This window comes from Physcomitrium patens, chromosome 25 (assembly GCF_059467195.1).
Source record: "Physcomitrium patens ecotype Gransden chromosome 25, ASM5946719v1, whole genome shotgun sequence".
Taxonomy (NCBI): domain Eukaryota; kingdom Viridiplantae; phylum Streptophyta; class Bryopsida; order Funariales; family Funariaceae; genus Physcomitrium; species Physcomitrium patens.
In genome coordinates, this window is record NC_143434.1 from 8521377 (window position 1) to 8593465 (window position 72089).

The following is a 72089-nucleotide window of genomic DNA, read 5'->3' on the forward strand; positions in this document are numbered from 1 at the left end:
TCTTTGGGGAAAAGCTGACTCTCGATAAGGTTCCAACAAAGACACGTGAAAGACTGGATGTACCTTCATAGTAGCTGGTAACTCCAGACGATATGCCACCGGATTGATCTGCTTCTCGATAACAAATGGCCCTAATCTCCGATAGTCCAATTTGTCACATGGCCGCTTGGTCTTGATATTTCGTCGAAGAAGCCATACTTTACTTCCAACTTTAAAAGTAGGCGCCTCATTTCGATATTTATCTGCAGATGCCTTGTAACTCTCTTTGGCAGATTGCAATTAAAGCTTCAACGTCGCTTGAAGCTCCGATAGTTGCTTCACAAATCCTTCAGCTGCTGGGTTGTTATTTGCTGAAGAACTCAATAAATCGAGCTTGGGGTGGTATCCGTAGTTGGAGAAGAATGGTGTTTGTTGAGTTGACGCATGAAGAGTGTTGTTGTATGCGAACTCAGCAAGCGGTAGATATGCAGTCCAATCATCTTGTTGATAGTTGATGCTACATCGTAAATATTGCTCCAAAACTTGATTCACCCGCTCCGTTTGACCGTCAGTTTGAGGATGAAAAGCCGAAGAGAGCTTAATATCCACCTTCAATATCTCAAAGAGGGACCTCCAAAACTTGGATACAAACTGAGTACCTCGATCCGACACGATATCATCTGGTAGGCCATGATAACGATATATGTTATCAAGAAAGAGTCTTGCGGTGTCTTCACTTGACGATGTTTTCTTGCAAGGCACGAAATGTGCCATCTTTGTAAATCGATCCACCACAACAAAGATGCTATCAAATGAATTCGATGGCGGTAGGTCCGTAATGAAGTCCATAGAAACTGAAGACCATGGTCGGTGCGGAATAGGCAATGGCTGGAGAAGTCCATACGGACGATGTCGAGGGATCTTGGATCTTGAACAAACATCACAAGAAAGGACAAATTCCTTCACATCCTTCCACATTTGGGGCCACCAAAAATCTCGTGAAATGAGCTCCAAAGTCTTGTTGAATCCAAAATGTCCCGCAGCTGGAAAGTCGTGGCGAGATTGAAGTACTCGGAGTCGAGTTGGTCCTTTCGGGATATACAACCGCTCCTCAAAATACAGAAGATCTCCCTCCACCTTAAACTTGTCATTATCGACACGTTGTTTGATGTCAAGAGCTATAGAATCCTCAATGGTCGTAGTACGTACTTCGCTGAGGAAGCCGTCATCGATAGTTGCAACAGTAGCAAAAATCCTGAATTTTTTTGGTTTCAACAATGTTGTACATTGTTGATCAAACGCTGCTTCTCCAGCCTTAGGCGCAAGATACGATCTCCTCGATAATGCGTCAGATAATCCTTGCTGTTTTCCAGGGCGGTAGGTGATAATAAAGTCAAATCGTGATAGAGACATATTCCATCGAGCTTGACGACGATTCAAAATTCGAGCTGTCATGAAGTACTCCAAATTCTTGTGGTCCATATAAACAGTCACTGGATGTGCAGCTCCTTCGAGGAAGTGACGCCACTCTTGGAAGGCATCCACTATAGCAAGCAGCTCTTTGTCATGGATCTCGTAGTTGATCTCAGCAGCAGAGAACTTCCGTGAATAGAACACAACTGGGTGAAGCTTCTTGTCTATGCCCATCTGTGAAAGCACAGCTCCCAAAGCAAAATCTGAAGCATCGGTCTCTAAATAGAAAGCCTTTGCAAAGTCAGGGTATACCAAGATTGGAGCCGTAGTGAATGCCATCTTAAGATCTTGAAATGCTTTTGCTGCTTGTGATCCCCATTCGAGCTTGTCTTTGCTTGTTAGACGCGTGAGTGGTGCAGCAACTTGAGAATAATTCTTGATGAAGATCCGATAGAAGTTAGCAAATCCAAGAAAACACTAAACATCTCTAACCGTCTTCGAAACTTCCCAAGATATAATTGCTTCTACCTTTTTTGGATCCATCTTCAAGCCCTCTGTAGTCGTAATGAAGCCCAAAAATTCCATCTCATTCTGGTGAAATTGACACTTCTCCAACTTGGCGTAGAGTCCTCGTTCGCGTAGTTTTTCAAGAACCAAACAAACGTGCTTCTCATGTTCTTCTTCATTCTTGGAAAATATCAAAATATCATCCAGATAGATGACAACAAAGTCATCGAGGTACTCCCGAAAGATGTCGTTCATCATATGTTGAAAGACCGCTGGAGCATTGGTAAGACCAAAAGGCATGACATTGTACTCAAAATGGCCATACCTTGTACGAAAGGCTGTCTTCCATTCATCTCCTTCTTTGATTCGCACAAGGTTGTAGGCTCCTCTTAAATCAATCTTTGTAAAAATCCTTGCACGTCCAAGTTGATCTAAGAGGCCGGAGATCAAAGATAAGGGATAGCGATTTTTCTTGGTCACCTTGTTGAGTCCTCGGTAGTCCACGCACATCCGCAGTGAACCATCCTTTTTCTTCACGAATAGGATTGGTGCTCCAGCTGGCGACTTTGAATGTCGAATAAAATTCTTGGTTAGATTCTCATCGATGTACTTCCGCAATTCTGCCAACTCCGTCTGCGATAGGTTGTATATTGGACCAAAAGGTGGTTGCGCTCCTTCCTCTAAGTCTATGGCGCAATCATATGGTCGATGTTCCGGCAGTATATCGGCGTTTTTCTTCTGAAACACGTCTTCAAAATCCCTATATTGCTCTAGTATATTCGATGTTGAGATATTCTCGCCGCTAGTTGGAGCTCCATAAATGACAAATGGTGCGCCTTCCTTGGACGATCTTAGGAACGCTCTCGCTCCAATAAACATGGATTTCTTCATGTAGGTTCTACCAACAGGTTTATTATTACTTTTTTCAGGAAATGTTATCCTTCGTAGCCTCCAATCAATGGACGGATTATGATCTTCTAACCAAGAAAGACCAAGGATAACAGGGCTTGATGGGATTCTAATAATATTAAAAATAACGTGACTACTATGGTCCTTAAACACCACTTCTATAGGTTCTGATTCGTGGGTAACGTTGCCTAACAATAAGGGTCGTCCATCTATCACCTCTACGTGAACAGGTTTGGACTTCTGTACTAAACGGATCTTGTGGCGTTTAGCAAACTCTTCATCTAAAAAACAAGTAGATGCCCCTGAATCCAATAAAGCTAAAGTTTTTTGTTTTTGAGGACCTAAAAACAAAGGAATTGTAAAACAACGGGCAGGTTGGACACAGAAGGAGGGACCTGATTGTTGTCGTGATATTAGATTGTCCAGCCGCACGGTTCCTACTGTGGCTGGGCATCGTCGTTTTCTGGAATCATCGCACTTCTAGTCTTGACAGGGTGCCAATTTTGCTTCTTTGGGCAATTTCCAACCTTGTGACATTCTTCTCCACAGTACAAACATAACCCTTCCTCCATACGCCGTTTCTTCTCTGTTGGAGTAAGAAATCGGACACGCGCCGTGTCGATTTACATGTCTGTTGCCTCCGAATGTGAGTTTAAGCTATTTGCAGGCATAGTCACGTCGTAACGAGTCATTTGGTGTCTTGGACGTTGGTCTTGGCGACGCTGGAATAGGCGGTTGTCACACTTTACAGCTTGGCTCATAGCTTCGTTGAGTGTTTGAGGATCAGGAAGAGATAACAGCAAGTCCTTCACATCATCCTTCAAGCCCCAATAAAACTGACTCACCAACGCCTCTTCACCCCAATTAATGTCACTTGCCAATTGTCTAAAATCCGAGGCATAGACTGATGCAGAGCATGTTCCTTGTCGTAGCGATCGGATCTTTGTTGTAGCCCATCGAACTTTATCATGCTCGCCAAATGCTTCTGCAAACGCCTCCAAGAACGTTTCAAAGTTGCTCAGGATTGGCGATCGCTTCTCGAACAAGGGAGTAAACCAAGACAAAGCTTGTGCTGTAAGCAAGGTTCCAACAAGCCCAACACGCACTTCCTCCGTCGGATAACGTTCGGGCTGTAAAATTGTTATCAACCTGATTTGGTTGACAAAACCTCGAAACTTGGAACGAGTTCCATCAAACTTATCCGGAAGACTAACTCGAGGCTCCTTTCGTTGTAGGACTACTCGATCTTGTTGAAATGGAGGTAGAACTGCTTCTTCTGGCGCAGAAGTTTGAGGCTGATATGCTTTAGATGGCGCTATCCCAGATGCTCCATTGTTATGGAGTCCTACCATGACTCCTTCGATCTCTGTTGTCCTATGTGACAACGAGGCAAGAGCATTTATGATGGCGTCTAGTTTGGATTCCAAACTTTCAGCCATTTTAACGTCTTAACCTTCGGCTAACCTTCAGAAAGAAGAAAAAAGAGTTTTGACAAGAGGACAATATTGGTTCAGAGGAGAGTATTCCGCAACCTCTAAAACGCCTTAAGACTCCAAGATGAGGGGTAATCCACTCTCTCCAAGAAGAATAAGGCTCCAATATTGAGAAAGAAGAGATATCAGTTTAGAGGAGGGTAATCCGCAACCTCTAAAACACTAGCACACCTTCAAGAAGAGGGGTAATCCACTCTCTAACAAGAAGGAACTAGCTCTGATACCAGTGAAAATGCAGTCTCGACAAACTGTCACGGACACAAAATACAGACTTGAAATCTAACAAGAAGTTCAAGAAGAAGTGGCAAAACTAGATTAAACAGATGAGTACAAGAACAACACCAGAAAGGTGAGCTAGAACTCTAAGAGATGTGTTGTCGAGACTGAAGAACCCTTCAGCCTCGACTCCTATATATACTACTGAATAGGAAGCTTCTCGAACTACTTCCGCTAACTAGGACGCTTCTCCAACAACTTCTACTAATTAGGAAACTTCTCGAGCAACTTCCTAGAATCTATCAGAATATTCTAGAACCTTCTAAGAATATTCTAGAACCTTCTAAGAATATTCTAGAACCTTCTAAGAATATTCTAGAACCTTCTAAGAATATTCTAGAACCTTCTAAGAGAATCTTTAAGGAATATTCTAAGAATCTTTTAGAACATTCTAAAAGAATCTTTAGAGAATCTTTAGAGAATATTCTAGAAGAATATTCGAAGAATCTTCCAATGTATGTCCATGACATCTCTTTAATATAAAAATCCAAACTTATTCATGTTGAGGTCATAGATGGACGACCTTTATTGTCTAGTAGTGTCACCCATGAATCAAAACCTATAGAAGTGACGTTTAAGGGCTATAGTAGTCATATTATTTTCAATATTATTAGAACCTTATCAAATCTTGTTATTCTTGGTCTTTCTTAGTTGGAAAAGCTTAACCCATCCATAGATTGGAAGTTGCGGAAGATGACCTTTCCCACAAAACCTCCCAAAAGCAAGCCTAGTAAAAAATCCCGAATAGAGAAATCCTTATTCAATGGAGCAAGAACGTTTATAAGATTGTCCAAGGAAGGCACACTGTTTGTCATTTATGCGGCTCCAACTATCGGGGAGAAGATCTCGACAACAAGTATACCAGAGCAATATAAGGATTTTAAAGACGTGTTTCAAAAGAAAAATGTCGACATGCTACCGAAACACAGACCATATGATTGCGCCATAGACTTATGGAAGGAACGCAACCGCCTTTTGGCCCAATCTACAATCTATCACAGAGGGAGTTGGCGGAGTTGTGGAAGTACATCGACGAGAATCTAGCCAAGAACTTCATCCGTCATTCAAAATCGTCAACTGGAGCACCCATCTTATTTATGAAGAAGAAAGATGGCTCATTGCGGATGTGTGTGGACTATCCACACCTCAATAAGATAACAACAAAGAATCCTTACCCGTTACCCTTGATTTTTAGTCTCTTAGAATAACTTGGACGTGCAAGGATTTTTACAAAAATTGATCTAAGGGGAGCTTACAACCTCCTACGAATCAAGGAAGGAGATGAGTGGAAGACAGCGTTCCGTACAAGGTATGGCCATTTTGAGTATAATGTCATAATCTTTGGTCTTACCAATGCTCCAACAGTCTTTCAACATATGATGAATGACAATTTTTGAGAGTACCTTGTCAATTTTGTTGTCATCTATTTGGATGATATTCGGATATTCTCCAAAAATGAGGAAGAGCATGAAAAGCACGTTCGTTTGATCTTGGAGAAACTACGCAAGCGAGGACTATATGCCAGGTTGGAGAAGTGTTTATTTCACCAAATAGAGATGGAGTTTTTTGGGTTCGTTGTGACTATAGAAGGCTTGAAGATGGACCCCAAGAAGGTGGAAGCAATCGTGTCCTGGGAGGTTCCAAAGACGGTGAGAGACGTACAATGCTTTCTTGGCTTTACCATTTTCTATCGGATCTTCATCAAGAATTACTCTCAAATTGTTGCTCTTTTCACTCGGTTGACATGTAAAGATAAGCTGGAATGGGGACCTCTAGTGGAGAAGGTGTTTCTAGACCTAAAAATCGCATTTACTACAGCTCCAATCTTAATACATCCAAACTTTACAAAGGCTTTTTATTTAGAAACTGATGCTTCGGATTTTGCTTTGGAAGCTGTACTTTCACAAATGAGAGAAGACAAGAAGCTCCATCTGGTTGCATTCTATTCTTGAAAGTTCTCTACTACTGAAATCAATTATGAGATCCATGATAAGGAACTTCTTGCTATAATGGATTCTTTCCAAGAATGGCGTCATTTTCTTGAAGGAGCTATACACCCAGTGACCGTATATACAGATCACAAGAACTTGGAGTATTTCATGTCGGCTCGAGTTCTAAATCGACGTCAAGCTCGGTGGAGTATGTTGCTATCTAGGTCCGATTTTGTTATCACTTATCGACTTCGAAAGTAGCAAGGACTATCTGATGCCTTATCGAGGAGATCGTAATTGGTACCAAAGGTTGGAGAAGTAGCGTTTGATTAACAATGTACGACATTGTTGAAACCAGAGCAATTTTGGCTTTGCGCTACTATAATGTCAATTGATGCTAACTTCTTGAATTAGGTACATACCTCGACCATTGAAGATTCAGTAGCCATTGATATTAAGTAGTGTCCCAATGACGACAAATTCAAGGTGGAGGAAGATCTTTTATACTTTGAAGAGCGGGTGTATATTCCAATAGGACTAGCACGACTCCAAGTTCTTCAATCTCGCGAAGATTTTCCTGTTGCGGGATATTTTGGATTCAATAAGACCTTGGAGTTTATTTCTCGAGATTTTTGGTGGCCCCAAATGTGGAAGGATGTGAAAGATTTTGTCCTCTCTTGCGACATTTGTTCAAGATCCAAGAATCCTCGGCATCGCCCTTATGGACTCCTAAAGCCAATGCCGATTCCACGTCGACCATGGTCTTCAGTTTCCATGGACTTTATCACGGACCTTCCATCATCGAACTCATTTGATAGCATCTTTGTCATAGTAGATCGGCTTACAAAGATGGCACATTTTATTCCTTGCAAGAAGACATTGTCCAATGAAGTCATAGCAAGGTTCTTTCTTGATAATTTGTATCGATATCATGGACTACCAGATGATATCGTATCAGATCGAGGAACCCAATTTGTATCAAAGTTTTGGAGATCTCTCTTTCAGATACTGAAGGTGGATATCAAGCTTTCTTCGGCTTTTCATTCTCTAACTGACGGCCAAACAGAATGGGTGAACCAAGTCTTAGAACAATACTTATAATGCAGCATCAACTATGAGCAAGACGATTCGACCACATATCTACCGCTAGCCAAGTTTGCATATAACAACACCCTCCATGCGTCGACTCAATACACACCATTCTATTCCAACTATGGGTATCATCCGAAGCTTGATTTATTGAGTCCGTCAACAAATAACAATCCAGCAGCTGAAGGATTTACGAAACAACTATCAGAGCCTCAAAATACATTGAAGCTTCAATTACAATCCGCTCAAGAATCCTACAAGGCGTCTGCAGATAGATTTTGGAATCAAGCACCTACTTTCAAAATTGGAGATAAAGCATGACTTCTTCGACAGAATATCAAGACCAAGCGACCATGTGATAAGTTGGACTATCGAAGATTGGAACCATTTATCATCCAGAAGGAAATCAATCCAGTGGCGTACCATTTCGAATTATCGGCTTCTATGAAGGTACATCTAGTCTTTCATGTTTCTCTGTTAGAGCCTTATCAAGAGTCGTCTTTTCCATGAAGAGTACAATGTATGCCACCTAGTATTGAAATCGAGAACCACGAGGAATACGAGGTTGATAAGGTACTGGATTCACGGCGAAAATCCTTTATCTATAAAATAAGTTGAGGCTCTTGAATTCAATAATATATAAACTTTATGTTGTTTTGGTTCTAAATGAATTTCTATTGTAAAACAAGATGAAAGATTTGAAGAGAGAATAGGACTTATATTAGGTATTGGACATGATTCTAGCCACAAAATCCCTATTGTAGCTAAAAAAAACTTATTTTCCAAAACATTGTGTTTTTTGACAATTGTGCTCTTCATTCTATGATTGAGTTGCTTCTTTGGATAATATTGAGCAATATGCTTTGTATCTCCACATTATAAGAATAAACCTTCTTAATGGCGTTGAGTCTTTTTTTTTTGCTTTGTGAGGGATTTAAAATGTATCATATTAATTTACATTGATTCAAGCATTAATAAATAAATTTCTAAAAATATAGGAACTATTATTATTACTTGGCTTATTCATCTTTAGCCAAATATTTATTTTTGATGCCTTTCAAATAATCAATTATTGTATGTAATGGCTTAAGCAATAAATTATTCTAAAGAATTTACTTTTGGCACTGTTAATAATAAATCTTTGATGTTATCCTTCAATCCATATCAAAATTGATTGATAAGAGCTTTGTCATTTCAATTCATGTCGTAAGTAAGGTTTTGGAATTCAATAGCAAATATAATGGCTGATTGTGATCCTTATTGTAAAAATAAGAATTTGATCTTTGCTACTCTTTTTTATTATTTTTTCTAAATATGGATGTAAATACTTCTAAGAATGAATTTGAATCATAAAAGAATCATGAATTCTTTTCAATCAAAGGTACAAACTAAAAAAGAACACTTCTAGAAAAAAATGTACCTATGAACTTAACTCGAATAAATCCATCAAAATATTGGAAAAGATGCAACCTTAAATAAATCTTAATTTGTTGAGAAAATACTTGAAATTTTGATTTTGTTCCATTAAACTTCTCAAGCATACTAATTATTGTGTTCTTTGTGCTTGTAGAAGCAAGACTTCTTGAATTTAGTTGTGAGGCTAATCTACTTGCTTCCCTTAATTGTACAACTTCTTCACGTAGACTTTGGATTTCTTAAATGGATGTAGAAATAGTGCTTCCGTGGTTAACATTGATAATACATGAAACTATCACTCTAAAAGTATTAATAAGTTTGTAAAGAAATACAATAGTTACAAATCTATTCTTACTTTTGCCAAATATAGCATATATAATTTTTTCTTTCATTCCAAACAACTTAATAAGTCCATAAGTCGAATTAGAAGAGAATAATTTACAATCTCTAATGTAAAATTAAAATTTCTACAAAAAAAGATAAATCACTCTTTTTTTTTTTTAAATCAATATTAAAAAATTAAATTATTTTTTTAAAGGTGGATAGTCTATAACCTTTAAAATACAACAGTAGATGTGTGATAATATATTTACTTCTAATACAAAAATAATTAATTAGAACTTTTGTCAAATTGTTAAAAACATGAATCAAAATAAGAAGAATCTTAAAATACTTTTGTGTAACTTAAGAAGAATAAATATTCATTTCAAAAGTAAAATAGTATTAAAACTAAAATAACTATTATTAAAGATAAAAAGAATATAGATTCTTGAAATTAGAATAAGAATAAGAAAGGCATTGATAAGAGTAAAGAAGGCTTCATTCTTGCCTCCATATCTACTATCTAATTAGAAGCTATGTGGCAATATTCTATAAGACTTCCAACACATGTTGACTTTACAAGACTCATATCTTAACTTGCAAGTTAAGTTTTTTATATGTATACCATATAGTTAGATGGTTCCACAAGCTACCAATATATATGACATGTAATTAACTTATTGACCAAGTTTTTAATCTACCTATCAACTATAAACATGTATAAAGTCAAAATCACATCTATAAATCTTCTACAAAGCTCCTTTAGAAAATATTATGAAATTAATCTACTTTTATCAACTTCTACCTAATCATATAAGTAATTATTGAAATAAATATATATGTCTATGACAACTTCGAAAACAAATCTTAATTTATAAAATATTTTTATATTATTATAGTACTTTATTAATATTATCAATGATATAAAATGTTTGTTGTTTGAATTGTAGCTAATTACTTGAGATACAAAACTAGGCTATATTAATATAATCATTATTTTAAAGAAAATAATTAGTTTGATTTAAATTTAGCTTTTATTCTAATAATTACAAAAATAATGTTTTCTAAAGCATAGTGTCGATCAATCAAGAATAATTTTTATCTATATTTTTATTTCTATGAATTAAAAATAATAATAATCTAAAATATATGAAATTGTTTTATTGTTAGAATTAGTATCAAACTTAATATATCTAATACATTCAAGAAAAACAAATTCTTCAATTATTGTAAGATCTTTTTTAATTGCATGTTGACATATCTTATTAAGAAGATTACAATGATTTAATACATTCATTAATTGACATATTATCTGTGCAATAGTCATGCAAAAACTTCGCAGCTAAATTACTACAAAATCATCACCTTCAAGTTAAAAGTTAAGATGAAAAAAAACTATGTATTTAAGAAAAACAATTCGTTGGATAAGTGCCTTTTTTTGTACTTCATCAAAAAGGTGCACATTTTAATGGCAGTGGCATTGTAAAGGAAAAGAGGTGAAGTTTATCAATACAACTATTAACTTAACCAGCTCGGAAGAAGAACAGGCAGCGCCATATTCAACGTAGTGCTATAACTCATTACAAGGTATTTCATAAAATACTGTAGAAACATTGAAAGTTTGTATCATGGGAATGAGAATCAGATGTTTAAACCACATTTGTTGCTTGCTTGCTTACTTGCTTGCTTCATCAAGCTCCTATCTTCCCAGATTCCCAGTCACTGCACAAGACTGTACGAGAAGGAGCATCTTGTGCTGAAACTGCGTGGTCTGGTCTAGTCTTGTCTGAGCTGATCTTCTTCAACGTCGTCCGCGGTGGGCATTTCTCCCTCCGCGTGGACTTGTAAAGCACCGACCAAGCATCAAAGCTGGCAGAGGAAATCCCACTAGGCTGCGTCATCTTGCTACTAACCCAAGCTGCTTGCTTTCCTGCCTAGGACGAAGGGAATGTGGCGAGGCCCACATTCGGAAACGTACAATATGGAAGTGAAAGGAGAAGACGAAGAAGACGAATATACAAGACGGGGGAGGGAGCGAGGGTGAGGGCAATGGTGGGGAGGGGGAGAAATGGGAACCGTGGCGGCACCGGCCATGAGAAACCACGACGTGAGAGCCCCACAGTGGAAGAAGAAGCCTTGACCACCTCGTCGCATTCCACGTACTGTTGTTGTGCGTTCTTTTCCGGTTCCCCGCTTTTGCGTCGTGGCTGGCAGGAGGGAAACCGCAATGCGGTTGCGTCGCCGTTGCCGTGCATTGACTGCAGGAGATTCGTGAAGGCCACCCCCGGATGGACCCAATTGTGCCAAACCATCTGCCCTCGCTACGTGGCCTGGGTTAGTAAGTTATTGGGACCGTTGACAATGGTCACACACCATCACTCGCCGCGAGCCCACCCTCCACACTTCCCGATGCATCGATTCTAGACGTGTTTGTGGTGGTAATGCTATGGTAACTGCTGAGATTCTTCTCCTTCTTGTTCTCCTTCTTCTTGTTGTTCGTCTTTTTCTTCTTTTTGCTGCTCTTCCCTCTTCGTTTTTCTGCTTCGATTCCAGCTAGGCTTTCGCCTGTTACCTCACTGGGGGCATCATCACCGGGAACAAGGCGTTCGGGGTGGCCGGTGAAAGTTTTCCTCCCATTCACCATGTGGCCCTGTTTGCTTTGACCCATTTGATGCCATTGTCATGCCCCAACTGATATGGACCTGCTTCTATGCAGTTAACTGTGATTTCACGCAGCGATTTCAGAATGGATGATCAGTCAGAGATGCCGCCTCACGCCATAGCCCCATTGCGCTTCTGTCGCATACCAAGTAGGAGTGTGGAACGGCAAATTGACTTCCACCTCTTGCTGCTGCTGCAGCATCACGAAGATGAAGATGAAGAAGAAGGAACACTATCGTCATTTTCCCACAATGGGTCATGGTTTCACGCAACCTTGCAAGTCCTTTCGCAACTCCATTCACTTCATCTCACACTCCCTCTTTTCTACACCCCCAATAATAGACTTGTGTGAAGTTCTAGAACCCATTGTGCATTGTACCCAGATCCTCATTCGCATCGTGCACACTTTTTGGACAAAAAAATAAAAACAAATAAACCTTGTTTACATATCATAAACAGCAAAAGTAGTGTGTATGTGTGTTTTTTATGGAGGTTTTTGTCTGTGTTTACTGCAATGTTGCGTAAGTACTGTTTGTTGGTTGATGTTCATTATAGTTCTAGTGAGATTTGAAAGTGATATGCAAATCATTTTACATTGGCTTTTTATATCATTTTCTTCTTGGATGAACTCCATCGTCGTTTTCTGATGAGGATATCATCGTACTGTAGAATCTATTTTTAAATATTTTGAACCTGTTCGTGAATTGGTCCTTCTATAAAAAAAAAAAAAAAAAAAAAAAAGTATGTATTTGTTTGTTTGTTTGGATTAGAAACTTGAAATAAAACTACATTCAAACGTGAGTATCACTTGAAACTTACCATTTCATTAAATTTGTGTTTGTTAAGAAAAAATTTATGTCTGAGTTTTTTTTATAATATAAAATTAAGTTCATGTTATAAAAAAGGCAAGAAAAAAAAATGAAAGTTCAATTTTTAAATTTACATAATAGATATACCATGTTTAGTAGCACATTTATGTATGTATAAAACTTGTTTTCTATAGATATATATATATATATATATATATATCCACACACACATACTCTAGTTTGCTTGTATAACTGAAGTGACATCATTTGATCTTTTGTCAATCCATCATTGCTTTCATTTATATCAATTACAATTTCGCCAATACACAAACAATAATATCAAAACACAAAAGTGTTTTTTTGGGGAAAAGTATTTTAGTGTCATGGTTGTAACTTATTCACCTTGCACTTTGAACCATTTGCTTGCTCCATTACTTGAGCACAAGACTCATTCCCATTGCTTTTACCTTGCTTCTGTACCCTTTTTTTTCTTTTCTTTTTTTTTTCCTTTTCCTTTGGATGTTCAATAGAAATTGAAGGTAGGAAACACAGTTCCGAGGTAGAGGAAGCATTGAGCGGTGCTCCTGGTTGTGCAGCCATTTCTTCAGCTCTCACGTGGAGTAACTCATCACCAGAACAAATTCCAAGGGTAATGCTCTCCGAGTGCCTGTAAGGCAAATGGCAAAAACGCTGTGATGTTTCTGTACCCAGTCATGAAATGCACACACCATTACAACCTCGACACAACCCACCAAACCATGCCCATCACACTTGCTTCAACCCTCCCAGTAAATACAAACAAACTGAAAGGGGCTTGTCACTGACCTAGATCATAATCCATTCACCTACAGAGTTCGTTCCAGTTTCCACACACACACACACACACACAAAACACATTTGCCACTCCTCAACACTGGTGGGTGATTATGAGGTTGTCAGCGTTCCTGGTGTTTGAGCTCTATGCTACAAAATATTGCAAAGAGCCACACGATGGATATTTCTGTGGGGCCCACTTCTCACAATTACCTCTTGCAGCTTAACAAGTGTTAACTCCCTTGCGACTATACATCTATATTTGTATGAGCTAAGGAATGGGGACCTGAGGAAGGTTCGTAGTGACCTGCAATGGATTGTCTCGCCAAGACAACATTTTTTTTTTTTTTTTTTTTTTTTTTTTTTTGTGTTTAAGTTGTGTGTGTCTCTGAGGTGATGGCCACTAAAGCCACCTCCAGGTGTCAGTGTAGCTCCCACACCAAAAGTGCAGAGATTTGCAGGGGGAATAACCTCTCTGTTCACACAGACAGAGGGAGAATTTTGTGGCTGGCTAGCATAGTCCCATTCTCTAAAATGAAAAAGAGGAAGAATCTGTTAACTTACTATGCTTTCCAGGAATTCCCCCCTCTCTCTCTCTCTCTCCTTCTCTCCCTCTTCTGCAATCTCCCAGTAATTCCAGCTTACATTCTATGGTATCAATTATCCTCAATATTGCATTTACAGCACAACATTTTTCTAATTTTTTAATTTTTGAAAAAAAAAACAAAAAACAAAAAACAACCCTGAGAATAACTGCTTGCTCGAGCACAATTCAGTGTACAGTTAGGGAGTAACGAAACAACTACTTTACCCCGCCCCACCAGGACCCCATGTCTCAAGTCAACTTACTGCTGTCCGGATGAATTTAATAAATGAAGGAATAAATCTGGAGCAGGATCCTTTACATGGGGGCCCGTTTTCATGGTTGGAGACAAGGCTAAGGAAAGATAAATTTATTATCAAAAAATAATAATAATAATAAATGTCCTCGTGCGTGAGAGCTGAAGCCCTCAAGCCTCCCCACTTAGAACAAAGCCAGTGAGAGGGTGAGAGAAGAAGAATAACATTAGAATGCATGTTTTGGGTTAGAACAGGTAGCTCCCACAAGCCTGTTCCATGAAAGAACAGGCCTCTCACATAAGTACACGTGGCATGATCCGAATGGCCAGGATTTATCTGACTTACGAATCCAAAGCATCGAGGATCACCTCTCTGCAGTTAATGCAACCAGTAGAGGTATGGTGACGTCACATACGGGGAACTGTCTGATGACGTCATGCTCCCACGACGTTAATTCTTTAATGGAACTTGTGTTGTCCCTTTTCAAACATTACTCAAGGGTGTTCTATTAAAATCCCACAGAGAAATGGGTATTGTGTTCTACAAAGCCTATTTGAAGTATGTTGGCTTTTAGTTTTTGGGTACCGATTGAATAGTGACTGTTGTGAACAAAAACTAAAAAAACTGCTGGGTGGCGCCCATTGCTTTGATCTTACCTTTTGTGTGTCTATCAATCGAAGGCGTGCATTCCATGCATATTACCCATCTAGCAATCAGATCCTCCGTTGAATAAACACAACGTAATATTAGAAAACAACTCATTAAGCGTAGACTTTGCCTCAAAACTTTAATAGTATTCCCCACCCCCTCCCCCCTCTACAATTCATGAAATCAATTATTATGCATCCCCCATAAAATCAGCTGACATGTCTTAAGTTCCAAAGAGTAAAAATCATAAAGTTTTAAAACCATTCAGAACCTTCAGTTGGCACAATAGCTACCAAAAAGGTTGAAAGTGCTGATTAGTTTAGGTTTTGCTGTAGATGAAAACACACCTCATTCTGTCATCCTTCTTGTACCTTCTTGGCCCTCAAACCCTCAAAAACCAAAAACTAACATTAAGATTTGATTAGAAAACAAAGTATCCTTCAAGTTCTAAAGATTAAAAGGGGGGTAGATCCTCCAAATACACACGGTTATGGGTCACAAAAGTGAGCCCAATCCCGGGGGGACGGAAAATATATTTTTTCTTATTATGCCAAATAAGCAACTGACATGTCAGGACAAAGAAATGTTTCTAATGAAGGAGCCAATAAATTCAAAATCCCCCCCCCCACGATTAGAAAAATTCCCCATTATGTGCTGGCCCACTGCTGTCATGACACGTGGTACACGGAACGGAATTAGGGCATAGAAGACGTCTGTGATTTGGAGTCATTGAATGGATGGGTGCTTGTTTACAGAGACATACAGTGAATTCCATGTATCATTAAAGCTTAAAGTTTGTGTTTCATTAATCCATTGTTTTATCAATGTTTATCAACCAAAAACTTTAAAGAAACAATGTTGGGTGACAGATGTGTGCACAATTTAGTTTATGGTTTTCTTCACTATTTACTTGCTTGTTGTTAACTTCCAATTTTATCATTATTCATGCAGTGGAATAATTTTGATTTGCACCTCACATGTTTGTGCAATTTATTTGAAGAAAATATGAAACCAATACATGAGCACATATGAATACAATATATGAAGAGGTATTTTTCAAGTTTTCATTAAGGTTGGCTCTGTTCCATGGTGCAAAGAAAGCAATCTACACATCAGAAGTGAAGATGTGCATTGCATGAATGTAGAACTGTATTAGTTTTTTAAAAAAAAACAAAAAATAAATTGAATAGTGAAATTTGTTATTTGTTCCTATCTGTTATCATCTATTTGCCATACAAGATGTCAGATTTTTTGTTGTTTTCTTGTATCACTTTTCTATAAGCTTTTACAGGACAAATGCTTGTTCATTGACATTTAAGTAGTAACAGTGAGGAAAAAAACTGTAGTAATCCCATTGTATGTTTGTATATATGTAAGATATATGTGTAAAAACTCATTTGACCAGTTTTATAGCTTACACAGACTCTTTCTACAAATAAATAATATACAAATGATGCTTACACAGAATCATTTAATCAAATGGTATCTAGCAACAAACCAAGTTTTAATAATTTTATTTCCGCTTCGCCTATCATACCTTACCATGCTTGCATTATTTGCTTACTGAAATTTTGCACAATAGTATTAAAATCCAACATTTGGTTTAAGTGAATCTATGTGAATGAATGCTTCTCAAAGAAACCACACCCCATTAAGAAGTGTGTATTTTTAAGAGGATATCTGCTGGTTACAAAAGTTAAAATCCTGATATTCTTCTTTGAAAAGGTGTATTATATTTTACTTACTGTATATTCCTTGTCTTATTGATGAATACTATCAGGAGTTTTTGCTTGGTTTAACACTGTTTCACTATTTAATTAATTAAGAATTAAACTAGATCTTCCTTAAATAATAAATATAAATAAACAAAGTGAATTCCAATCTGATACTTTTACTTCTTTTTTTCAGTCTAATGCATTCATTTGGTATCAAGAAATCTGATGTATGTATTAAAATGTTGTGCACTAAAATGGAGGTTTTCCTACTTGTTACCAAGTATTTAGTCAATATCTTGTAGCTAAAATCGCTCTCTCTCTCTCTCTCTCTCTCTCTCTATATATATATATATATATATATATATTATTTCAATCATGTTGATTTTATACTAGAGACCATAATCCTTACTTGTAAATATTTTAAATAAATAAAAAACATATACATTTCATTTAAAAAATTTACTTCTAATTTTTATACAACTCTCTTCTTATAAATCCCCTTTTAACTCTAAGTCTCACTATTTTTAAAGTTATCCTCAATGACAATCTATTTGAATAGCTTCATGTTTAGAAGAAAATGTGAGAGACAATGACTTTCAAAGCCAATAATTTGTTGAAATTGAAAATTATTCATTTATATATTCATTTGTTTATTTGTATATTGGTTTTGTATTATGAAAACAAGCTAAAATGCTACAGGGGAAAAGAAATGAGGTAAAATATATTTTGTTTTTTAAAAATGAATTCCATTCTAAGTATTTATCATCCACAAGGTCAAACTTTGATTATAATATTTTAGTCTCCACATGTTGTATTTGAACTTGGAGGTAGTGTATAGGAGGTAAAATGTTTTTATGTATATATGTTTTTAGATTTGAAATCTCTACAAAGTTGATATTATGTGTGTAAAGATTTAGTAGTTTATGTTTAAGTAACCCTTCCCCTTTAAATTTATGTTGAGGGATATCAAATAAATGCACCTATGTCTTAAATCTATCCATTTTGAATTAAAATAAAATGGTTTTCTCCACCAAAATAGATGTTGATTATTTTCATGGTTTGATGTTTTAATAAAAATTTAATTCTTTTTGTACCTCTCTTATCAATTCTTTTTCACAATTCACCAACTTCTTTCTGATGCAAAATTACCAATCTTATATGCTCTTTTTTCAAGTTGATAATCCTTTCCAAGAGTTCCATTCTCTACACCTTTCACCTCCTCATAAAATCAACATATCATCAAGCAAGAAATTTAGAGATAAGTGAAGGAGTGCAAAGCCCTATGCAGCACATAAGAAGCAAAGTGGAGACAATTAGAACAATTTAATTTTGAAAAGGGTCAAGTTAATATTTCCCTTCATTTATTACAATTATTATAACAACTCTCATTGTCCAAGTCTTTACATGGTGTTACATTTATATAAATGTAATGTGTGATTACATTTATCAATAACCAAAGCTTTAAAAAAAAATTCCAAATTTTCCATACTCGAAATATTGACATTGATATCTTGTGAACACATAAGGACAATCAAATTACTCAATCTAGTTTCTCATCCATCCACATTACAATCAACGCTTGATAGGATACACAATTCTATAGTTTAAAAATCCTTAGAAGTGCTTCTTGTGAGGTGTCTTTGTAATGTCAATAATAATTGTAAATACATGAGTCTTCAGATAACCCATTGTTAACCATGCAAGGTGCACCTCATTTTCTCCTAGCTTTGGCTTAATCCCTGCCCAACTGAGTCAACCCTAATGCTTGTGTGACCTAATCCACCTCCTAATCCTAATGAGCCTTGCCCACCCTGCAATCTAAATGTACACAGTTAGGTTAAAGTAGAAGTGAGATCCATTCTTCAGCAGCACCACCAGAAATGGGCTTTAGCATCAGCATCATCATGGGCTGCCATGTTTACAAGGGTGGTTCAGTTCTATGGGGTACATAAAACACCACTCTCCTTTCACCATTATCTTCTTCATTGGGAAAAATAAAATATATATGCACATGATGCATGTTGGTGAAAATAAATGTGGGTGCAAATAGGTATCTGTTAGAGAGACCACAAGTTCTAATCAACTGAGGAACCATTCTTCTCAAACACTGATTTTAGGTCATCTACTATTTACATCAAACTGGTTTTATTGATAGTGAACCCACATGCTAAATTTTAATTTCAAACATTGTATGAGTTACTATATTCACTCATGAGATATATTATTATTATTATTATTATCATCATCATCATCATCATCACCATCTTCATCTACTTTAGTGAAGTAAAATGATAGGTTTCAAATTATGTGTTTGGTATCCACACCTTGTATGGTTCTTTTGCCAATCTCATACAGAGAATGATGGGAAGTGACACTGTCCACACAACCAAAACTGAAGGAAAAGCAAAAGAAAAAGAACATTATGCGTATATATATATATATATATATGTATATAAATAATGGGCTTGTCCATGCATCTATGTGGGGTGCTTTTGTTGTCACATCAACATTCCATTTGCCACATGGATACAAAAGAACATCTAACAAAGAAGAAGGATCAAGTGTCCAGGTCCTTTTTTATATTACATTATTTATTTTTATTTCTTATTCTTAATTTTGTTTCTAATAAACCAACATGGCTCCTGTTGTGTGGATTATTAATACCCTCACCCTTATCTAACAAACCACTCCCATTTATTGTCTTTTATCTCTTTGCTGCCATTAAATTCATTTGTTGATGGTGTTGGACACATATATGACTCTAAATACATACAGTACTGTCTCATCCTACCATGGATATCTGGGTACAATCACTGAGGGAGATGGTGTGATGTTTGCATGACTGAAAAATTTAAAAATTTATAATTTATAATTTATAATAATAAATTAATTAAATTTTAAAAAGAAAGAAAAGGAAGAAAGAAGAATGAAGTTCTACACCCACACCCATTTTACAACAAACAAACAAAAATGATTTGTTGATTTTGCTACTTCTTTCCCTTCCTTTTTTTTTTTTTTTTTTTTTTTGAAAAATTTCATTGTTTCCTTCATTCCTTTATTTTCTTTTTCTTTTTTAGGAGCATGACTTGCCAAGGAGAATATTTCATGCTCCGGAGGGGTAACTTAGTCATCCACAGTAGCAGAACACATTTAAATGTGGGTTAATAATTGACAGAAGCATTGGTTTATGAGGGCCCATTATGGGACAGATCTCTTTTTGGTATCACTATAATAAAAGGATCATGATCCAGTTTTAATGAATTACTACACTTGTGGACATATATATATATATATATATATATATGTATACACACACACACACACACATGACCATAGACCCTAAACCCTAAACCCTTGCTTGCAGCAGCATCCCAATTCCCCTCTTCTATCATTCAGTGTGCTTCAGGACAAGAGCTCGTGTTGTTTCTCGCTTGACAACCCCCCCATATGTACAAAGTATTATTCCTGTTTATGTTCAATATTCAAATGCATGATTCAGTGCATGGTTCTCAAAGAATGGGGCAGAATATGTGGATTGTTGGAAACCCTTGTGGTCAGCTACCCACATCACCAAACACAAACCAACTCATCATTTATGGATAATTTCATTATCTTTAAAAAAATAAAAAAATAAAAATAATAACCATAACAACAAGTCCACATTTTTATTGTTTTTTTTTCTTGATTTTGTTTAGGTTTTTTTTTTTTGACGTTTTCCACATGTTTGCATGATACAAAGATGCCCCTTAAGAGTCTACACTTATTAGTGCTTATATACATTTGTATGTATGTAGCAACAAAGAATCCCCAATGCCGCAAAAGCAACATTCATGCTTAGAAAACACATGTCTTCTTACTTCCTTCTTTTTTCTTATTTTGTACAATATGTCTCACTTGTTTTTAAAATATTTATTTTATTTATTTATTTATTGTGATACTACTTCATAAATTATGTTTGTTTGTTTTTTCTTTTTCTTTTTCTTTTTTCATTAGTGTTGTACAAGAGCACACAAAGTCCTTGAAGTTTGGTAAGCCCTGTGGAAGGCTGCATGAAATATTTCATCTCATGTGCCAATTTTCCTTTTTTCATTTTCATTTATATATATATATATATATATATATAGTAAAGTTTAATGTTTCCAGAAGTCAAATTAGAGCCCAAGACAAAGATTCTGGCGATCAGCCTCTCTATACCATGCAAAGTGATATTTATTATTTTATTTATTCATATCCATGCTGGAATTTGGCAAAGAAAAATTCTCTGAAATTGCATGAAAAAGCATTGGGCAGACAGAAAATTCCCCCATTCTTCCAAATGCCAGCCTATGAATTCAATAAACAACAGCCATTTTAAAAATAATTTAGGAGGATAATGAATTGGGGGAAAAGTAGAAAGTTACAGGAAAAGTGGGGGGGGACACATAAGCATCCAATTCGGACAAAGTTGTCGCAGGAGAAAGGTATTTTAAAGGGGGAAAAAAAGTAAGAGTGAACTTTGAAGGGAATTTGATATGTGGTTCCACCATGATTTTGGATTAAAAAAGACAAAAATAATCGTTTCAAATACATCAACGACCCTATTTTTCTCATTCTAATGCGTCATTTTATGCATTGGTGGAGACATACATTATATTTTTTCCCTCACAAATAAATATTAAAAAAAATACTCTAGCAACGTAGAATGCGAAATGTTTTTGCAACATGATCTGGTTGGAATTGAACAGTTTCTTACACAACTTTCTGAAGAATCAGAAAAAAAGGGGTTCCGCATCGACTGTCCTGCGGTGGGCACAAAAACCCTAATTCCATCCCTGTTTTATTCTCTCTCTCTACCGTGACGACGTCGCGAAATCGAAGCGATTGCATGCAACATCCATGAGCCGATTCTCCTGGAATCAATACGAACCGCAGCCGCGAATTTATGGCAAGTGTGGGTGGGCGTTGGGGAGAGCGGAGTTGTTGTTTAGGGGCCTCACAGAACTGCATAATCGGACGAGGCGATGGAGGGTGATGGGCACCGCGAAAGGCGGAGGAGATGGGACAAGTACAGGGAAACGTACAGTGTTATAAATTTGCGTCGAAGTTGGGATGAAGGTGACGGCAGGTAAACTTTCCTGTCTACAGTGGGTAACAAGGCGAAATTCTACGATGTGGGTATTGCTGGGCGTTGCAGTTGATTGCCGGGTAATGTTGGGTTCTGTTAGGAATTGCAGAGAATGGGGCCCGTGGGGTGGAGGAGTAAGTGAAGCAATAGGTGGAGGAGCGAGCAGGGGTGGAGTAAAAAATGGGGGTTGTGGCGGAGCGTTGGGTGCGTGGCAGGCGAGGAGGATGGGGTGATGCGTGGCAGACGGAGAGGGGGCAGGAATTGGGCCCCATACCGAAGTGGAGAGGCAGGCCACTGTTGTTTCGGGACAGCGCACCTTCCTTCACAGCCCCCCCCCACCCCGCGCCTCGCCCATATCTTAATAGGGCGGTCGCACTCCGACAACCGTAATCTCACACCGTGCCCACCACGATCATCCGATCATTCACCAGGATATATCACCGCTCCATTTCACTCCATTCCATTCCTTCCCACTACATTCCCCCACCCCCCCTTGTAAGAACCAGGGGGTTCCCTTAGGGGGGGTTCATCCGCATCATATTCATTCCAGGACAACGCGATACCACACACACTCACACAGCGGAAGGGTGTGTGATCATGGGGACGACAACCAGTAGTAGCCGGCGTTGGCGTCTGCTGACTGATTCACTACCCGCGTGACCATCACTCGCCTCGTCTCGTCTCGTCTCGATGCGGTTGTAATCTCGCGAATGTACGAGTACTTGTAGGATCCGGGTCGAGTAGTAGAGATTCTAGGGACTAGACGACGGACAATTGGAAGGGTGGGAGCATGCGTATTGTGGGAGTGTTCAGAATTTGATAGATGTGCAGTTCGGGGAACGTTGAAGCTGTCCGTTTTCTGTTATATGCTGTATATTGAGTCTGGGCATCGGGTGCACTTCCAAGTGTAGGGAACAACCGCGAGCCGCTCACGGAAGTTGGGTGGGTTGAGTTTTTAGTTGTGGTAGTGGAGGAGAGTGTAGTGACTCTGATAAAAAAGTTACGTGGAGCGAAGACGACGCAGTGGCCCACGAAGATTACGAGTAGTTGAGCTGAGCGAACGTAGGCGTGTTTTGACTTCCATATTGGCAGTCTCTCACAGTAGAGCACGAAAGGTTTCTTAATCTCGTTGGCAGTGGGGACTGTTGGAGCGAGGAGTGAATCGCACATTCAGGTCCGTGTAAAGGTGGAGTTCACACTATCAGTAGGAAGCAGGAACTTTGACGTTGGTATGAGGCGCGTGAAGCGGAAGCATTGATTTGGTTCAAGGGTCTGGTTGCCTGGTTGCAGAACCTGTACTGATCTATAACCGTAAAAGAGCTGGAAGTCGCAACTGCTCTCGTGAATGTTGACACAGCAGCTCAAATCCACCTTCGAGCAACGTGATGACCAGAGATGGAAGCAGTCAGGAACAGCATGGTGGAGGATACCCTCCTCGGGAATTCTCGTCGTCAGTGTTTTACACGGATTCCGTGACTTAGGAATTGCGAACCAGTTGTTCGCTATCAAATGACACACGTAGAGCATGTAGATGGTGGCGAGGTTAATGGTGGCCATTTAACAAGAACATATTGATTGGATTCATCATTAGAAGATACAAAACAAATAATCAAACACGGTCAAGTCATCGGCAATGGGTTGCATCGCAAAAGTAGGGAGTAATAGCAGAATCCGCCCCACCCAGGGTTGCTTTCCAGGATTCAAGAAGCAAGAAGAGGATGGTCATCGTCGACCACAGGCGGTGGCGAGCCGCAGAGCTAAGGCCGTAGAATTTCCTAAGCTCTTCGCGGAGAAGCTAATGCCATCTGAGCCATCGACTACCCGGTTGCAGCCCTTGGCACCCAAGACAAGGCACCTCAACTTCGCCCAGAAAATCGCGGACAAGGTGATCGAAGCCGTGGAGAAGAATTTGGAGAATCTGCATTTGGGAAATCGTGAACCGCTGCCATCCACAGTGGATCCTCACGTGCAACTGGAGGGCAATTTCTTCCCAGTTGAAGAATCACCCGCGCATCACAATTTGGAAGTGGAGGGCAACCTTCCAGAATGCTTGGAAGGCGTGTATGTGCGAAATGGCCCGAACCCTCAGTTTTTCCCAACAGGCCGTCACCATCTGTTCGATGGCGATGGCATGTTGCATGCTGTGAGCTTCAATGGAGGGTCGGTCAGCTATGCGTGTCGGTACACGCGTACCTATCGTTTCATGGAGGAGGAGAAGCATGGAAGGGCATTCTTCCCCAAGCCAATTGGGGAGCTGCACGGATATGGCGGCGTGGCGAAGTTGATGATGTATTGGGCTCGGTCTTTGTTCGGAATTTTGGATGCATCACAAGGCATGGGAATGGCAAATGCAGGGCTTGTATACTTCAACTCAAGGCTACTGGCTATTTCCGAGGACGACTTGCCTGTCGAAGTGCGCATCACGGAAGACAATGACATCGAAACTGTGGGACGGTATGATTTCCATGGACAGCTGACGCATTCCATGATCGCGCACCCCAAGATTGATCCACATACTGGAGAGCTCTTCAGCCTGAGTTACAACGTTTTGTCAGCTCCATATTTGAAGTACTTGATATTCTCGGCAGACGGTGAGAAGAAGGCTGAGGTGCCGGTCGCATTGCCCGAGGCAGCCATGACGCATGACTTCGCAATCACGGAGAACTTTGTTGTCATCCCCGACCAGCAGATAGTGTTCCGCCTGAAGGAAATGCTGACGGGTGGTTCCCCGGTTGTTCTAGACCCGAAGAAGACCCCGCGTTTTGGTGTGATGCCCAAGTATGCAACCTCGGAGGACGAATTGAAGTGGATTGGAGTTCCTGATTGTTTTTTCTTCCACTTGTACAACGCGTGGGAAGAAGGTGACGAAGTGGTGGTTATTGGCTCCTCCATGACCCCCGCCGATATCATTTTCAAGACATCGGAAGTGCCGCGAGCTATTTTGACCGAGGTGCGGCTCAACCGTCGCACGGGAACATCCACCAAACGCGAGCTCGCAGAATTGAACTTAGAAGTGGGAAAAATGAACCCTCAATTCGTAGGGGTAAAGACCCAATATATGTACCTCGCTATCGTTGAACCATGGCCGAAGGTATCGGGCATCGCCAAGGTGGACTTGCAATCGGGCCAAGTGGTGGCCCGACACAACTACGGCACGCATCGTTACGGCGGCGAGCCCGTGTTCGTGCCACGGACTTCCGACCCCAGTGCCCCAGAAGATGATGGATTTTTGCTTGCATTTTGCCACAATGAAGACTCCGGGGAGTCGCAACTGCTCGTTCTCGACGCAGCCACCCCCACTCTGGAGCAAGTGGCGTCTGTCAGTCTGCCCTCTCGAGTCCCCTACGGATTCCACGGAGCATTCATCCCTGCGGCTGATTTGCTGCATTAAAATTTTTCTTTCAGACTTTTTGTGTTCGTTGTAGTGGGTGAGGACTGATTCTGGAATCATATCCTTTTGTGCATAGCCTGGTTTTTTCGCGGTCTTCGCTTGTACATTAATTGGCAGACAGCAGGAACGTTACAAGTTACTGTACCTGCTCGTCCCTGTGTTCCATCCTATTCGCTTGTGTTCCATCCATTCGAGGTCTGTGCTACCTCGCTTTCGGAGCAAGCTAATCTTTCCAGATAGCTTTGTGCTGTTTTTTGTGGACGGCGCTAGCATGAGGATGTTTTCTGGGATCAGAAAACCTTGTGAAAATCCTAAAACCAAATGTATCAACTCATGATTCAGCATTTATAAACATTCAAAATTTTGTGCTACCATTTATACGTAATGTCTTCGTGTACCGCCTTGTGATATTGGTTGCATTATTTCCTCACCTTTCCATCTCTGGTATGTTGTCTTTTGACTTGTGTTCATACAGCATTATTTTTCTCTGCATGCACTTGGGACGCACGTTTGTGTGAAAGTCGCTGTGCCTCCCAACGGACTTTGTATCCAGCGACGTTCATATTTCAATGTCCTCATCCTTTTGAGTACTATGTTGCTCTTTCGGCAGATATATAACTACCTGCAGGTCTGTTGGGAATGCCACCGTGTGACGTGGTTGCAAAACAGTGCAGCATCAACAGAATGTCAGAATTTCCAAGCCGCAATTCGGTAACCAACTTTCATTACGAGTTTTTCCTTTCAGCTTTGTTGCTCTCTTTCTTCTTGCATGGCTTCTCCACGACCTCGCATTGAGCTTCTGGTTGTACTTCGAGCCAAGTACCAGATAAAAGATTTCTTTGTCGTCACATTGTATGTGTGCAGGAAGTCTACCTCTGTCGATGCACATAAACAACCTCTTGTTTCAACTCAAACCATGAAGATGCCCATGAGCAGACAACTGTAACTCAAAAGGTTACCTCCCCGACATGCACGTTCGTTCTTCCAGCACTTTAGGGTTTGTGTCAATCATGCAAACAGCAAACGTTAACGAGCATTGCGAGCAATGGGCTTGGATTCCATGTCAGACAATCCACGGTGAGTATAGCTTCAGCAGAAGCACCTTCTTTACACAAGCGGGGACCACAAATTAGTTGACGTATCGGACAAGCGTGGCATATTCATGTTCAATGGCCTTATATTCCTTGTCTGTTATGACATTTTCCATCAACGAAGACCACCAACCGGGCTTTGTTGCGGCTACTGTGCACTTACGAACTTGACATAGTTCTGTCCGACACCAGCTCCGATTCACCTGGAAACCATCTACCAGGATCCAAATTCCCCTCACATCTAGTTAAATCCCCAAACGGTCATGCACAACTCGAACACTGGCAAGAGAGCCTGCTCATAATGGTATTATGTCGCTGGACGCGTGTTACAACCTTGGCAGTGTCCGGGGCGAAATTACAGTACAGTCAGCCGAGAACTCTTATTCTCTGTTAGAAGCCAGGAGCTTATTGCTCTCAGGTAATCTCGGTAAGTTTTGTCCAGATTTCTTTGTTTAACAAAGTTGCTGAAGTGCTTCTCGGAGCTTCTCATGTAGCTTCAAGACTCCATACGTGAAATAGTTGATGACAACCGGCAGGCAGAAACTAGCTACCGGTAGTCTCGAATGTGTTGAATAAGGGACAAAATGGTAGCGAAACAGTATAATCATGTCAGACAAATCTCCTCATGAGTGAATGACATCCTCGCACAATCTGCAATTAGGGTCGCTGCAATCAGGGCAGGGTTCCCGGCACCAAGGGACCATGAACGCACAGGACATAGCGGAAAAATTTCCGTCTCCATTTCAAGCGGCAGTGATTTCGTGCTAGGATGCACACATGGCAGATACCGTTGCTAGCATTCCTCATGCGCGGCGTGAATACAGGAAGAAATCTCGGAACAGGATTGAAAGTCTTGGGGGCATCTTCACTCTCGCAACCCCGCGTGTTCAACACTGCACCAAGTTTTAGCTTGTGCAATCGCTGCCCGCCACCTCACTTGGCAGCTTCACGCATTTGCCGAAGTGGCCCTTGGAGCGTCCTGCTCCGCCAACCAGGTGTTGCCGATGTCAGCCCGAACTCGCAATGGTTGTGCAACCCCTGCAACGTGTGGAGTGCTTTGTGGGGCTCTTCCCCCGTCCTGACAAATTTTGCTGAACTCGTCCAATCTCTCACATTTCTTCTCCCATTCTCGTCAACTATTTGGCATATTTCCCCCCCTTGGCTTGACCCTGGCGTTGTTACACGCAGGTTTGCAGCGGCAGATGTGGCCAAGTCATGTCACATACATTTATATATAGTATGACTGTGGGTGCTGTTTTCGGAAGCTTGCGTGAGTATTATAAGATTTGTTTTGGGGAGAGAGAGGTCGATTCATGGAGGGGTTGAGTTTAACCTGGGGTCCCACTCTACAATGCACTCACTGCGTCTGCAGCGCGTACGGGTGTGGAAACTGATGAGTTGTGTAAACCACAGCAGCTACCTAGCGGAGGCACTTTCTTACATGCCCGTGCACCATGGATGACGTGTGCCTGCCGTTTTGGCAATCTTCTGGCAATTGTAGCAGACGTTTCCCCTTGAGTTGTTTCGTGTACTGCACAAGATGGATTGCCGGACATGTTGACCTGGTCTTGCCGTTCGTGCCGCATGAACCCATCTGCCGATACATAAGTGACAGTTTGATCACTTCTCTTGGTGCATAAGGTTGCTAGCGACGGTCCCTTTGAGCCGGTAGATATACCATTTCCTCATTTAGGAAATTTGCAGCTAAGCAAGAGCAAGGAGTCGCTACATATCTCGCGCACGATGTGAAAGTATCTGGTCTTGCGGCTGATGACGTTGATTCTGGAATCTGGTTTGTTGTATGCTTGTGTCGTAATGCGGATGACGAAGCTCATTTGTAGCTGGCAAGTGTAGCACAAAAATTAAGGTCGCTGACCCACGAATGCCACCCCGTTAGTTGAGGGTGAAAACAAACAGATAAGTTTGTAATCTAAAGGATTCTTCACATGATGAATTGTACTCATAAAGAAGTAATTACGCCACTTCTGCCGCTGTGACATGTTGTCCGGAAGTTTATTCCTACTGTGTTCAGACAACCCTCCTGTAATCGCAGTGAAATTTCTCTAACTTGCTCCTCGGATCGAGGCAGTTGGATCCAGTCAAGAGTACGATGATCACCGCAACGGCGATTCATCGAGGGCTTGTGACGTGTCCACGTATTTGCGGTGCCATGGAGCTCTCTGTTCGAAATCCAGAATGGTCATAATCTGTACAGTACACACACCTGACCTCTCTGTATTCAAATTCTGTACTGAAATGGGAGCTTGACCTTAACTTTTTGACGTCTATCAGCTATTGCACCGCGTGCACAGTGGAAAGAGTTTGTGTGAAGAAACTTTCCAAGTCTCTTGACCCCTAAACCCTAAGCCCTAAAATCCTAAAACATGGAAAGTTTCTTGACAAACTTCACGGTTGCTTCGCAATATATTTCACCATGATTTGAGGTAGTAGGCCGCATGAATTTTAGAGAACTGCTGTCCCCGACTGCTGATTTGGCAACGGTGTTTAGTTTCTCTGGTGTAAGTTGTCGGGGCATATCAAGGTCCGGATTGTATCAGTGCAGGGTCATTCAGATTCCGTTTGCCAACGCAACAAGTGGTTAGAGCCGCAACAAACCCTATTTCAAACGGGAGCTCTGCTGAACGTCTTGGCGTCCCTAACAGCAATGGTTTCAAACTAAAACATCATAAGAATAGACACACCCCTCAGAAACACGAGGTATCCTTTCGAGTCGATCAGCATCAACGAGTTCCTTAACGAGCTTTTTCAGACAACAAATTTCACACAGATACACCACGTTCAGGAGACTTGTGGTGTTTTTGTATAGGGTGATGCTTTAAAATTACATTAGTGTCGAAAGCAGACTTCTGTGACATGGGTGGTTTAAGAGGAACTCTTTGCAAGAGTTTTGGGATTCGTAACCGAATGTCCTATGGACAATCGTATCTCTTGGGCCTGCTCAGTCGACGCTTCAGCAGCTGCGAAGCCTACAAACCAGGATCTTCGTGAAGGACATCACATATCACGATGTCCACCTGGTTGAGGAATTCCTCTCTTGACAACCGTCATTTGGATTCTCGATTTTTTTTGCAACAGGCATGATTACCTCTTCATCCCGTTCACATGCACACTTGTACCTGCTACTGCGAGTCCTTCCAAGCTCAGATCGATGCTAATGAGTGCAAAGATTGTGAGCGTAATGAATTAGGGTTATGCTTCAAACAATGTCCATTTAAATTGCGACATTTAATAGTATAAACGTTCGCCCTCACTTGGAAGAGCTCGGATGATGGTTAGTGTGGTCATGTCCAGTGCCACTCCAGTACCTGCAACCAGCTTCTTCTTATCCACCCTGCTTACAGAAATTGTCCACGCAGCAAGGATCGCTGCTTTGCGTACATCATCACTGCTGCTTCACAGCAATATCAGCTTCTTGACAGTGGGATAAAATGTTCCTGTGTCAACAATTGATTACCCTGCTACGAAAATGATTGCTTCTGCATTGCTTCGCACGTACTTTGTAGCATTGATACCTCTTCACCTCCAGGGGCTCAGTTGCTGCCAAGGACGACGATGCATCAGCGTCGCTTGTTCTCACCAAAACACCAAATTGGTTCAGAAGCTATCATGCATGCAAAGTTGCATAATTTCGTATCGAATCAATCAAGCCCTATACGTACATATCATGAACTATCAGCAGAGAAGAGATAACGTGAAGTTCTTAACCAATTTAAACTGACATGACTGAAGAAGATGCACACTCTTGGGCAAACCACTTCTCTCATCACTCTCCCCACGCATGCACAAATAGATGCGTGAACAAGATGGTCAGATGGGCACAAAGGACGAAGGTCAGACAGACACAGGTGGGAGGCAGTTTTCATCTGAGGCACAAGGCTCTGACCTCTGTCCACGTGACGACGCTCTGACATCTCCTATCCAATTCCATGTGAGAGGTGGATTTGTTGTCCATTTCTTCGTGTGCCTGTAAACACGCAATGTCCTTTCGGTCCATTCAGTTTTTGTCCAATGGATTCAAATGGATTCAACGTTGCAGATGAGGTTCGATGCGGAGAGGTTGCAAAAATGGGTTGGATGGATGGGTCTGTTTGGGGTGTAGCAACCACCTTCTTCTCCCTCCAATAAATTCCACCCTACCCATAAACAACCTCCTCTCGCAACTTCTCTGCCATCACATCGGCGTGTGCCCAAACCGATGTGTAGAATAATCCTCACGATCCGACAACTTATGTCATCAAAACTTTTCGATTCGATCTCCACATTCTGCAGCATTAGCAGCGGCTCCGATCAATTGTAAAGTATTACCAGTCACAATTTCTTGGGGCAGTTTGTGCATCGGGAGAGATTGGAGCTTGAAGATGGAATACAGCAGTTGGATCTTGGAATCTCACATGTCCATGAGTTCCTTCAAGTTACAGTTTGGTGATGGGTTGGTCGATGGAAGGTTAGAGATCGCGCTGTGACTTTCTGGGACTGGAGTGATTGAGAAGTGCTTCTAGGTTTTGTTGTTAGGAGAATTCTGCTTTTGTGGGATGCTTACGTTCGTTGGGTTCTCGTGAGCTTGATTATCGGCCTGTGCCAGACATGGGCTCGTGCAGGCTTTTATTGTCGAATTTGTCTACTCGCGCCGCCGGTTTCATGATTCCTTGATCTTTGAAAACTTCACCAATCTACAAACTTTGTTTCATGAAACTGGGAATGAACTGTGTACGAGCGCAAGCTTGAACTCATACCGACATGTAACAAAAACATGGACGCGATTCTACGACAATGTGGGAAAGACTTTTTATATAAATTTTGTGCATTTTGTAATGATTAGAAGGGATTAAGAGCAGTGAGTAAAATCGGATTATAGTTGGAAAGAGATTGGCCTGTTGTATACTAATTTCACGGCGATGCAACACGGATTACCGAGAAATGACCATGGAGACTCCCGAGAAGACGATGAAAAGGTACGAGAGGAAGAGGAAACTGAAAGAGGTGTTTGAGTACACTTGGGTTGATAGCACACAATGGCCGACTGGGCAATTGCACACACTTTGCATTTGCGAGGGCAACTCCCACAGGGACGCCCATCGCTCACCCCTGCTCGTCGGAGGAACTACCTGAGTGCTTTTGATGGCTAGCATGGAAGTATCCATCCACTGAAGGTGATGCTCTTGCCACCTAAATGTGATGCACTCCACGTTAAGTTTCCGTCCCAAACTTGCAGAGTACCTAAATCTAATTCTTTATTTGACGAAATTGCTGTGGGTTAAAGGGGCAGAGCGGTCTAGAGTCAACGAAGCACGAGGAACAACAGACAGCGATACTTCAAGAAATGGAAGTGTCACAACCCTTTCTTGAACAAAGCCATTGCAACGTGAATTGGTGATTGATCCAAATGTTGCAACAAAAGAATGAGTATTAGTAAACGCTGTAGACTTGTATCCAACCACACACGTAGGATTTCTATGCTCGACTTCACAACAGCAACAAAGGTAAGCGTCCAACCTTGCTGCACTAGTGTGTGATAAATGCATAATTACGCGCTCCACCATGGATGCAGCAAATTCGACATCTCCTGAAATCCTTGCGTCGCTTTGGGACACTCCCTCTCACACTGATCCACCCAACAGTAAGAATCCAAGCAGCGACAGTATAGCCCGCAATAAGCTTAGAAAGGCAAACGCAACAGGCGACAGAAATTAAGACAGGAGAAGTGGTGGGCTTAGACAAGGACATCAACATACGCAATTCAATTCAAGCGGGAAAGATAAGGGGGTTTCGGTGATGGTGAGTCTAACGAGCGAGGAAACCGACGAGACCCATAAAGACAAAGGCATCAAACCCAAATCCAATGAGGGAGCGGTAATCTGTGGAAGGGACTTGCTTGGCCCAGCTGGAGATAGAGCAAACCCCACCACCCGACTGACAACACGCTTGATGAATGTCGAGAAAATGGGGCTGCCTACAACCGGCTAAAGCATTGAGAGTTCGTCTTGAAGCATGTGATGAAACTCAAACCCTAGAAATTGAATGCAAAGTCCAGGGCTCCGGGAGCTCGCTATCCCCGGATTTATGAATCGAACCAACAGCTATAATGTAACTATCTCACTCGACCCATGTGATACTAAAAAAAGACGATTGACCTCGGCTCGGGTCCTGAAATCGGAGCTCCTCTTCGTCACTCTTCAAGAGCACAAGAGAATCGAAGCGACAATCCAATTTGCGACGTCATTGGAGTAGATGAGGGTGTGATCCACCGCGATGTCTGCAACCTTGAAGAGTGAGCCATTCCTTTCCAATAAATGCGTGCAGATGATAAAAAATGAAAAAGAGTGTAGTATTTATGGAGGAGTGTAAGTCACATCGCATTTATGTTTGCAAAACAAGAGATTAGTTCACGCACGTTGCACATAACTGGATTTTGTGGTTTTTGATGTCAAAGGTTATCTCATGTTAGTATTGATGTAGAACCCTTCTTTATAATTAATTAATTAATTAATTTCTCTCCCTCTCTCTTAGTTTTCTAATTTCATGATGTGGTTAAACTGTCTTGTTATCACTTTTTATTTTTATTTTTTTTGACACAAGAAACAACATATACTTGGTACATTGATGGAATGGAAAGGTTACAAAAGACACCTTAATACCCAGAAAGGTGGAGAAAAGGATGCTACTTGAAGTAATGATTATTATTTTTTAAACAGTTGTATTTGCATGTATTATTAGACCACATTGTGGTATTGTAAAATTTTGTTTAATTACATTGTTATTTCTACAGTCTAATATGTATTTATTTATTTTTTACATTTTTGATTTTTCTTATCTCTTGAAAAAATTAGTCTCATAATCTAGATGTTTATCCAGTTTTTTCCCTAAGAATTTCCAAATAAGTTTTCTTTTAAGATTTTTTCAATTTCTTTTGTAATTATATAGGCAAGATAATTCTACATTCATCATGTCGTTGAATTTGCTGGATGTAATATTTAAGAAAGAAGTGATGTTTTTTTTTTGAGTCTAAAGAGCTAGTTTGTTATTTTTAAAGTTGAGAAAAAAAAAAAAAATCAAAGAAAATATTATTAAGTTCTTGACAATTCTCAAGAATAATGTTCAAAAGATTGTTTTTTTGATTTTTTGTTTTGTTCTATTTTGTTTTTTTTGTGATAATTGGACATAGATAATATATCTTAATTGCTTTAAAAAATTCCTTAGTATTACTATCATGATTTTTGAGGTAAGATTTTTGAGGTAAGAACAATAGAAAGGCATTGATAAGAGTGAGAAAAGTCTCATTCTTTCTTCCATATTTGACTACAGACTTATCTAACAATGTTCTATAGGTCATTCGACACATGTCCAACTTGTAAGATACTTATCTGACTTATAAAACAAGTTCCTAATATGTGCACCACATAACCAACTTATAAAATAAGTGGCCAACATGTTGGCCAAGTTTTATAACAAAGATAATTTTTATTGATATTGTAATGGAATAATCATATTTTGTTACCAACATGGAATATAAGTTGTTCCTTATAATAAATATGTGCATTGGTCTTTTGTTGTTTTTGAGCTTAACTTAATTGTACCTTCATTGTTGCATGTAGCTCTAATATATAAGTTGCAAAATCTTTTGCACCATGATTATCAACTTTTGAGAAGTTAAAAGTATTAAGTTGTGGATTATAATTACATATAATATAAAAAGTTGATTATTGAATAGAAAAAATATATTGGGTTATTATAAGCAAACTTTATCAATGATAAAAGAGTTGTATAATTATCTTAATGGTGGTTGATGGTACATTTCAAATATTGCTCCAATATTTGATTCATTTGTTTTGTTTGTCCATTAATTTGAAGATAGAAGATCAAAATTAATTTTATAAATTGAGTCATTTTTTCTAATATGATATCTTTTGGTAATCTATGGTAGAAATAAAGATTATCAAATAAAAGTCTACTTATTTCTTCAGATGTGATAGTTTTTGTATATGGTAAAAAAATAAATAAAGAAAGAAAAAAATAGTCATTTTAATGAAATAATTAATTTTTATTAATATATACTTATAAAAACTTGACATTGAAAGATTTGTGATAAAATCCATAGAAACAAACAACCATGGTTTTTTTTGATATAGTTGAAGAAGTCCATAAGATTGATGACAAGGTATTGTATAAATAAAGATTATTATATATAACAGTTTGAATGCCAAAAATCAATTATGAAGTATGCAATTTAAACCAAATATAAATGCACAAGCAACACACTTTCAAGGAAAGATGAAAAATCTAAATACTACTAAATCAAACTATCTCTCACACAATCAAAGAAATTAATTTTAGGATTTTTTCTACATACATCTTACTACAAAAACATCCTCCCTTGCCAAATCACTTACAAGACTTGATTTAACAAGAATATCAAGTCAAGGGGGTTTTTCTACCTAAGTCTTCAAATCTTAGTTGACATTAACAAAGTCAATTAACAAAAAAAGTTATGCAGATGAAAATCCACTAAACTAAACTAAATTACATATATTTGACAAAATTTGGCACTTGATGCCACATCATGTGACAATTGTTGTGTAAATAAAAATTGATATATATATATATATATAACATATTAAGTACCAAAAATCAATCATGACATATGCAATTTAAATTAAATATAAGTGTATAAGCAACGTACTTTTAAATGCTTCCTCCTACCTTCTTCCTTCCCTTCCTAGCTAATTTAGAGCCCTTCGACTTAGCTAAGATAATAACATATACATAATTAGAGGTGAATGCCACAATGATGTTACTATAAAATTGTATGCAATCAAGTTGATGTTTTAGTAGCTAGACTATTAAAATGTTTGAAAAATATGAAGAAAGAATCTTCAACCAACCCTTGTCAATAGATAAGATATGGCTAGAAGACTTTTTACATTAAAGGAAAAATCCAAACACATGAAGGAAGTGTCAAAAGAGGTGGTATCAAGCATATCATATGCCACATATATTGGCATTGATTATACAGTAGGATAGTAGTAGCTCTTTTCTTCTCACTACATACAAAATAAGAAAGACCATCTTGCACAATTGCCGCTTTAAGATGTACAAAATCATTAATATGAAGATGACAAGGAGCACAATTCTTTGAATGTTTTCAATACTCTTGTCCATCCTTGCCTTTAAGTAATAAAATAGCAATAGGCAATACATCCTTAAATTTATGTCTATCTAAAGGTAAATTTATGCTCTACAACCAAGAATTTTTAAATTAATCATTAAATTTGCTTATAGTTATGTCATAAAGAGCCTCTTCAATCTTACCACAATTTTTTTACAATTAACAACATAATTTAGAATAAAATTTATGACACCAATCCATATTCAATATATTATCTTTTCTATCTTTAAATATTTTCATTTTCTCAAAACAATACAATATATCGTTAAAGATCGAGCCATCAATTCTTATTTATAATATATTTTATTCATTTCATTTATTACAAGAGCTACAAATTTGTTTTGTCTTGCAATAATTAATACATTCACTTAAGTAGATGGTATTGTCATTATAATCTATTTTTTAATATTTTATTAACTTAATCTATCAACTGTATATATATATATATATATATATGCTTTTCATATGAATTCGTCTGCTATTTAATTTGAATTTGCATTTTTAATAAGCATATTATTTATTACTTGTGGACATTAATAAATCTCGATGTACTATCTCATTTTAGAATTTTAAACCACTAATTAGAATATGGTGCAACAACTAGATCTAAACTGCATTCTTGGTCTTTAAATTTAAAATTTAAAAAGTGAACATTTGAATCATTCTATGTTCTTGAAGTAACTCAAATGGACTTCACATGAGCTGTACAAAATAATGCCCTGCATGCCCTAATCAATGGCACAGATTTCTTTAGTTGCTGGTTATTACTTTTTCATGCCAATAACAAAAACAAAAAGAACTCTTGGATGTGCTCTTTGGATGTGTGAATCAAAAACCAAACCAGCATAGAGTCTGGAATGCTGTCAATAATATGACCTAGGAAGTTTGATAACCAATATTGTGTCATAAGTAGGTTATGCCGCAACTGAACACCTATTCTACATGGACATAAAGATCTGCTCTTGTCCTACCTACTTTATTGGGGCAGTTGCTGATGTCTAAAGGAATATGACAGTAAAAGCATACACACAGCGAATGACACTTAGTCACAGGGACTACCAACCTATTGCAGATGCAAGAAAACGCGTTCGCACAATCTAGGTTTGGCAAATGAAAATCCTCACTCACAGTAGCATGTACCTCTCTACATATTACCAAACAGTTGAAAAATATTCACTTACAATACGTTGTCATTATTACTATCGAAAAATTAGAGGTGCTCACTCCTAAGTACGAATAAATGCAACATACCTGAACTAAAACGGAAACTAAGACACATAAGCCTGATTATGAACATAGGAATTGGCCAGCCTTAAAAGAGTGTTCACCGACAATAAAGTCCGTAGAATCTGCTTTCATGGGAGCAATATTCAAGCCCGATAACGTTGGCCCTGAGCAAGAGAAAAGAACTCGTACTCGAATTTTAGGTTCCTCGTGCCCATTGGCATCATTTTCACTTCGGGCCTTAGCATCAACTGGCACTTGAGCTCGAAGCCAGTCAGGAGGGGAAGCGGCCTGATTAAGCAAGATGACAGGTCAGAGATAAAGATCAGAGTTTCTACTTCATAGAATCCTCTCGAACGAAATCTAAATTACTTGCTCAAAGGAACTTGCAAGACTTCAAGCTTAGGGGAAAATTAGACTGATTGGACATTAAAATTGAATTAAACTGCACTTATTCTGAGCTTTACCTTGCTGTAACTCCATAACATTTTCATATAGTTAAGTTTAAGCGAGCCAGAAGCAAATGTCAAACATTGGACATGAATATTTCTACGTCATAAAGGAGTCTTCATGAAATCTAGAAACAACTTAAAAGTCAACGGTTCATGTACCTCGATGCTAGGAATTAGCCACCGCACCTCCTTGAGCGTACGATCAAGGGCAGCTCTGCAGCAAACATAGAAAACTTGATAAGTACCTACTAGGAGTACACAAGGGGCCTAAACGATAAGAATGTATACCTCATCCAGCTCCAATTATGTTGCACAAATCACACTTCCAACATAAGGCAGCCAGTTAAGAACAAACCTAGGAGAACTCTTGAGCGTTATTGGTGCGAAGGGCAAGGTCACAATGAAAGTGACATCTTTTAAGGCACCTTGCAAGTGAGGGTTGATGACATACTGCAAAACAACTCAGAAATGTAAGGAAGCTATTTTATTAAGTGTAGTTCGTAGGCACAAGAAACTGTGTTAACATAAAATAGGCTCTGATTGAGGGGGCTTACTTGCACCATAACACTCAGTGTGACATCAGTTTGTTGAGTGAGAACCCTGCAAATTTAAGCATATGCACAACAGACAATGATCATAAATAATCAGCTAAAATATGTGTCCATGTGCTTGCCAAAGCAATTCTAATAAAAAACGATGATGATCAATCAGCACCACTCCTCTAACGAAAGAATGTGAAAAATGCTTTTGAAAGGGACGTTCAAATACTGCTATAACTCTTAATGCACTTAAGACATAATTCTACAAGTGACAAGATGTAATGTACCGGAATCTCAGAGGGACAGGTGTATGCTGAGGTTGGAGACGGTATTTCAGTATTGTCATGGGTTGCTCGGTCGGTTTAGTACGCACATGAAATACTCCTTTCCCCATGCTACTTGTTACTGCTCCCCGCAAAATAGCCTTCTGCAGTACTCACTCAAGAACTTTATGCTTAGACACAGCAGAGACTCAAAAAAGAATCAGGTCACGTACTTCAAGATAAAGAGTACTAGCACTCACATTCATGACATAAACAGAATGAGTAAATCATGAGACTGATAGGGTCAATTAAGCTCTGTACACAACATACCTTGATACTAGAAACTTGATTGAGTGAGAACGAAAATTCTATATCTTTATCATTCTTTGATTTAGGAAGAGGTGTTCGCAGCTGCAGGGAACCTTGAAGACCAACGCAGATGAGGCTCAACCCCTCAAACTCGGCATTGATCTCCTCCGTTAACGATAATACTGGAATAGTAATTTCAGCTGGCTTTTGAACGGCATCACCTACACAATCCAAAGAACCACAGAACATCTCCCACCCAATTTCAGCACCGTACAAGTCGTGTACAGAATTGAACAAATCAAGAGTGCAGAAAAATAGTGAGGTACACTGCAAAACCAGCATGCTGCAACCAGCATGGAATATTACCTGCATTTGGATCAATTCCAGAGAGCTCAGCGGCGACCTTCGGTTCTACTGGAGTACCCGGTTGAGTGAGTTGTGAGATCTGATGATGAGCGGTGACACCTGCTAGCAAACCCAACCCACCAAGTTCCTTATCCTTGCTTTTCGAAGTAGTAGCTCCGAACTCCGATGCATCAAGTCCGCCTCCAAATGCTCCGTTGAGACCCTCAAAGGCAGTACCAAACCCTCCAGATTCATCCTCGAAGGCGACACCACCATAGTCACCTTCAAATCCTGCCACTGCTACTTTGACAGACTCGGCTGAGTCACCACCTGGAGAGGATCATGGTATGAGCACAAATACAGAACTCATAGCAGACAAACATATCATGTGATGAACATCAAATCATCTGGCTATCCTCGATTACAATACAAAAAGGATGAGGGAGACGAGACGTCGTTTGCTTTCTTTGAAGTAGCTACATAGACAAACAGAAGACAATTCAAGGCAACGTGATAGCAAAAATACACAGAAGAGCTACATGAAGCATCCTCAAGTACCTGGAGGAAGAGTTGGAACCGTGAGATCTGAAAGACCAGCAATAACATCTGTAGGAGCATCTTTAGTTTTTTGAAATTTTCCAGCTAATTCAGCCTCAGGATCGATGATAATATCACTAGCTGCAAATGGATCCTCGATTTGCGTGCTTGAACTTTTATCTGATTGCTGTGATCCCTGAAAATTTTACAAACTGAACCCAGTTAACGCAGGACCCACAATAATGAATGACTCTGTTCACATGCCTTGAAGACTCAATACAAGGACCTCATGCAGTGATTGTTTGCAGTTTCAAGCATCAGAAGCCAATTTTAGAACATTGCATTAGTTCAAGTGAAACCTTAGCTTAAAACAAAGATGAGGCTAACAAGACAAACGCAAAAACATGCGGGCCAATATACAAAACCAACAAGGATCCAGATGACGAAATCCATTAAAGAGTACTCAACTTCGCGAGTTTCTGCATCATACACCGCCAGCAAGGAATTTGCAGGAGTAAACAAACTGCTAAAAACCAAGTTGTACGGAAAGTTTAACTTACTGAAGTGCCTGTCCCTGACGACTGAGGTGTTCCATACGTAGCAGCAGCAGCCTCATCCCCAGCGGCCATAGTTTCTTCAGGTAGATCGAAGGTGATTTTTGATAGAACCTATGTTCCAAATGAGTAACAGAGATGTCAGCAGCTTTCCTAAGGATTACAAAAACAGGGAATGACTTAACGTGCATCAAGAGAAGAGAAGATCACTAAGCAAAATGATACACATGTATATTATATTTTGTGTCACTACTATTGTACACCCCTAATTAAGGACAAACAGACTACATTGGTCTGCTATACTTCACTAATATAACTTTGCTTGATATAAAATTGAGACGGAACGCACTGTAAACTTTCTACAAATGCTGTTCATAAGAGTTCAAACCCATTACGAAATGGAAACTCCACCTTTATACAGACCAGACTCACGCAATTATGCATAATGAAGCTAATTCAAACCGGATTACAAAATTAAAATTTCCAAAGAGAAGCGTTCACCTCGACATTGGACAGACGATCAAGAGAGTGTGTTTTCACTTGATTCCAGCTATCTGCTCCACGTGCTTTGTTTTCGATTTCCGTTGCAGAGGTTATCATGTTGTTCACAGACTCTCCATGAAACGTGGCTAAGATTGTCGACAACCGTGCTGCACTCACGCCATGAAGTACCACATCCAAAGCCATATACACCTACACAAAATCCAAAATTCATACGCATAAAGTCAAAGTCTGAAAACAATGAACCGTCATGGCCTAAAAAAATTTAAAGCACTAGTTGGGGCCAAGCAAGAGTGTTTTGTTACATCTCCTGCCTTCAGAGAGTGCCCTACAGGGTTTAAATTGCTTAAAAAGAAGACTAAGCAACTAGACTACAGGCCTAGATGCGCTTCCGGACAGCTTCATCCTAGCAGTTAAACAAAAAAAGGCTAAGTTCAATGTGACATCCTGAAGAATCAGATGCACTGATATATAAGAAACGAACCTGCTTACCTCAGTGTACTTCCGACTAATTTTGTCTGCCGTAACATCGACACCTTTGCAAGCCGCAACAAGGACACTGTCTCCACAAATATTGCAACAAGTATCAGAAAGAAAGCAAAAATAATGTTCTACAACCCTTTAAATTATTTTCAGTACCTGTATGAAGGACCAGCTATTAAAAACTAGAGCACCAAAAGTTAGGACAACAAAATGATTTCCTGTTGTCCTCGTACTTATCTTCATACACAACTTAAATTGTACCTGTTTTTGGCAAAAAGATTGAGAACTGGATAAGATTCCAAGTTTTTTTTCTTACATAATCGACCAGTACCTTTCTGTTCTATTTCGTTTATTAGCTCAGAATTTATGTGATTTAACAAGAGAAAATAAATAAATAAGTTTTTGAATTCAGATTGTTTCCTAGAATCACAAATGAATCAGAGCCTTGGCATCTCACTCGGTTGATCTGTAACTACAAAACAATCCTTCACAGACGTTGATTTTAAAATTGGTAAAGGACATATAAAAAGACACCTGACAGCTTGGTTGACAGTGCCTGCACACTCAAATATGTTGGTGTCATCGTCCAGGTCCGCACTAGTGATGCCCAATACATACACAGTATTCACCAGTCTGTATACAACTCGAAACCTGCCATAATGCATGGACTCCACAATTAGACACATACTATACGATGTGCTCAAATAACTTCTGATGATACCTATACACCATTGTGTTAATACACTGCAGCATTCAATGACCAAAGAAGAGAACAAAAAAACTTTCTTACTTGCTTTCTTTACCAACCACCACTTGTCCACTTGATGCTGCCAAAGCTTCATCCCCCAACCTTAATTTGAAAAACGTACAGTTATATTATATAAACGAACAGGTAGAATAATTCGGATCAATTAAGATGCCACAACCCCCACTCACTTAATCGACATGTCATAACCTAAGCGTAGCGCCACAACCAGCAAGAACATCTGTGAAACAATGTCGAAGCAAAACAAATTGCATACTATTCACTAAAAAATACCTCCAGAATTTGAATAAAGCTATGCTACCGTCTACCTGAAAAATCAAGTAATCAAGAATAATATAGACAATAACCATCTGAAGAAGCACATCACTAATAGGGTCAATCAGTTCCGTACAAGTCATTGGTTTCAAAAGACATCGGATACCAGATAGTGAGATGGTACTAAAAGGTGGCAAAACAGAAACTGAAAGAACTTACCCTGGTCCAAGGCCATCGAGTGGATCGTGCTTGTTATTGGCATAGGCAAGTCGCGTGACCCGGAAACTGTACGTGGCAAGGGCAGCTCTCGCAGGTGGAAACCACTCTCGACTGTATTAAAATACGAAGGACCAGGTCATGACAACGAGATAAAGTTCCAATGATCAAATGGTTTACACTTTCACACAATGTAAACATCGTGGGAACGGCAAGAACAATACCAACTGTCTATAAACCAAGCCGAACCGAAGTAGTCATTCAGTCCGGAAATAATACATTCACAAAAATATTTCTGACTTGCGCATGTTTCTGTCGTGAGAGATCGATATGAGTACTCAAATATGTAAATATCGCTATCTTTCACAAGAGGACTTGTGATATTATTTCGTTACTCTTCATCTATAACTAAATTAAATCATGCAGTAAGCTAAATCCTCTAATTATTTGATTTAATGGCTGCCACACCATACATAATTAATTCCTCCATGTCATCAGGTCTTCCGCCGTGGCTAAAGAGCCAATATTCTCGACGTTAAATCGATCAAGCTCATTTATAAGTAGTGAGCATGAAGCAGAGGAGATTGGTAGTAACCCAGAATGCCTCCCTATTTCTCCTAATCGTCCCATTCTTTAGGCAATTAATTGGTTAGTCGGATGTCTGTTACTCATATAAAGCCGAGCAGTTAGATTCTAGAATCTAGCTGTGAAAAATAGTCATGGCATGTAAAAGAACAAAAAGAGCACGGTATGATCTCCAACCAAGCCTAGGAACCAAATTGCCTCATACACCACTTTCCAGTTCTCTAAACTAGAGCCCTCCAATGAGATCCACTCTACGTACTTCAAAGCTTTTGAATGAAAACTTTGAGAGGGCGCATTCAGCAAGAATCTGTTGCACCTCAAATACGACAATATTGGCAATCTCACAGCTAGAAAGATATTATAAAATATTCCAGTTTCCTCTGCATCCCATTACGCATAACCCTAACTCAGGATAGCCAATACTCTTACACTCCTAATCCAGTTCTTAATCATATTCTGATGTCGCAGCTCTATTCTATTCCTCATAAAGCTGACATAACCTGAAAGTAGAACTAGAAAGTTCCCAAATCTGTATAGGACTCACTCGAACCTAATCCAACACTGAGATTGATCTCCCGAAACTCAAATCATCTTCTCTGGGGGACAGAAAGACCGATCTAAGAGATCTCCTCCATTCTTCACAATCTTCAAGGAATCCTATCCACCTACATTGCTCCAGAAGAGAATATTGCAGTTGCACTACTGACATGACTCTCAAACCATGAAAAAAAGGGGAAATCGAAAAGAGAAAACAAATCTCTGCAGCACAGCAAATGTTCAAGAGCAAGAATGGAGGGCTTACGTTTGGAGCAGCACATCGGCACCGTTGACGGGCTGCAACGACAGCGCCAGACACGCCATGGCGCTTCAATGTTTATCGAATGATCGAGGGACCGATCGGTTCGAAGACCTGGTGCTCCTCCACGGAAGGCCTTGACGCCGTAGTACGCCTCGAACACAAAACAGTCTGGCTTGTCCGTTCATTACTGGGGTGTCAGGAAAACAGGGTGTCTGTTGGGGAGACGGTGTACTACTCTTCGAGAACCTCAATATCATCCGGGTACAGGTATTTTACGGGTATATACAGTAAATATTTCCCAGCTAACCCTGATTAATCAAGCTCTATTTTCCTTCCAATCCAATGCTGGGTACCGACTGGACGTATTTTAAAATTTTTAACGTCATATATCAGAAGTGAGTCAGAGAATTTTATAGGTTTTAAACAAACCTGAGATAATGAGAACTAAGCCAATCCGAAAAGGAAAAGAGTAATTCTAATGACTCAAGCAGCACTTACAATCGCAGAAAAATAGGGTTTTCAGGGTTGTATATTAAAATACAAATTCAAATTCAAACAATATGTACAATTGCAGATACATATAAATAGGTATATTTCAATATATGTGAACGAATTAACAAAAGATTATGCTGTCATCTATGCCAAAAAAGTAGTGCACTTTTCGTTTGAAAGTGTGTAAACTGAAGTTTTCTTCAGAAGAATAATGATACCAATCCAAATTCCATTCTAAGCATGCTAATTTTCTTATGGATGTTATGTAACACCAAATATGAAACAAGATGTACCCTAATTTATTTCACAAGTGTGTAACCAAGAATACAATCAACTCGTTAGTAAGCATCTCTGTTTGTATAAATCGCCAGGTACGGCATTGCCAAATGGTCACTGAAGGTTCGACCTGCGATGTATTTTTTTGGGTGTCGGGGCATCCCAGGATATCTCAGGGTATCTCGGGGTATCACAGCAGTTGTGATGATTCCCAACTTCTAGCCTACTTGTTGATATATGTATCACTCCAGGCATTTGCTTCGCTTCTACATACTAGTCTACAATTTATCAGAGGCTATGTTTTGCTAATTCTGAAGTTCAAATCTCGACTGCTGGTGACAGTAGGGGACGGCATAAAGTGTTAATTATGCAAATTAAGAAGGTACTTACAGAAGCAACTTCGACCCTAAAACTATGAACAATGACAGACTACAGTTTCTAAGTGCAATGTAATACTTCAGTGAGTATAGTAGGAATTTTTTACTCTCCAGATGATCCATGTCCTCATGACGGAGCGAGTGTTTTCTGTCAGACCCGAGCCCAGTCCAAACCTGTGACATTCTACATTGCGAATTGCCCAATTAAAGTTAGGTCCGCATCTGGTACACAATAAGTTTATTTGTAAACGCTCACATCAAAAGAGTTCAATACCAGCGTTACTGTGAGTTTCCTTCATTATCCTGCGCACAAAAAAGGCACACACACAATCGTAATTGCACCCACATTCATAAAAGTTTTTAAGTTGCAAATGCTTACTCGAACATGATTGAAAGTAAGTAAAAAAGATTCAAATTATAATCTGAGCTTGTATTGCTTCTTACCAAGCAATGTGAAGAGTGTTGCTATGCCTAGAATTGAAATGTGTACGATATGAGCCAAATGACGAACCCCTGCACCAGTGCCGGTACCGTACTGGTCAATTACAGAAGGATTCCCAGGAAGTTGATCTGGAGACGTTTGCCTTTGAGAAGTTGAATCCCCTGTGGTGGTGTTGTTGCCTAATCTAGCCACTGGTGATCCTGTGAATCCAAATAAAAACATTATGACTAGGAGAACCGATTCTCAGATTGATCTCTCACCAACTTCAACTAAAAGTTGGAAATCGTTTAGAAATAACCTCAATCTGAATCTACTTACAACAAGAGCAATGTGCCACTAGTTCCTTAACAGGCATTCTTCACTTTCACTACTCGTCCTATGAAGTAGTGGCTCCGCTGAACAGAATCAAATCCCATTTCAGTCATATGGACAGGGTAAATTCAATTCCATCAGTTTGCCCCAAGGATCAAATGATATAAATTACAGTGAATGTGGATCCTAGTACAAGCTGAGTACAGAATCAAGTACCATTAGGGCAGAAAGCGATAGCGTAATTCGCTGCTTTACAAGTGAAAGTGCTGGTGGCGTCATCGTATGCATAACTGTACGCTAACGGGCAGGCATTCTTGAACGCGTTCGAATATTGAGTTGGAGGGCATGTGGCGGGTTGATCATGCGCCCCAGTGCAACAGTACTTAGGCTCGCTAAACGCGTTGCATGCGCTGTTGCAACCAATCACTGAACCCTCAGAAAGAAACTGCTCAAGACATTATGAACATCCACAATTAGAACAAGAATACACTTGTTCGGTTGTCGGTTTGAGCAGGACTATCGACAAAGGTTAAGAGTGAAGTACTTCGAATAATCGAACTTTCAGTAATCTCAAGAACCTGTTAAACGTCTGTAAGGACCATGAAATTTTTTCCTAGAACAATCTAATGTAGTGAACATGGAGCTAAAAAAAGCGTCATGGATGTGGTTGGAGCAACTTTGTTAAGAGGTTTCCATGTCAAGGACAACCAGCAGTACCACGAAGGTGGTCGGAGACAGAGCCCTGGGTTTGATCTTACACGGAGAGGACAGAAACAAGTGAATTACAATGACCGAAAGAGTCGCCACAACCAAAACGCACACCTGAAGAACTTCGGGACACATATCGTTCAAGTTGCTGGAGCATTCAGGGGCACCGCACTTCCCAGTTCCTCCAGCAGGCGTCATGGCCAGCGGCAGGTTGTAACCATCCACCAGACTGATGTCGTAGAAGTCATTGCCGTCAGCACCGTGAAGTGTGATTTCCGCCAGGGTCGCAGGAGGGTTGCCGCCGGAGCCACCGCACTTAAGCGCGCCCCCGCAATCTCCAGTATCACACGTCCCCTTCCCAGCACTATCGAATTCGCAGCCTGAAGCCAATTTAAACCGTAACAATAAGTTCGTAAGCAATCAATACTCTGTAGAATATGATGAGCCTAGCAATCACTCCCATTAATCAATCTACCAATCAATCTCATCCTAATGCTGATAAGGCACACTTCACGAAGTCAGCATGTACCCGTGCGTCCCCAAAATCGACCACCCCAGGATGCTGGCGCAGTTATGGCATCTTGCTTGCCGGCGCCCAACTCAAACCCACCGTCGGCCAGGATAGCCAGCCCTCCATTGGGTTGTACTCCCACCCACACAGGAAATTTGCACCGATTGACAAATGTGAATGTAACCCCCTCTGCATCTGGAAGTCGTCATAAAAAACCAATACAATCAGTTGCTAGAGAGCATAAAACATCAATCACAGCGCCTCAAATTGCGATTACATACCCTCATCACAATGCCCTTTCTCGCTACAGAGCTTAACCAACAGCAATTACACCACCCTGCTTAATGTAATTGGGAAAGAAAATCGAACCTGTTACAATACGATTGAATAAATGGAAGAAGAGAAAAAGGCACAGCAGCGAGCTTGTCATAGCCATGGCGTAAGCCCAGCAGCGTTCAAAATTCGAATTGTCTTCCCCTGGATGAGGCGAGCGCAGCAGAAAGCGGAAGAGCCAATCCCCAAGTCACACGACCTTTGTACAATATATCACATATGCTGCCTTCTTCGAAAGTCTGGGAGGACGAAGGCTGCCTTCAGCTGGCAGCTATCGCAGCAACTTTATATACTGTTTCAGCGCAAACGGTTCAGAGTAGGCACCGGTATAGCTGCGACAAAGAATGGTTGCTGTCGAAGGTCCGTGGTAATTAAGTTGCAGGCGATTGATTCCTTCACAATTGGGTGGGACGTTATGATCCCTCAACGGCGATTTTCAGGTCCGAAGGTTGAAACACAGATTGCGATAGAATCAGTCCGAGTCCACTCACAAAACGGAACCCAATATCCTTCCTATAGCAATATACTACAACGATCATAGTAATACGATGTTAGTGACCTAGTTAGCACCACCTCCACAAGGGGAATAATTTTCTTTCTTTCTTTCTTCAAAAAACCTCACTATAACATGCGATCCAGCGCGAGGAGATAACTTAGCCATTGTGGCGAATCTGGTTTCCAGTTTGTAGAGGAAGTGGCCAAATTCGGATACCAAAATATAGAAGGTAGCGCTGGACTTAAATTTGGTCACGACATTAGCGCTGCGAGCTAACTGCTTGCATGGAATCTCAGCAAGTGCGACGACACGGAACTGGGTTGAAGGGGCGTCACTTCCGCGAGCGGTGAAAAGGATGGTGAATCGACAACCACAGTCCCAGTCAGTCAGACATTCAAATCATGTCCGGTGTTTCATGTCTGGTGGACTTCCCCCGCCATTCACAAGTCGTGAAAAGAAGTCGGTCGTACAAAAGCTGGTCGTGGCGAGATTGGCAATCTCCATCGCCGCGCTGATCGTTGCTCATTTCCATTCTGCGTTGCCGATTTCTACCTCCAGCCGCGACAGCAATTCTATGGCGAAACTCAGGGTGAGTCGTGTCGTACCATATTGCTGAGCCAAAAACTCGGGGTGAAATTTGGTCCCCTTCTTGCTGCTGGGTTTGGTCTCCACTTCTTGAAGGCGCCCAAAATAAAATAAAGAAATGGTTAAGAATGACCTTAAATTACTATAATATAGCAGGAATGGTGCTACATTAGCAATAATGGTTTGCAATTCAATAGCAAAATTTCGTAACAAAAACTAGAACCAGAATATTTCTATTTTTAAAGTAATAAACTAAAATACATAATTTAGAAATTACATTCTATTTTTAAAAAATAAAGCTTAAAAGTTAATATTAAGTTTTAAATCATTGTATATAAATTGTTGATGATTTCTAAACTTCAAAAGATAGATGATTGATCCAATATGTTATTAAATCCAAACATTTTAACAATTTTCAAATCTCTAATGCATTACTCTATATTTGAATTAAATTATTCTTATTATATTTATATATTATTAACATATTAAAAGGTAAAAATTATACGTAATATGATATAATAATTATTAAAAATTTGAAGGTATTCAAAATTCTAATACATATTGTATCCAACATTATTAAATATTAATTACATCTTATAATATCTTGTATTTCATACAATATATGTTTATTATTTGTATATTACTAATAACTTTCTGGAATAAGAATTTAAAATTATATACATATTTAAAACAATAATAATCATATTATGACAAAAATCAATAAATAGTTGATAATGGTATATGATGTTGTTTTACTAATTTTTTTGCAATCTTAACAAAAGCTACTACTAGCAACCTAGGGAATCAAAACAAGAAGGCTCTAATACCATTTTTTACATCCTTTGGTTCTTTCAATGGTTCATCAAAGCATAAACAAGACATTATCCATTTGAAATAGGACTTTCATAAATAAGATTCTAAATCCAACTTGTTTACTTATCTAAGCAAGTAGAGATAAAAAATAAATTCATCCAATTAGACAACTAAAGTGGCCTCTTTTCAATTAACTTGCCTTGCACTAAATTCTACTAACTTAAATTATTTCTATTCTACCTATTAAAATATATTCAGCTAACAATCTTCTAATTTATTTTTATTTTTATTTTTATTTGCATTAATTTCTGTAATTCTATATAAAAAATTAATTTATTAAAAAAAAATTCAAATTACATTAACAAAAATAAAAATAAAAATAAAATAAAACCAATTATTCTATTGTTTTGTTTTGTTTTGTTATTTCATAGAAATTTGGTAATAGTATTTTTTATTAGATTATATTTTATTTGATTGACTTTATAATGTATAAGTAGAAATTTATGCCTTATACCTTAACCATGTCACCTTAAATTTTTTTGATTCTTTTGTAAATGCTTAGCTTTTATCATTTTATTTTGAATCCTTTGTAATATATAAAAAATGAAGTTTAAAGAGGTTATAATTAATCAAATAGAATATTTTTAATAATATTATTGTTGTTATAATAATTAAGAATCAACTTTCTTTGTACTATTTGATTGAATTTAATTCATTTTTAATAGAAGTATAAGAATATAACATCTTGCTATTGATTATAAGATTTATGTTTATAATTTTTTATCATACTATAGTTGATTAAGATGAATATTATTTTAAGCATTTCTACTCTTAAAAATAGGTGTAATTAAATGACAAATGTGACTCTTTTTTTGTAGTATATATGAAAGCTTTTGTACCTACAAATAAGGATTTAGTTGCATTAGACTTATTATTTTCTAATTGATTAATAAAACTCTTAGTTAAGTTGTAGAAAAAGTCAACACAATAAGAAATCTAAACTATTTGAAGGTTTTTGTTTTTATAAAATTTGCAATGACTTTGAAATTATTTTTCAAAATTAGGATTTATATTGGTGACTTTGAATTTAAGTAATAGAATTAGGACTAGCACTCATGGCTAATTCATGCAATTGGTATTACATCTACAATTCAAAATTCAATAATACTTAGTTGATTGGATGTCCTAATTGTGCATAAAAATTTGTGTTAATTTAATAATTTGGTTAGGAGATATTTAGTTTTTGATACAAGAAGGTATCAAAAGTTGACAGTTTGAGATTGGATAGGATTTCTATGATTTTTGAAGATCTACTTGTTGAAATAAGGTGAAATTTATCATGGTATTAATAGACTTAAAGATCAAGCTATACATTAATTTTGAGATGAAGTTAAAAATTAGAGAAGAAGAAATTTCTATTGGAACATCTGCATTAACTTTTGAATTAGTAGCCAAGTGATATTAGTGTAGTTTTTTGGGTGTTTTCTCACAATATTTAAATTAGATTGAGCTGAATTTTTTTGAACATGTGGAAAACTTATAGCAATATTTTTGTACAAAATTTTGTACCAAGTCGAGAATTAAATTAGGAATTACAGCTTATTGAAGCTCATTAATTAAAGTTAGTGCTTGCAAAGAAAAATCACATTTTATAACCAACTAAAATCTAATAACATGGCTTTGATTACATTGTATAATAAATTTTTATATATATATATATATATATATATATATATATATTATTTTCACATGATAGTTGAATCACAACATAATACAATTATCATGCTACTAAACTTTATACACAAATTTTATAGCATTTGGATTTTGGATTTTTGAAATATGAAGAAAATAGTATTTGGGTGCTTATAAATTAGGATTTAGAGCATGTGTTAAGATTTCTAAGATTCCAAAAAATTTGTAGTATATTTTTAGTTAATTTTTTTTGTAGTAAAGCTTAAAAGTAAAGTCTAAATTATCTAAAAATTTGAAAAAAATTAAATGGTTGAATCAAGAAATATGAATTTCTGAAGTTTGGAGACAAAAATCCTTTGTAGGAGAAAAATGTTTTGAAAGGGTTTTGCTATAATTTGGATATTTTATACAAAATAAAGGAGGTTTTGAAAGCCAAGACTTTATATACATATTAAAGATGGAAATATAGAGCTATGAAAAAGTTATGGTATAAAGATAGATTTTTGTAAAGAAATTATGGATTTTCTTTGAGCTTATTGGAAGTCAAGGTTATTAGCAAATAATTTAGTTATGACTTGATATAGCAAAGGATTTTAGGATATTTCTAGATGCTTTTAAAAGCCTTATGTATAAATCTTATTAAATATAAAAAGATTTTATTAATATAATATTTTTTTGATATTATTTTATTTATTTGAATTCTATAATAAAAATACATCACTTATTTGAACTTATCCAATAAATTAAAGCTACACTTTCTATAACTACGTACCTAATACATTTTCAAATAGAAAATCAAGCTATAAGACATTGGTATATTTTCAAATAAGGAGAAGTCAAAATACAACAATAAGGAGAAGTCATCATCTTTTATAGATCTTGCAATTCTTAATCTTAGTTTTAATGGATGTTGTCAATGAAAAGCCTCAACCTTCTTTATTGTATTTGTAAGATTTTTTGTTAGCTCTAATGTATATTTATTAATATCATATCTATGTCAATAAACAAGATATTTTAATCTACTTTGGTATCTCGCTATATCTATAACTTCTTCTATTTCAAATTCTTCATTATTATCCATTTCTATAGAAGGAAGAGGCATTTGTCTTCTTCTTGAGATATTCATTGTCTTATATGGCTTAAGAAAAGACATGTCGAATATGTGATAGATCTTCATAGACTCCAATAGATATAATCAATAAGCAATGTGATTGACTTATTTATTAATAGAAAAAGTCTAAGCCTATTATAATCTAACTTATCACAAGCATGAATAGCCTTGATATTGTGACAAAATAGTTATACATTGTCACTCACATTGAATTGTAGTTATTCATTGCAATAGGCATCTGCATTGATCTTTTGTTGTTCTTGAACTTTCTTTAAATATGCCTTCATTGTTGGATGTAGCTCTGCAAAATAAATTGTCAAATATTGTGCCGCAAGATTATCAACTTTTGAAAAGTTAAAAATATCAAATTATAGATGATAATTATAATTGAAAAAAAAGGTATTTTTTGAGTTGAAGAATGTATCTAATTATTATATACAAAATTTACTAATAGCAAAAGAGTTGTTCAATCATCTTAATGATAATTGATGATATACCTCAAATATTACTGCAAAATTTGATTCACCTATTTTGTTTGTTCATCAATTTGAGGATAGAAAGTCAAAGAAAGTTTTATATCCATCTTTAAAATCTTGAAAAGAATTATCTAAAATCTTGATAAAAATTGAGTCCTCCTATTTAATATAATATCTTTAAACAATCCATAATAACAATAGATATTGTTAAGAAAAGCTTAGCTATTTCTTTACTTATGATAGATTTTGTACATGGTATAAAATGTGCCATTTTAGTAAAATAATCTACTATCATGAATATAGAATCATACAAATTTGAGATTAAAAGATGTGTGATAAAATTCATAGAAATAGAAGACCATATTTGTTCTAGAATAGGTAATGGCTAGAAAAATTCATAAAATTGATGACATGAAGTTTTTGATTTCGAACAAATATCACATGATTATATAAAGTCTTTAATTACTTTTTATATTTTAGGCCACAAAAAATTTCTTAATATTATTTATAAAATCTTATTGTATCCAAAATATTTGACTATTAGAAAGTTATGACAAGCTTAAAGAATACTTAATTATACTTTATCTTCTTGAATGTATAATTGCCCCTTGAAATAGAGTAAATTATTCTTGAACTCAAACTTGGAAGTATCATGACACTTAAAAGAAGTATTCTTAATATCATAAAAAAAAGAATCATAAGACATATTTTTATTGAATTTTCTTGATAAAAGTTGAATCAAAAATCAATATTGCTCAAAGATAAAAATGCCTTGGTTTTAAGAGAATTTTTTTTTATTGATCAAAAGTTTTCTTTTAGTAGAAGATAAGAATGTCTAGAAATGACATCTAACAAATCTTATTGTTTTCTAAATTAATAAGTGATCTTGAAATCAAATCTTAATAAAAACATGCTACATTGGATTTTGGAATAATTCAAAATATGTGCCAATATGAAGTACTCAAGATTCTTATTATTTGCATGTATAGTGATTAGATTAAAAGCGCCTTCCAAATAATGATACTATTCTTGAAATAAATCCATAATTGCAAGAAGTTCTTTGTTGTAGATATTATAGTTATTCTTGGTTATTGAAAATTTCTTGGATTAAAAAGCTATCAAATAGAGCTTTTCATTTGCTCCCATATTTGATAAAATGACACATATCAAAAAATTTGATTTTTTTTCATAAAAAAAACATGTTTAAAAAATTGATGCTATAGAAGATTGATGTAAAAATAAATGTTATCTTTAAAGCTTTCAAAGATGCTTCACCTTCTTTATTCCACTCAAGTTTGTCTATACATGCCAAGTGTGTAAGAAGGAATGGAACTTGAAAAAAGTTCTTAATGAAGATATTGTAATAATTGGCAAATTCTAAAAAACATTGCACATCTTTGATTATTTTTGAAATTTTCTAATCTATGATAGTTTGGAATTTCTTAGAATCTATAATAAGACTATCATTTGAAATAATATATCCTAAGAAACCAACTTGAATAGTGAGAAACATACACTTTTCCATCTTAGCGTATAATTTTGCATCTTTTAATTTTTAAAACACTCAAAAAACATGAAATTCATGCTCTTTTATATTTTTAGAGTAGATCAAAATGTCATCCAAAATTTTTAAGAAATTATTAAGAAAATCATAAAAGACATCATTTATTAGATGTTGGAAAATAGTTGGTACATTTTTCAGTCCAAAAGACATGATATTATATTCAAAATGTCCATATCTAGTTTAAAATGTATTTTTTTTTAATTTCTTTTTTTAATGCATACCAAATTGTATACTTTTTAAAGATCTATTTTTGTATAGATCTTTGTTTGATTTAATTAATCAAAAAGTTTTGAAATCAAAGATAGAAGGTACCTATTTTTTATAATGATCTTATTGAATTCTTGATAATCTATACATATCTACAAAGATCCATCATTTTTCTTCCTAAATAAGATAAAAGCCTTGGTTGGAGATTTTGAATGGCATATAAAGTTCTTAGCCAAATTCTTATCAATATATTTCTTAAATGTATTCAATTTTTTTGTCATAGGCTATAGATTGGTCCAAATAGTGGTTGAGCTCTTTCTTGAAAATTAATGGAGCAATCATAAGAACAATATTGTAAAAATATATCCGTATTTTTTTTTCAAAAACATCTTGATGATCTTGGTATTAACTTAGAATGCTATTTAAAAACTTTTTTCTAGCAATAATAGTTGTTGCATATATAACAAAAGTTGACCTTTCTTTTGAGGTATGTATGAAAGCTTTTGTACCAAGAAATAATGGTTTGAATGTATTCGCCTTATAGATTTATACTTGCTTAGCAAAATCATGGATTAAATTATGAAAAAAAGCCAAGATTGTAACAAATCCAATCTATTCGAATATTCTATCTTTCTGACTATGATATTTCTGAAATAATTGGATTAAAAGAAGATCTAATTATATTAAATATTACTAAGATATTATGACCATTAATTGCTATTTCTACAAAAAATAATTTTATGTCTAATATTTCTAAAATTCCATGAACAATCAACTATTATTTCTACATACTTAAGTTTGATTTTTTTTAAATTAAAGATATATCTTATTTTTTTAATAAAGTCTTTGTTTATAAAATAAGTTAAGGCTCTTGAATCCAACAAGGCTAAGACTTTGTAATATTTTGGTCCTAAAAAAACTTCTATTATAAAACAAGATGAAAGATTTGATGATAGAATATGACCTTTATTAGGATTTACCTCAGATTCCAACTGCATAATTCTTATTGTAATTAGAAAAATTTATTTTTTGATACATTGGCTTCTTTAACAACTATGCTTCTTATTTTTTAATTGTATTGTTTCTTTGGATAATATTGAGTAATATGCTTGGATTCTCCACAATATAGATACAAACCTTTTTGACAATGACTAGTCTTTTCTTATTGAGTAAGAAGTTTAAAATATACCAAGTTAATTTGCATTGCTTTTAGTTTCTAAAAAATTGGAAGTTGTTGTTATAACTTGATTTGTTCCTCTCTAGCCAAATCTTTAATTTTGATGCCTTTTAAATAATCAATTGTTGCATGAAATGGCTTGAATAATAAATTATTCAAAAGAATTTTTTTTTGGCATTAATAATAACAAATCTTTGACATTGTACTTTAAAATTGATTGATAAGGGCTTTGTCATTTCAATCTACATCAAAAGTAAGGTTTTGGAATTTAGCAACATATATGGTAGCTGACTATGATCTTTGTCATAAAAATAAAAGTTTGATTTTTTTTACTCTTTTTCAATTACTTTCTATGAATTTAGTTGTAAATATTTTCAGAAATGAATTCAAATCATAAAAGTGGTATGAATCTTTTTTTTATCAAAGGTATAAATCAAGAAACAGAACTTTTAAATAGAAGTGCATCTATGAATCCAACTTGAGTAAATCCATGAGGATATTAGAAGAAATGCAACCTTAGATAGAACTTGACTTGTTACAAAAATCCTCAAAATTTTGACCTTATTCTATCAAGAGTATTGACAAGTTTGTGAAGATTTGCAATAGTTGCAAATCTATTTTTACTTCTATCAAATGAAGCATCCATAATTATTCTTTCTATTTCAAATAATTTAATAAATCCACAAATCAAATTACAAGAAGATAATCCACAACCACTAATGTCAAAAGAAGGATAATTTGCTTTCTTTCAAGAAAAAAAATTAATGTTAGAAAATTTAACAATTTGTTTAAAGGTGGATAATCTGTAATCTTTAAAATACAATAATAGAAGTAGAATAATCTACTTACTTCTAAAACAAGATAAAAATAATGAATTAACACTCTTATTAAATTTTCAAGGATATGAAACTTAAAAAAAAAAATCTTGAATATATTCTTATGTCACTAAAAAAGACTTGAAAATCACTTAAAGATGATATTATATTAAACTAGAATGGTTATTATCAAAGACAAGAAGACTAAAAAGTCTTAAAACAAGACTAAGGACTAAAAATGTGTTGGCAAGAATGAAGAAGGCTTTATCCTTACTTCCATACATATTCTTAATTAAGAGCTATGTGGCAATGTCTTGTAGGAACTCCAAAATGTGTTGACTTTGTAAGATACATAGCTTAACTTGTAAGGCAAGTTTTTTATGTGTGCGCCACATAATTAGCTTATTCCAAAAGCTATCAATACATGGTTAAGTTATTGACAAAGTTTCTAGCCTATAAATTATTTACAAACTTATGTAAAGTCAAAGTAGCGTCTATAAAGCTTGAAACATGATCAGACTATCTCAAAAACCTAAGATCCTTCTAATATATAGCAACACAAAGCTTCATCACAAAATAGGACAAAACAAACCAAAACAAAATTAAACAGAACTAAACAAAATATGACATGGAAGACAAAACAAAACAAACAAAAACAAAAAAAAAACAAAATTGAATAGAAAGATATAAAACCTCAATTTTAGAAACTTCAATGATTCTAACTATGTATACAATTATCTTATCTATATATCACGGACACAAAATACAGACTTGACATCTAACAAGAAGTTCAAGAAGAACTGGCAAGAACTAGATTAATCAGATGAATACAAGAACAATACCAGAGAAGTGAGCTAGAGCTCCAAGAGATGTGTTGTCGAGAGTGAAGAACTCTTCAACCTTGATTCCAATATATACTCCTATTTAGGAAGCTTCTCAAGCAACTTCTACTAACTAGGAAGCTTCTAGAAGGTTCTAGAGACTTTCTTCTAGAAGGTTCTAGAAACTTATCTCTAGAAGGTTCTAGAAACTTATCTCTAGAAGGTTCTAAGGACTATGTCTCTAACATCTTCTACCAACTAAGAAGCTTCTAGAAGGTTCCAGAGACTTGCTTCTAGAAGGTTCTAGAAGCTTGTCTTTAGAAGGTTCTAAGGACTATGTCCCTAACACTATACCCTATTACAGTTAATCTCCCTCTACTAATCCAAAACGTCCTTGTTTTGCTCCCAATGGTATTTCCAAATTATCTCTTGACAATGGGTGAGATTTTGTGCAGGTTTTCACATTGCATTATGAATAGGATAATCTTTCTAAAGAACTTTGTATTAAAATTGTAGACGTCCACTGCCATGACAAAGGTAGCAATGCTCCAAAATACTGTCCACTTCATATTCTTCTTAGTCATTAACTATAACTAGTGGTGGTGGTGGTGGTTGGTGTTGATCCAAAAAGCACTTTAGCTTAGTAAGAAATTCCTTCAATTGTGAAACATAAAAGATTGAATGGATCCAAATATGTGGCAGAAGCTCGAGGCAGTATGCAACATCAAAAATCACTACAAAAATGTGGTAAGATCCAAGCCACCAAGGTGTTAGTTTATGGATTTAGATTAATGTAGCACAAGACAAGTTGGTATTGGAGAATAATACCTGATTACCTTATTGAAAGATCTTGTGTTGTTGATGGTTATTTATATATTATTTTTGTTGATTTTGTATAATAAAGAGGTGATACAATGCCTCTTATAAGTCGTTGTATAAATTCCTCCATTGTCAGATTATTGGTATCGATGGGACGATGGAAAATCATTGCCATAATTGGATGTTGATCAGTATTAAAGAAAAATAGTGAATAATTGGTACTTGCTTGAATACTATCATTACAAGCAAACTCCAAGGATGTCAAATATTTATCGTAATCATTATAATGAACCACTACAAATGCTCGTAGCATATCCTCTGAGGTCTAATTTGCATGCTCTATTTGTCCATCTGTTTGAGAATGGAAGGCTATAGATATGACAAGTCGTATACTTTGGAGCTTGAACAAAGCTTGCCAAAAACTTCTTCTGAAGCATGGATCCCGATCTGAAACGATGACATAAGGTAATTTATGGTGACAAAAGATAATATCAAAGAAAAGTTGTGCAAGCATTGAAGCATGAATATTGAAGCGTTTTATAGTCAAGTGAAGTTGCTTTAAGAATTGATCTACAAAGACGGCAACCTCAATATGATTATGAAGCATTTGTAATAAATACATAATAAGATCCATAGTGATCTACTCATACTATGCCATAGATAGCAGAATTAGCTGCAATAGTTTACAAGATGTTGTGTTGTGTTGTTTATTATGTTAACATAACTCATAGGAATATATAAAGGCTTGAACATCACAATCCAAACCTTTCCAAAACCATGTCCTTGAGATCTATTCTAAAGTTTTTTCTTATCTAAGATATCGAGATATTAGGATGTCATGTCCATCCTGAAGCATGCACATCTGAAGTTTAGTATTATCGGGTACATAAATTTGCCTCTTGAAATAGAACAAGCCATCACTAAGAGTGTAATCTTGATATTGTATATTATCCATCTTCAGCCAATCGCTAATCATCCTAAAATAAGCATCTCGATACATACCTTTTTTCTATTCTATCACTCTAGTTAGATCTAAAATAATACTATTAATGGTAGTGACTTTTTTCTTATCTCTCAATTTGTCGTTCAAGTCTAATCTTCGCAATGTCGTGTTGTGACAAGATTATATGGTGAAAATATGACTAAAAATGATTTTTAATTAATATTCTATTATATTAATTCAATAAGAATTCAAAATATTTTAATAAGGCTTTTATGAAAGCTTCTTAGCCTATTTTCTTATCTTAATAGCAAGTAGATAAAAGCTAGTTAGTATTTTTACCTTCTAGAATATAGAAACTTTTTTATTGCCTTAGAAAGGCCATAAATTATTAAAATGAGGATAGAAGAGATAAATGGTTGATATGATTGATACTAAGATCAAGTTGAGGATAGGATTGGGCTAAAAAATCCTTAAGATACTTTAGGTTGATACCCGAGGGTCGACCATTTGTGAGACGGGGTCAAAATCAGACCTCTAGTCACTAAGATAACCGCCTAGGAAAAATTAGGATCATTTGAAGATCGGAGGTTAGGATTTGAGAGCTAGCTTAAAGCTCTTTTCAAAGGCATAAGGATTGTTTTTGTACAATTTTTGAAGACTTGGCAATTGTTGTTCAAAGTCAAGGTTTGTATTGATGATTTGGATTTTATATAATATAATTAGGACTTACAATTTTTGCTAGTTTGTGCAATTGGTGTAGCATCTATGATTCAAAATTTGAAACCGTTTGGATTATTGAGTGTGCTAAGTGTACATAGAATTTTGTAATAATCTAATATTGTAATTTAAAGATATTTAGTTTTTAGCACAAGAAGATTTCGGAAATTAGCAGTTTCAGGTTGGGTAGGGTTTCTGTGATAGCTAGAGATTTACTAGTCAGATCAAGGTGAAATTTGGCATAGTATTGAAGGACTTAAAGATCAAGTTGCATACCAATTTTGAATTAAAGTTAATAAGTGGAGAAAGAGAAATCACTGCTAAGATTTTTGCTTCACTTTTTAAGTTGGTAGCCAAATGACATTAGTGCAATTTTTGGAGGTTTTCTCACAATCTATACATTGGATTGAGCTAAAAATTCTTGAGCATATAGAAGACTTACATTGACAATTATTTGAAAAATTTTACATCAAGTACATAATTAGATTAGAAGTTACAGCTTGTTAAAGCTCACTGATTAGGATTGGGGCTAATAAGAAAAATCTAAATTACTAAATATGAAAGTAATAAGGTAATTAGGATTTATGTATAATTAAGGCTATTAAAAAGAATTTTTTAAAGTAATTTTGAATTGAAATTCAGATTATATTCTTTTCATATGGATGAAACCTATTAGGGTTTCTTGGATACTTATGAAACATAACCTCACCTTCCACAATTAGGTGCTCAGTGCATTCTTAAACAAGACAACACGTACTACAACAGTGATAAGCTATGTGGCACAATATATTGTCACTCTTGCTTATACTCAAGTTGGATAATAAAAAGCTATAATTATTGTTCTCAATGATGATGCCATGATTTTATATTTTTTAGATGCAAATCATGTAGCAAAGATTAATAGTCAGTTCATACAACCACTCGTTTTTTCAATAGATAGTATTGCCATATCTTTGTGGTATGTTCAATTGCTGATTACTTTTGATCATGTGTAAAGTAATTGCACTTTGTCCTTTTAAACTTGTATAATTCATATGCCATAGATTGAAGGACTCTACCAAAGTCTTATTGAAGGATTACTCCAATAGCAAAGTCAAAAGCATCAATGCCAAGTATACGAGGAAAATTAGGATCATACAGTTGCAATATTAAAGCAATAATGAGTGTCTCATTTAACTTATCAAAGGCATTTTGCTGCTTTAGTTTTTATTCAAATGGGGCATCTTTCTCCAATAAGTTTATCAATGAGACAACAATGTGAGCAAATTGCCAAACAAAATGGTAATAGTATCCATCAAGGCCTAAAAATGAGTAAACTTCAAAAGCATCCTTGGGAGTTGGCAAATCTTTCACTGCTTTTATTTTAATTTGCTCCATATGCACGCCTTTAGAGGACACCATATACCTCAAAAAGGTGACTTTCAACTTCCAAAGTTTACATTTTGATTGCTTATAATAGAAGCGACTATCTTACAACTGGCATAGTATCTCTTATAGATGTTGCTCATATTCTTTAGGGGTTTATTTACATACGAGGATATCATCAATGAAGGTGACTACATACTTATTCAAAATTTCTCAAAACAATCTATTCATGCTATTCATGAAAGAGGCTAGAGTGTTGGTGAGCCCAAAGAGTAAAACCACCCATTTAAAATGTCCGTAGTGCATATACAATGCCATCTTTTTTTCATCCTCTATTGTAATAAGAGTTTGCTAATAGTCACTCTGAAGATTCAATTTATTAAAGATGATTATACCTTGAAGTTGGTTAAGAAGATCATCTATACATGGAAGTCAATATGCATTTTTAACAATCTACTTATTGAGGCCTCAATAGTTGATTCAAAGGCAAAGTCCACCATCTTTCTTGGGTGCAAAGAGTACATGTACTCTCTATGGTGATGTACTTTCTTGAAAGAGGCCTTTTTCTAAGAGTTCATCCAATGTCTTTTGCAGCTCTTCAAGTTCTTTTAGTACTAGGTGATAGATTGATCGACTTGTTAATTTGGCTCCAAGCAATAGTTCTATTTGAAATGGTGCATCTCAATCAGAAGGTACGCCATTAGATATGTCAATTGAAAAGACATCTTGATATTTTTGTATGGATTATTCTACATGTTCTAATCTTTTGGCTGTCTTTTCTACCACTGATGCAAGATTTGAAACCATCATATATATATATATATATATATATATCGATTGTTCATACTGTATTTACTTCTTCATAAAGGTTGTCTCTATAAGTAAGTCTTTGATTGCAGATTGTCTTTCTTCTTTACTTGATGCGGAGGTACAAAGAGGCACCTTGCATCCTTCATCTTTAAAAGAGGTTTTTCTTACTACCCAATCAACTTACTTATTTCTCATCTCTAGCCATGGCATACCAAAGATAACATCATACCTTAGTTTTGTCACTTTCAATTACCCTCTCAAGACATAGGCATTTATCAAGCTTAAGGTTTTTTTCTTAATAAGTCTCCTTCAATATGTTCTCTCTGTCATTTGCAAAGTATATATCTTTTCTTTTGATTGCGTTAGTTTTAATTCCAAACCGGTCAACATTTTTAATTGAGATGCAATTTTCTATAGAGCCACAATCTACAAGTACTCGACATGATTGTCTTCTTAGTAGTCCTCTTAGATGTACCAATCCACTCTTTTTATAGTTATCCAAGGCCATGCCATTTGTCTCTGAGAGACAATAGCTATCTCTAATATTGGCCCTCGATGCCTTTACTAGAGAGCCTTATTTTTTGCTCTCACTCATTATCAACTTAGTAAGTTTTAAGACCATGAATCTACCTTGTCATGTTGGTGCTTGAATTTTGACATTTTGAACAACCTCCAATTTGATGGATTTACTCTCAACAATAAAAATACAATCCCTTTCGTACCAATATTTGTCAATTGTGAGGTGTCAACGATCCTTGTAAGGCATCAATTTCCATTGGTGTTGGTTGTTGTACCATAGTATTAGATAGCAGCATAGGACTTTGTACTATAGATTGTGCTCCATGATTTTTGAAATCTATAGCATCGATTCTCTCTATAATTTGAATTGTCTTTTTGAATGTTTATAAATTCTTTAGCTTATTGGATCTGAAATTTCAAACCTCTCAATAGTCCCAAGTTTTAAACCTCATAGGAATCAATCTGTCATCTCCGCCTACAAAATATTGTCAATTTGGAGAAATAAGCACTTGAATCAAAAGACATAATCTTGCACCAACCTAGCTTGTGTAAGATTTGCCAACTGATTGTATACTATCTTCTTCACATTAACGGGCCAAAATTGATTCCTAAACTTAGTCTCAAATTCCTCACAGTCACAAAATTGACCTTGAGCTCTATAGCTTTGAACTCAATGTGCTACCAAATGGCTCCCGCATCTCTGAAATAGCTAGTTGCATATATAATTCTTTCAATGGTATTTGCTCTACATAGTTAGAGATATTGTCACATATTAAAAGGCCATTGACATACATCTTCTTATCTTGAAGTCTTAGAGTATGTATTAGGCTTACTCAATTTCAACCTAGCAAATCTCAACTCTCTTATCCTTGAGGCTTCTATTTGCCCTTGCAAAGTAGCTATCTTGCCAAAGAAGTGTTGTATTTGAGCTTCTATCTAGGATTGCTCTATCATATCTCTCATACGATGATTTCTTTGCTAGACTCAACTATTGTAATGCCTTTTCATCTCTTGATTGACTTTTTAAGAGTAGCTTGTGGTAGCCTCAACACAGTATCTAGTATGACCACAACAACTGATTATAGACTAGATGATGACTATTGACATACTACCAAAAATAAATAGCCTAATACTTGCTCTGATATCAATGAAATAGGACCAAACTATCTCAAAAATCCAAGATCCTTCTAATCCACAGCAACATAAAGCCTCATTACAAAATAGCATAAAATAGACCAAAACAAAATTGAACAAAAATAAATAAAATAGAATACAAAAGACAAAATTGAACAAACAGAAATAAAATAAAAATGAACTGAACTGAATAGAAAGGTGCAAAATCAAATTTTATTAAGAGAAAGGATCCAAAGGCATACTTGATTAGATGTTCTAAAAGGCCTTCACTAGTCCTATTTATACCTTATCCTACTACCCTGGAATTTCTAGAATGTTCTTAGGTAGTTGGTTCCATCTAGATAACTGCCTTAAACTCCTTTTTTAGAAGGTTCCATGATAGATCCCACCTGAGTAATTACCTTAAGCCTTTTCTAAAAGGTTCTATGGTGGAATCCACCTAAATAACGACCTTAAATTCTTTTTAGAATGCTCTACGGTGGATCCTATTTAATCCACTAACCTAACCTCACTTCTAGAAACTTCCATGGTTCTAACTATGTATACAATTATCTTATCTATATCCTATTACAAAGCTTTTAGGAGCTTCTATAGAAAATATTATGAAATAAATCTATTTATATCTACTTCTACTTAATCATATTAGTAAATATTAGAATATATATATATATATATATGTCTGTGGTATTATGTTAATTTTTATGTCTTCTACTTTCAAATATATATGTTGAGAAGGTGTTGGTATTGCCATTGAATTGTAAAAATATTGTCATATTCTATGAAGTTTGCTTGAAAATGCACTAGGCACTTGATTATAAAAACTAAAATAGAATTTGCAACAATAAGGTTTTTACAATTCTAATAGAATCCTAAATAAACTTCAAGTAAATTATAATTATGCTAATAAAACTTTATTCAAACCTAAAAAAAAATTCAAAGAAATTACAAATGAAATGTAAAAAAATTATAAATTATTTTTTAAAAAAATATAAATAATAAAAAATCTTTAAAATATAATAAAATAGATATTTTTAAAAAATATTAAAGAAATATTAAAGAAATATTAAAAATAGAAATCCTAAATAAATTCTAACCAAATCTTAATATAATTCCAAATCAATTTTGACCAAATTTTAATCAAATCCTAATCAAATCTCAACCTAATTCTAATCAAATTATAAATAAATCTAACTGAAATCTTCATCAAATCCTAATCCAACCTTAACCATATTCTAATAAAATTCTAAATAAATCCAAATGCAATCCTAATCGAATCCTAATCAAACTTCAATCAAATCTTAAACCTTAATTAATTCTTAAATAAATCTTAATGATATCTTAATCAAATTTTAAATAAATCATAATGAATTTTAATCAAATCCTAAATAAATTCAAGAGAATTCTAAAATAATTATAATAAATTTTTAAAGTCATTTTAAAATCTCAATAACTATTAATCAAATTGTTAATCTATAATTAAAATTTTATTCATATTTCAATCTACAAGCAAATAACAAGCATTGAAAATTTGAAGAAAATTAAATTCACTACTTGAGAGCAAAAACTCCTAATCCTCTCAAATGTTGCCAACCCTCATTTTTCAATTTAAATGTTGATCTTTCAGTAGCTATTTTTCTTTGCTAAACCATCTAATTGGTATACAAATTAGTTTATATATAGATAGCTAAGTCTAAATGATACTTACTAAATTTTGCTTCAATCAAATTAATAGATGTTTTAAGGTCACAAAAATCCTCACTAATCCTAAATTTCAAATATTTGAAACCTTGTTTCAATAAAACTTTCATAACATTCAATCTATTTATATGATTGATATCAAATTCATTTAAAAAATTTAGATAATGACAATGATAAATTCACAAAAATTTAATTATAAATTTCCAATGATATTTTTATAATCTTCAAATATATAAACTTCTATTTATTTTTCAAAATTTATAACTATTAAATACAATTCTTTCTTTAAAAAGTCCTTAAAAAATCAAAATAAATTTAAATCATATAAAACTAATATTTTAAAAAATTCTTCTTAAGTCATTTTTCTAATTGTACTCCTTGCTCAATAAAAGAATTTCATATTTATCCTAGGTGCGTTATTTTATGCCTTAGGATCTAATTTCAATTTTAGTTCACAACTAGTCTTCTACGGGTATCAATTTTTGATATTTTGAAGTAATTATTACTTAAATCTATTTTTAACTTATTTTCAAAGATGTCTATAGAAATTATTTATCTTATTTAATTTTATTAAGTTCATTTATGCTCTTATAAAATAGAAGTTTCTTCTATAACATTGCAGCATTAGTACTAATTAATTTTTACTATCTCTTTGTCTATTATCTATATTTTAAAAATTTTTTTTAATTTTTTTTATTTAAGCTCTTCTATAATATAATCTTTTCTTTCTTCTTTTACATAATGACTATGTAACTACACAATAATATTGAAGTACACTTGTATGACTCTTAGATCAAAATTCAAAAAACAAATTATCATACTTTATAGTAAAGTTGATTGCTTAACTCAATGTTTGAAGGTCAAATAAGTTAATGTCACGGACATAATCATGTAAGCTATTAATTACATATACAAATAGATAGAAGTAAGTAAAAATAGGTAAAAGTAAGTTAATTCTATAGTATTTAATATGGAAGCTTTCTAGAAGCTTCATAGACGCTGCTTTGACTTCATAGGTGTCTTTAATTGACTTTTTGGATTAGAAACGTGGTCAACAAGTTGGCCATGTACCACACATGTTGTTAGCTTGAAGATCAAGCTAACTATGTGGCCCACACGTAGAAAAACTTGCCTTGTAAGTCAAGGCATGTGTCCTATAAAGTCAACACATATTGGAGGTCCTATAGAATGTCGCCACGTAGCCCTTAGTTAAATAGTATATATAGAGACAAGAGTGAAGGCTTCTTCACTCTTGTCAACTCTTTTCTTGCTTCTAGTCTAGTTTCAAGGGTCTCTAATTTTCTTGTCTTTTGGCAATAGCCATTCCAGTTTCTCTTTCAATATATATACTTGTTTATATATATATATATATATATATATATATATTGTTACTTCTCTTTGAATGAAGGCTCACTTGTTTGAATTATTTTTTCATCAAGTTCTTGTCCTTGACAGATTGAGAAGAGTACACCTACAATATCAGAGCTTTATCTAATCTTGATTAAGAGTGGATTACCCTTTTTTTTTGATAAGATATAAGTATATTAGAAGTTGTGGATTATCTTCTTCTAAACTGATATTGTTCTTAGTATTTTCTTTGTTCTCAAGTCCTCTCTTCTATTTGTCTTGAGCAATATTAGACATCTTCTCTCTTCTAAGTGTTATTATGGCAGAACTTGTTCAAATGAAGAGTGCAATGGCATAAATGCAAGAACAATTGAGGGAATTAATGCTTGCGATGCATCAACTCAATTTACCACCACAAGGAGCAACAAGATTGGCAGGAAGTGAAGATATAGAAATGGTTGGAGCTGCTTCAACATCTACACCAAATCATGTCCTTTCTCCTATGGTGGAACGCCCTTCAAATGTTAGAGAACCAAGAATTACCCTACCCGAGAAGTTTGATGGCACCAGATCCAAGTTTCGAGGATTTATCAATCAAGTGTAACTTGTGATTGAACTTCAACCCCAAAGCTATCCAACTCCAAGATCACAAGTTAGATTCATTGGTACGCTTCTTTCAGGTTCAGCACTATCGTAGTTTTTATCTTTTTTTGAACAACGAGATCCAATATTGAATAATCTAAAGGCTTTTTTGAAAAAGTTTCGATCCATGTATGAAAAACATGATGCAATTCGTGTTGCAACCAATAAGATCCGTATTTTACAATAAGACAATTGATCAGTAACGTTATATGCTTCACAATTTTGACAACTTGCAACTAATATCAAGTGGGATGATGCTGCACTTATTAGCCAATTTCTCTACGGATTATAATATGAGGTAAAAAAATTAATGCTCAACTTACCTGATCCTCAAACATTGAGTCAAGCAATTGACTTTGCTGTGAAGTGCGACAATTGCCTATTTGAATTTCAATCTGAGAACCGTACAAGTGGACCTCAACGTTACTATAATTCAATGACAACACCAACACCTCTTCAACACATACATTCGGAAGTAGAAGATATGCAAATTGATGCAGTACGTTTCAAACTTCTTATTGAGCAAGAAAAGACTCGTCGTCGTCAAGAAGGATTATGTTTATATTGTGGATAACCAAAGCACACTGCTCAACATTATCCAAAGAAATGATGCAATGACAAAATGAGGAGTATGGCTGTGAAAGAAGACAATATGTCGGAAAACGAGTTTGTCTAGCTATAGTAGGGACCGTGCGGCTGGAACCTTACACAACATCTAGTAAAGATCCTATTCTCTCCTCAGGTTCTCTTCTTGTTTTACATTAAATATTATTTTAGGACCTGAATATTACAAAGTCTCTGCCTAGTTAGATTCAGAAGCCTCAGCGTGTTTTTTAGATGAAAAATTTACTAAAAGACATAGCATATCTTTAGTAAAGAAAACTAAACCTATTCATGTAGAAGTCAAAGATGGTCGTCCATTGTCTTCTGGAGATATTACTCATGAAACCCTTCCTATAGAAGTAATAATCAATGGTCATAATAGTTTTGTAGTATTTAATATCATTAGATCTCCCTCTAATCCAGTCATTTTAGGTTTATCGTGGTTAGAAAAATACAACCCTCAAATAGATTGGATTTCCCGAACTCTTACTTTCTCTAAAAGTATAACTAAGAGTGTAGTTAATCAAGTAGAGAGTCATAAGTCTAGTTCAATTAAATCCATATTTATAGGTGCAAAAGCTTTTTTGCATGCTGCTATGAAAGAATCACCATATATTATTTATGCCACACCCATTTCTATTGGTGAAAAGACTTCAAGTGGCATTCTAAACCAATATTAAGAAATTCAAGATGTATTTGAAAAAAAGAATATGGATACACTCCCGGAACATCGTCCCTATGATTGCTCAATTGACCTTCAAGAAAGAGCACAACCGCCATTCGGACCAATCTACAGTTTATCACAAAATGAGTTGGCTGAACTCAAGGAGTATATTGAAGAAAATCTAGCCAAGAATTTCATACGCCATTCTAAAATCTCCGGCAGGAGCTCCAATTCTATTTGTGAAGAAAACAGATGGATCATTGCGGATGTGTGTTGATTATCGAGGACTCAACAAGATTACTATAAAAAACAGGTATCCACTACCTTTAATATTCGGACTTATTGATCAGCTGAATCAAGCTAAGATCTATACAAAAATAGATCTTCGGGGAGCATACAATCTAGTACATATCAAAGAAGGAGATGAATGGAAGACTGTGTTTCGAACTAGGTATAGACATTTTGAATACAACGTCATGCCTTTTGGACTTACAAATGCACCAGCAGCTTTTCAACATCTAATGAATGATGTTTTTCGAGAGTTTTTGGATGATTTTGTGGTATATTATCTAGACGACATCTTGATCTATTCTAAGAATCCAGAAGAATATGAACTTCATGTTCATCATGTGTTACAAAAATTAAGAGATGCAGGACTCTATGTCAAGATAGAAAAGTGTGTATTCCACACTACTCAAGTCAATTTCTTAGGTTACATCATTTCAAATGATGGACTTATGATGGATCCTAAGAAAGTTCAAACTATCATAGACTGAAAGATTCCAAAAATGGTAAGAAATATCCAATGTTTTTTGGGATTTGCCAACTACTATCGGATCTTCATCGAAGATTTCTCTCAAGTTGCAGCTCTACTTATACGTTTGACTTGTAAAGACAAACTCCAATGGAATCAAGAAGCGAAAGTTGCTTTTGAATCTTTGAAGACAGCGTTTATTTTTGCACCAATCTTGTATCGTGTTGATTTTTCCAAAGCATTCTTTATGGAAACAGATGCATCGGACTTTGCTTTGGGTGCGATTTTATCACAAATGGGAACAGATGACAAACTTCATCTAGTAGCCTTTCAATCAAGAAAACTCTCAACAGTAGAAATCAATTATGAGATCCACGACAAAGAACTTCTTACAATTGTGGATTCTTTTCAAGAATGGCATCATTATCTAGAAGGCGCTTCTAGTCCAATCACCGTCTATACAGATCACAAGAACCTCGAATATTTTATGTCAGTACACATATTAAATCGTCGCCAAGCTCGTTGGAGCATGTCTTTATCAAGATTCGAGTTCATCATCACTTATCAGCCAGGAAAACAATAAGGTTTATTCGATGTCTTGTCTAAGACTTTGGAGCTGATATCTAGAGATTTTTGGTGGCCTCAAATGTGGAAGGCAATTAAAGATTTTGTACAATCATGTGATATTTGCTCAAGATCAAAAACTCCTCGTCATCGACCTTTTGGACTTCTTCAGCCATTAGCCATTCCAGAACAACTATGGTCTTCTATTTCTATGGACTTCATCACGGATTTTCCAATCTGAGGTTCTTATGACTCTATATTCATGATAGTAGATCGTTTTACCAAGATGGCACATTTTGTACCATGTACAAAATCTATCACAGGTAAAGAAACAGCTAAGCTCTTTCTTGATAATATCTATTGCTATCATGGATTATCCAAGGATATTATATCAGATAGATGAACTCAATTTGTATCAAGATTTTGGCGAACTCTTTTCAAGATTCTAAAAGTGGATATAAAACTATCTTCGGCATTCCATCCTCAAACTAATAGACAAACGGAGCGTGTTAATCAAGATTTGGAGCAATATTTAAAATGTACCATTAATTACCAAAAAGATGATTGGACAACTCTTTTGCCATTGGCAGAGTTTGCTTATAATAACACAGTACACTCTTCTACAAAACAAACACCTTTATTTGCTAATTATGGTTATCATCCACGACTTGATACTTTTGACTTTTCAAAAGTTGATAATCCTGCTACAAAAGATTTGGCAATTCATTTATCAGAGCTATATGCAACGATAAAGGCATAGTTAAAAGAGGCTTAAGAACAACAAAAGGTCAATACGGATGTCAATCGAAAGGAACAACTATCATTCATCTTGGATGATAAGGTATGGCTATTTTGTCGTAATATCAAGACCACTTGTTCTTGTGACAAGTTAGACTATCGAAGGTTGGGACCATTTTCTATTTCTAAACAAATCAATCTAGTTGCATATCGTTTATATCTACAGGAGTCAATGAAAATCCATCCAGCATTCCACATGTCTCTTTTTCAACCATACAAGACAGTAGACATACCAAGAAGACGACAAGCTCTACCTCCTCCTATAGAAGTGGACAATAATGAAGAGTTTGAAGTAGAAGAAGTCTTAGATTCAAGGCGACGCCAAAATAAATTAGAATATCTTGTCTATTGGCGTGGATATAGTATTAGTGAATGCACATGGGAGCCAATAAAGAATCTTGCAAATGCAACAAAGGCGGTGGAGGCTTTTCATCGACGACATCCATCAAAATCAAAATGAAAACCTTCTTTACAAAAGAAACATCATCTACGCAAGATAACATTCTACTTTCAATTCTTGTTCGTAGCTTTGTTGTAGTAGTGGCGCTTAGGAGATGAAGAACCAACAACCAGCGGATTCAACTCAAGAGCCTTCATTTGCTGACCTGTTGGATGAGACATTATGATTGTCACAACCTTCAAGACAATGCAATCGAGATGAAGATCTTCAAGAACGAAATCTTCTTCCTCGAATAGATGGCGAGATACAACGCGTTTGATATCATGATTTGGGAAGGGACTCTCGATGTTTGGTGATTGTACTAGAGGTAGGAACAACTCCTGATGGTGTTTCAAATATTCTATTCAAAGAAAGTTACGAACGCCTCAACAATGATTAAATAACTAGGTGGTCTTCCCGCCGTGGTATGGGACACTAGCGATGGTTGAGAGGCCTTATCAATCATCTTCAAAGAGAACAAAGATCAGAGTATGTGGCGAATACAATTCGTCGCATCATAGATTTCCTCAACATACGATGACCGCTCCTCGTAGAACTTGTCCCTAGAAGGGGGGGTAATGTCACAGACATAATCATGTAAGCTATTAATTACATATACAAATAGATAGAAGTAAGTAAAAATAGGTAAAAGTAAGTTAATTCTATAGTATTTAATATGGAAGCTTTCTAGAAGCTTCATAGACGCTGCTTTGACTTCATAGGTGTCTTTAATTGACTTTTTGGATTAGAAACGTGGTCAACAAGTTGGCCATGTACCACACATGTTGTTAGCTTGAAGATCAAGCTAACTATGTGGCCCACACGTAGAAAAACTTGCCTTGTAAGTCAAGGCATGTGTCCTATAAAGTCAACACATATTGGAGGTCCTATAGAATGTCGCCACGTAGCCCTTAGTTAAATAGTATATATAGAGACAAGAGTGAAGGCTTCTTCACTCTTGTCAACTCTTTTCTTGCTTCTAGTCTAGTTTCAAGGGTCTCTAATTTTCTTGTCTTTTGGCAATAGCCATTCCAGTTTTTCTTTCAATATATATATTTATTTATATATATTTTGTTACCTCTCTTTAAGTGAAGGCTCACTTGTTTGAATTGTTTTTTCATCGAGTTCTTGTCCTTGACAGTTAAGCATAAATTATTTTACTTCATATTATAATTTTTAGAAAAATTAATTGATGAAAGCAATGTCATCTTACTTGATATCAGTTGCAAGTTGTTAAACTTATAAAACATATAATAAGTTTAGAAGTAAGTAATCTACAACTTCTAATATGCTTTTATCTTTTCAAGAGAAAGGAATAATCCATTCTTAATCAAAAAATAAAGCTTTGATATTGTAAGTGCACTCTTATCAATATATTCAAAACCAAAAATTTAAAGAATATAAATGAAGAAGTGAAATATTTTTCAAAGATAAAAATAAATAAATAAATAAATAAATATATTCAAAAAGAAATTATAATGGCTATTGCAAAAGATCAAAAAACTGCAAACTCTTGAAACTAAACTACAAGTAAGAAAAGATTTAAAATGAGTGAGAAAGGACTTATTCTTATCTCTATATATACTATGTAATTAAGAGCTATTTGTTAACATTCTACATGACCTCCAATATGTGTCTAAGTTGTAA

General features: G+C 36.2%; 4 protein-coding genes and 1 long non-coding RNA gene across 7 annotated transcripts; 2 read left to right on the forward strand and 3 right to left on the reverse strand.

Moving 5' to 3' along the window:
- The first annotated feature begins 22304 nt into the window (after positions 1–22304).
- LOC112277457 (9-cis-epoxycarotenoid dioxygenase NCED2, chloroplastic) lies at positions 22305–25693 on the forward strand. The gene has a single exon (XM_024509820.3). It carries the CDS (start codon positions 23558–23560, stop codon positions 25313–25315), a length of 1758 nt encoding a protein of 585 aa, XP_024365588.1. The 5' UTR covers positions 22305–23557; the 3' UTR covers positions 25316–25693.
- A 227-nt stretch (positions 25694–25920) lies between these two features.
- LOC141044952 (uncharacterized) lies at positions 25921–31248 on the forward strand. Its single transcript, XR_012216778.2, has 2 exons — positions 25921–26026; positions 26180–31248. It is a non-coding gene; the product is annotated as an uncharacterized LOC141044952 (long non-coding RNA).
- Positions 29632–32734, reverse strand: LOC112277458 (uncharacterized). 3 transcript variants are annotated; one of them, XM_073531402.2, is made up of 3 exons: positions 31921–32734; positions 30311–31593; positions 29632–29964 (listed from the first exon to the last, which is right to left on the reverse strand). In XM_073531402.2, exons 1-2 carry the CDS (start codon positions 31965–31967, stop codon positions 31335–31337), a joined length of 306 nt encoding a protein of 101 aa, XP_073387503.1. In that variant the 5' UTR covers positions 31968–32734; the 3' UTR covers positions 29632–29964; positions 30311–31334. The 3 variants fall into 3 exon arrangements, 1 of the variants encoding a protein (XP_073387503.1); XR_012216776.2 differs by lacking the exons at positions 30311–31593; positions 31921–32734 and adding an exon at positions 30147–30298; XR_012216775.2 differs by lacking the exons at positions 30311–31593; positions 31921–32734 and adding an exon at positions 30133–30250.
- A 3676-nt stretch (positions 32735–36410) lies between these two features.
- Positions 36411–43603, reverse strand: LOC112277474 (uncharacterized). The gene is made up of 15 exons (XM_024509854.3): positions 43422–43603; positions 42038–42148; positions 41588–41647; positions 41332–41448; positions 40807–40873; positions 40315–40506; positions 39820–39927; positions 39281–39455; positions 38744–39052; positions 38399–38598; positions 38093–38232; positions 37821–37866; positions 37622–37716; positions 37426–37480; positions 36411–37105 (listed from the first exon to the last, which is right to left on the reverse strand). Exons 1-15 carry the CDS (start codon positions 43478–43480, stop codon positions 36878–36880), a joined length of 1962 nt encoding a protein of 653 aa, XP_024365622.1. The 5' UTR covers positions 43481–43603; the 3' UTR covers positions 36411–36877.
- A 585-nt stretch (positions 43604–44188) lies between these two features.
- On the reverse strand, positions 44189–47364 carry LOC112277475 (pathogenesis-related thaumatin-like protein 3.5). Its single transcript, XM_024509855.3, has 6 exons — positions 46906–47364; positions 46555–46731; positions 46140–46405; positions 45534–45762; positions 45008–45205; positions 44189–44866 (listed from the first exon to the last, which is right to left on the reverse strand). Exons 1-6 carry the CDS (start codon positions 46970–46972, stop codon positions 44862–44864), a joined length of 942 nt encoding a protein of 313 aa, XP_024365623.1. The 5' UTR covers positions 46973–47364; the 3' UTR covers positions 44189–44861.
- Between the last annotated feature and the right edge of the window lie 24725 nt (positions 47365–72089).

Coding starts and splice junctions, on each gene's coding strand:
- LOC112277457 (XM_024509820.3), top strand. CDS start 23,558: ATGGGTTGCATCGCAAAAGTAGGGAGTAATAGCAGAATCCGCCCCACC.
- LOC112277458 (XM_073531402.2), bottom strand. CDS start 31,967: ATGGTGGAGCGCGTAATTATGCATTTATCACACACTAGTGCAGCAAG. Junction 31,594..31,920: donor TCACACACTAGTGCAGCAAG/GTTGGACGCTTA, acceptor CATCACATTTAG/GTGGCAAGAGCATCACCTTC.
- LOC112277474 (XM_024509854.3), bottom strand. CDS start 43,480: ATGGCGTGTCTGGCGCTGTCGTTGCAGCCCGTCAACGGTGCCGATGTG. Junction 39,456..39,819: donor CGTCAGGGACAGGCACTTCA/GTAAGTTAAACT, acceptor TAAAATTTTCAG/GGATCACAGCAATCAGATAA. Junction 39,053..39,280: donor GGTTCCAACTCTTCCTCCAG/GTACTTGAGGAT, acceptor GATCCTCTCCAG/GTGGTGACTCAGCCGAGTCT.
- LOC112277475 (XM_024509855.3), bottom strand. CDS start 46,972: ATGGCTATGACAAGCTCGCTGCTGTGCCTTTTTCTCTTCTTCCATTTA. Junction 46,732..46,905: donor ATTCAATCGTATTGTAACAG/GTTCGATTTTCT, acceptor GACGACTTCCAG/ATGCAGAGGGGGTTACATTC. Junction 45,206..45,533: donor TATCGCTTTCTGCCCTAATG/GTACTTGATTCT, acceptor TTGGATTCACAG/GATCACCAGTGGCTAGATTA.